General features: G+C 41.6%; 1 protein-coding gene across 1 annotated transcript; it reads left to right on the top strand.

Annotated features, from left to right (window-relative positions):
• The first annotated feature begins 36,860 nt into the window (after nucleotides 1-36,860).
• Nucleotides 36,861-48,988, top strand: LOC149010845 (NADH dehydrogenase [ubiquinone] iron-sulfur protein 6, mitochondrial-like). Its single transcript, XM_089163767.1, has 3 exons — nucleotides 36,861-37,075; nucleotides 48,388-48,472; nucleotides 48,621-48,988. The coding sequence occupies exons 1-3, from the start codon at nucleotides 36,926-36,928 to the stop codon at nucleotides 48,728-48,730; spliced, it is 345 nt and encodes a 114-aa protein (XP_089019893.1). The 5' UTR covers nucleotides 36,861-36,925; the 3' UTR covers nucleotides 48,731-48,988.
• Nucleotides 48,989-72,089: the final 23,101 nt, after the last annotated feature.

Raw genomic sequence — 72,089 nt, 5'->3', positions numbered from 1 at the left:
TCACTCGGGTTTTAAACCGATGCCTTGTAGAAGGTCTCACTCGGGTTTTAAACCGATGCCTTGTGGAAGGACTCACTCGGGTTTTAAACCGATGCCTTGTGGAAGGACTCACTCGGGTTTTAAACCGATGCCTTGTAGAAGGTCTCACTCGGGTTTTAAACCGAGGCCTTGTTGAAGGACTCATTCGAGTTTAAAACTGATGCCTTGTAGAAGGTCTCACTCAGGTTTTAAACCGATGCCTTGTTGAAGGACTCACTCGGGTTTTAAACCGATGCCTTGTAGAAGGTCTCACTCGGGTTTTAAACCGATGCCTTGTAGAAGGACTCACTCTGATTTTAAACCGATGCCTTGTAGAAGGACTCACTCGGGTTTTAAACTGATGCCTTGTTGAAGGAGTCACTCAGGTTTTAAACCAATGCCTTGTAGAAGGTCTCATTCGGGTTTTAAACCGGTCTCACTCGGGTTTTAAATCGATGCCTTGTAGAAGGACTCATTCGGGTTTTAAACCGATGCCTTGTAGAAGGACTCACTCGGGTTTTAAACCGATGCCTTGTGAAAGGACTCACTCGGGTTTTAAACCGATGCCTTGTAGAAGGTCTCACTCGGGCTTTAAACCGATGCCTTGTAGAAGGTCTCACTCGGGTTTTAAACCGATGCCTTGTAGAAGGTCTCACTCGGGTTTTAAACCGATGCCTTGTGGAAGGTCTCACTCGGGTTTTAAACCGATGCCTTGTAGAAGGACTCACTCGGGTTTTAAACCGATGCCTTGTAGAAGGTCTCACTCGGGTTTTAAAGCGATGCCTTGTAGAAGGTCTCACTCGGGTTTTAAAGCGATGCCTTGTAGAAGGTCTCACTCGGGTTTTAAAGCGATGCCTTGTAGAAGGTCTCACTCGGGTTTTAAAGCGATGCCTTGTAGAAGGACTCACTCGGGTTTTAAACCGATGCCTTGTGGAAGGACTCACTCGGGTTTTAAACCGATGCCTTGTTGAAGGACTCACTCGGGTTTTAAACCGATGCCTTGTGGAAGGACTCACTCAGGTTTTAAACCGATGCCTTGTTGAAGGTCTCACTCGGGTTTTAAACCGATGCCTTGTTGAAGGACTCACTCGGGTTTTAAACTGATGCCTTGTAGAAGGTCTCACTCGAGTTTTAAATCGATGCCTTGTAGAAGGACTCACTCGGGGTTTAAACTGATGCCTTGTAGAAGGTCTCACTTGAGTTTTAAACTGATGCCATGTAGAAGGACTCACTCGGGTTTTAAACCAATGCCTTGTAGAAGGACTCACTCGGGTTTTAAACCGATGCCTTGTAGAAGGTCTCACTCGGGTTTTAAACCGATGCCTTGTAGAAGGTCTCACTCGGGTTTTAAACCGATGCCTTGTAGAAGGTCTCACTCAGGTTTTAAACCGATGCCTGTAGAAGGACTCACTCGGGTTTGAAACCGATGACTTTACCCCTTCGATCTTTGCCCCTTTTCAGGTATATTCTGATCTTAATAAATTCTCAATCGTAGTATACTCTTGAAGATAATAAATTCCCGATCCACTTCGATCATTGTAAATTCTCGATCCTCTCGATCATTGTAAACTCTTGATTCACTCGATCATTGTAAATTCTTGATTCACTCGATCATTGTAAATTCTTGATTCACTCGATCATTGATGTTCTTGGTCGTAATAACATTCATGTTCAACATGATCATGCAACCCATGATCTTAGTCTTTCTATCGCTCCCGATGATGATCTTAATTACGATCACATTCACGAACATCGCGATTTCTGTTGTATTCTTTCTTAACCTTTTAAGTTGTACAATTTCGCCAACGGGGATGTATCACCACCATTTTAGAATATCTTCTGAAGCTTTGAGGTCTCTTAACCTCACTTGCTACTAGTTTGCTCGCGTTCTAACTTTCAAACTTGGCTTTGATTGCTCTTGTCCTCTTCTTTTGTTTGAGAGAACATGATATAGACAGGCTCATCGGAAGCCATTAGATTCTATTCCAGCAAACTAGTTGCAGAAATATTGAATGCACTGTAATTGTAGAGAAGCTTTTGCAGCAAAAACTTCTTGTTTGAGGTGTCGAGCATCCTCCAGAATTATCTCCTCAGTCTTGGCAAGCTTTTTCAGTTTGTGCTATGCACGCCCACCTGCACTATAGAGAAGATGATGTAGTAACAGCAGTAGCGTTTTCTCTGATTTATTGGTTTTACGCTCCTCAGAACGAGCTGCAACAGCTTTCTCTTTGCTCTTATTTGAAGCATCATCAATGTCCATGTCCACCGATGATTGCCCATTGTCGAAAAGACATATCATCCCTCACACCAATTTTTTTTTTTTTTTTTATATAATATTATTTTTTATAATAATATATATTTTATTTTTTTATTAACATCTTTTTCTATCTATTCTTTTTATCCCCCCCCCCCCCCCCCCCGGAGGGATATTTTTTTTTCTTTTTCTCTTTCCCCGTGAACCCCCCCCCCCCCCTCCCCCCCGAACCCTTGTTGTTTGTAGGTCCGATGACCCAAGTAAAGTAAGAAGTCAGCTTTGGGCCATCCCAAGAGAGGACTTGGTGTCCGGCTTTGAATCCATGAAAGTTGATGATGAGGTTCTATTTATGGAAACTGAATCTGATGAAGATCTAATTAGTTGATGGACTTGGAGTGCTCTCTATCTTGGTTTGAAGGCATTTCTACCTATTAGGTAAGTCACTTGACTTGTGTGCAAAACCCCTTTAGGTTTGGATTTGATCTGGACCTTCAATTCCTGTTTTGGCCTTCTTTGTCGGCATTGGTCGGTGATTGGTCGCGGCCCAGGCCCCCCCCACCAACCCCCCCCACCAATGTGTTTGTTTTTGGCAATTAGGTTGATTCTTGCTCTATTTAACTTGCATTGTCTCTTTTGTCCAACCTCGAGTCCACTTCGTATTTGCTGCCTCCAAACCCTCTGGAGCAGACCAAAGACCTCTGCAAGTCATCTCTCTTGCATCCTTGGTGTTTTCTTGACGGATCTTCGTCGGAACTCTTCTTTTTGCATCAAAAGGTATGTCTACTCTCTCTTCTTCTCCTCCATCTTTGTTTTTCTTTCCTTTTTGAGTTGAGACAGTAGAAGAGATGCTGCATCCTCTGTTGCAAACATCTCTGAACATGTTCTCATGATCATCCTAAGGATTTAAGGCTAGAACAATGATCTTAACCATGATCATTGCAAGCTTTTGAAGGATTCATGATCAAACCATGATTTAATCTCTGTTAATCTTCTAATCTGAATTCTGATCTCTTTGGATCTTCTTTCATTGATCATGTTAGTGGTTAATGGTTGTGTTTTCTTTCCATGATCCATAATCCATAGAATTCTAGTTGTTCTCTTCTACCTTACTATGTGTTCTTCATGATGCATGATAGTTACATATATGGTAGGTTTTATTTCCTTATTTAGATTTATGATTCTAAGCCTTATTCCATGAAGACCTATGCATGTTTTCATGTTTTCATTACCGAAAGCAATGATCCATCCTCCTATAGTTCTTGTCCTTGTTTTCTATTTCAAATTCATCAAGATCCATGTTTGAGTTAATTATGGTAACTTTTTGTTTCCTAATTTGGATCTTGATACCTTGATTTGATTAGTGTTTTGAGGTCCCCTATATGCTAGAATACTACTGATGTAGTCTACCCCTTGATTAGTACCCTTTTGAACCACCAAATTCGGATTTCATATCTTAAAACTCTGTTTTTTAGGCTCTGTCTGCATTGGTCGACTGATTGGTCGTTGGACCACTCGACCAATCCACTCGACCAATGAGTACAGCAACTCCAGGAATTGGTCCGTTTCGGATGTTTTGATATATTTTCTGTTAGGGATCTTTCCTAAATTTTTTTTTTTTATTTTTTTTAGCCCTCCTTCTCAAGTTTCCCAAGATCTTACTTGATTTCTTAGGATCCTTTTGCGAGTTATAAAAGGTAAGGATGGTTATTTCCTTAATTACATAGATAGCATGAATCTAGTTTCTATATTTGAATATCATGAATATGTTTCCTAAATTAGATTCTTACAATGATATACTACTGTTGCATTACTTTGATTACAGTAGCATTACTTATTCATATTGAATTGATTCATGTATGATTTATTTACCAATGTTATACAAGTGATTGTAATACTGATTTCTTTCCATATATGTAGTTACCATATATGTGATGATATGAATTGATGCATGTGTATGCTTACGTATGGTTTGGAAAGGAGAGGTGTCCTTTCGACACTTCGTCCTTGGACTACTACGGGAATATTATGGGATGTTTCCGGAGATGCCCTCTGGACACCTTCCTAAAGCTGTTGGATGACATATCTAGGATTGTCTAGTAGTGTTTGGCTAGGATGTCCTATTATGTCAGACCCTAATCGGAGGGGTATTGAGACCGAACGACCCGTGGTAGCAATGGGGATTCATGGGCGCTCAAGACCGGTAACCAACCCGTGAGAGGACGGGGAATCACATTGTGGGGGCCATTTATTGGTAGGGTTGCATATGATTAGACTTGGGCTCACGGGCGCTTAAGACCGGTAACCAACCCGTGAGAGGACGTGAGAGCTTCCCGTTTACCATATGTGGATGATCAATAGGGTTGATGAGTCCGTAGTCCGAGTTGGTCGGTGCCATAGGATACGGCTGACTCTAGTGTGAAGGATACCGGAAAGGATCGTCGGGGACGAGGAATGGAAGTATCTGGATCGACTTGATGTAACCAAGTAGAAGACTTGCATTTGGCTAGGTTTTACCCCGACATGCGCCGATGCTTATACCAAATGGTTGTGAGAGAGTGTGTTGACTTAACCCCCTGCCAAGGTTTGTCTCGAGGGATGAAGGACCCATTACCAATCGGCTGCTCAAGACCGGTGAAATGATCCGTGAGAGAATCCAAGATATCTTAAATGATTGAGGATGTGAGTGGACTTTCCTAAAGAAGTACGGTGCTATGACTTAAAGCATGTCGCCAATAGAGACCAGCATCCATAGAGTTAGATTCATTCATTCATTGTTTGTCTCATATCATATTGCATTTATGTTTGTTACGGAATCCTGCCATTTATGTTATTATGGATTTTAAGCGCCCTTCTTGGGTTTCTTTGAAACTCATTCCTTTATTGTACAATGTTGTTAGACTATCCTGCAGTCTTGAGTATTATGACGGTCCCTATGAAGAAGCGCAAGGCGAAGAGACATATCTCCGGGGAAGGTGATTGCGGTTACCACAATTACTACGAAGATCCCGCAGTGGTTATGCTCCGTACGATGCTTAGTCCGACCATTGAGTGGAAGCGTCCTTGTGCTATTTATGAGATCTATACATACAAGGATGTCGTCTATAAAGTGGAGAATAATTTAGTTACCCAATGTACTTGCTCTTTGGGATTAGATTTTGTCTAGTTTATTCTTTAGAGCTACTTTTCATTTGGATGTAAAGTGGGATTTTTGCTTCACTTTACTTATCTGTTTGATACTACGATTATATCTATTATTCGATTCATTTATGATTCATTCTTTCATTATTGGATCTATGATTTATCTTCCGCACTCTTGTTATGATTGTTCATGATTATGTTATTGTTTATGTGGGAGGTTGATCACTCGATACGATCTTGGGCTGTGTGGATCACACTCTCGGGTATGCCGGATAGGGTACCGGCTGGGAGGGCGTGATGATTGGTATCGAGCCCAAGGTTCGAGGAGATCCTAACCACAAAAGACAACAACTGAACATTCTGAGTCATTGATCCGAAATGACTCTTCTACTCTTAGAAGTGAATAATAGAACACTTGAATTAGAAACTTGACCTTTGAGGCATAACGAACATTTACGAATAACATACCATAATTATACTTGAACAAATGACACTAATGCAAGGAAAAGAAAAGTGCATAACATACAATAATTAAAGAGAAACAAAATGAACTTCATTAATTTCAAAAGTTTTTACAATGATTACATCTGAAATGCATAAATGGAAAATCCTAAAGTACGGTCTATCTAGGTGATCTACTCGATCTCTGTATGCTCCGAACTCCTCTGCTAGGCTGAGTCACCGATGCTCTATCCTATCTGTCGTGACTCCATCCTCTCGTACATCTGCTCTGTCGACCTCCATCCTCTCTAGCATGGAAGTCATCGATCTCATCTGTGCACCAAGATCTGAAGTCTCCGGAACCGCATGTGAAGGGCCGCCTGCCTCGAAGTGTGATGAAGGAAACTCGTGATGCACGAGGCTCGGCCTCGCGCATATCTGTATCATCTCCGGCCTGATCATCACTATCGGGACCGATATCCTCTCCTCCATCCTCGATCCCTGATCCTCATCCTCGATTCATCATCATCCTCACCCTCTGGACCGGGAGATCTCTCTAGCGATGTAGTCTCATCGTCGAATGGTCCGAGTCCCAATGGGGTATCCACGTGATCTAGTGTCCATCGGTGTATCCTCGAAACTCACCCCGAAATGCACGAAGATCAAAGTCGAAGCCTCCCATAGCAAAGGTTCCGCATGCTAGGCCGCGAGAACTAAGTCCGGCATGACCTGCTGAATGATGTAGGAGAGATCGATCTCGAAGCCCATGTAGATGCGGTAGATGACCAAGGCCTCCATCAACGTGACCCGATGGTGATGTCCGGCTTTCGGCATGATGTTTCGGCCGACTATGCGACCGATAATACGTGCGAGCCCCGTCATCCGTCCGCTAGTCCACGGTGTGTAGCATCGACGGCTATCCCATAGCGTAGAGCATATCTCGCGAAGCTCGTACGGCATCGGATGGCTGTCCGGATCTGCTCCTGCGGTATCCACACACTGCTTCTTGTGGATAGTAAGGGACACTGCAAGATCTCGGCCGGTGTCCGGGTAGAGAAGCGAATCCGAGTGCGGAGGACCACTGCTCCCGAGGACAAGTACGAGTGGATGTCCACGGCCTCGAGCCTCCTCTGTGTAAGTAAGGTTGCTTTGAAGAACAACCTCACTAGCTCCGGGTATACCGGCAAATCCTCGGTGAAGAGATGAGTCCATTTGTAAAGTGTCGAACCTCTGCCGGATCCTAAAGGCTACGAGCTGGCGTAAATGAAGTAGACGCCCCATCTCGATGTTACAATAGCTGAAGTAGGCCTCGTACGAAACTCGGCTCGAGGTGTGTCAAACATGTCCGGTCTCCTAACCTCCTCTCTAGGCTCGAAAGGAACCCGACCTCTGCCCCTAAGAGCACCTACGATGCGACCTCGACCTCTACCTCCTCCTCGTCCTCCCCTCTGCATGGTGTATCCGTGGAAGAGACAAGAGACATTTCCAATTAGTGCTATTTTAAGATTTGAGCCAAAAGGGTATTTTCGTAATTTTTCGGAAAATTTCAAATTTGGGGGAAATTTGATTTGAACATACTAGCATGTGCGCAATACTTGGAATTTCATGTCTATGAAGTTGTTTTGATGAAAATCGATCGAAAACTTGGATTAAAGCGAAAAATTCAGCAAGAAGGAAATTTGGGGATTTTGCAATTTAGGTCAAAATTGGATTTTTGAAAAGTTGAAATTGGTTAAATCAAATTGTATGGACCTATCTACAATGTCATCTTGAGCATGTAGCATTTGATCTCGTGCGAAAATTTCAAGCGGTTTGAGAGAAAACGAAATTTTTCTAAAGATATCGATTTCGGTATAAAACTTTGCGAGATGAGCACCAAATGTGTTAAAACTTGTTGTCTATGCATGGCATTGTGTTTAAAACCTAGGGAATATGTTTCTAAGCATTCCTAAGCATGATTTCTAGCATTGGATACAAGTAAAGCATGGTTTTATTGAAATGCAAGCATGAGAAGATGATAATGGAAGGAAGAATGAGAGATTTACCTTGTTTGTGAAGATGGTGTGTTGTGGTGTTGTTGTTGAAGCACTAAATCACCTCAAGAACACTTGTGGGAACTCTTGGAGATTTTCCCTAGAGCTCTCTCACCTTTGGAAGAAGTTAGAATGAGGTTGGAATGTGGAAATGAGGCTTATAATGCGAATTTTTGCATTACTGTCTTCATTGGTCGGCGATTGGTCGGCGGGGTCACTCGACCAACCACTCGACCAATGGTCACGGTGACCTCATTTGCTGTTGAATTTTTGGAAAATGTGATTTTTGCCTTATGGAATATTGTTTGATGACTATATGGATATATTTGAGCATGATTTAAGTTTTCAAATCATTTGGACTTGTGGTTTATGTTGAATCTTCGAAATTCGGTATTTTGATGTTCTCGGTTTTGCGAGAATGGTTACTACGAGAAGTGGGCGTGGTGAATCCGGTGGTCATGGAGGTGGTGAAGTACCTCGGGGAGGTGGTGAAGTACCTCATGGAGGTGGTGAGATACCAAATGCTGATCGGGGTACTCATGAGATCCCTGGTGCCCCGAATGTTGGAAGTTTCGGAGATATTGCCAATATTATGGGCAATATGATGCGGCGACAAGCGGCTCGGTTCAACCGGATGTTGGTGGGTTTCATGACTACGCATAATGAGACCCGGGCTGGTGCTAATGTGAATCCTCATGCCGCGATCCTGAATGCGGGAGGTTTAGTTGGAACTCCTCATACTACTTTGATGGAGAGTTTTACGAAGATGCAAGTACCCACTTTTCTTGGAGTTACCAAGGACCCCTTGTTTCCTAACAAGTGGCTTCGTGAGTTGGAGAAGGCTTTCCGAGCATCTGCAATGCTCGGAAGCTCGAGAAGATTTTGTTTCTTTGAGCGAAGTTGCAACAAGAAGGCGATGCATGGTGGATTTCCACTCGTCTGTTTTGGAAGGTTTGCATGCGGGAGTTGTAACTTGGGAGTTATTCAAAGAGGCTTTTTGTATGAACTACTTTCCCGAGGCGGTGAAGGATGCGAAGGAAGCTGAGTTTATGATTCGACTCAAGGAACTTTGTCTGTGTTGGAGTACCAACGAAGTTCGAGGAGCTTCATTTCTTTGCTCCAGTTCTTTGAAGGAAGACCTCGCCAAAGCAAAGAAGTTCTTCAAAGGACTGCGCCACTGCCATTAAAGCTTACCTCACGGTCCGGCCTATAGTGAGCTATGCTCAAGTGGTGCGAGAACTCGAAGAAGTTGGAAGAAACGAGAGAAGGAAAGTGCTCGTGTGCAAAAGCCTTGGCGGTCAAGGAATTCTGGTTTGGTGGATCGCAATGACCGTCGTTATGTGAGACCTACACCCTACCCCACTCCTACCTTTCGGGCTAAGAGTGTGGAGTCGAACACGGGTTTTCAGCAGCCCGGCCGGTTTAAACGGTATGGCGGAAACCGACCACCAGCAAATGCAAGTGCAAGTGCAAGTGCAAGTGCAAGGCCTTTTGTTCGAAGCCCTCTGTTGCAGCCACCCTGTTGGATCCGGCAATCCTGTTTGCTTCTCTTTGCAAGCAAGCTGGTCATTTTGCTCGTGCTGTCCCGAAGCGGCACACCCACAGCTTTGCCCCGGTGGTGAAGAGTGCTCCTGCTCCTCCCTCTGGTAGAGTTTTCAGTATTTCCGATCTTGAGCGGGATCCAAGCCATGATGTGATTACGGGTACATTGTTAGTCGCTTCTATTTCCGCATTTGTCTTATTTGATACGGGTGCATCTCATTCGTTCATGTCATCTGCATTCATCAAGAAGACTAACCTAATCCACGAGAAGTTGTCTAGTTGTTTATTGATTAGTACACCTCTTTGGTCTGTTGTGAAACTAGATAAGGGGTTATCTAAATGTCTGTGTTGGTTGGTGAGAAGAACTTGGAAGCCAATTTTGTGATTCTTGACATGAAGGACTTCGATGTTATTTTGGGAATCGATTGGTTGACGGCCCACAAAGCTGTGTTCCTTTGTTCCTCAAAGAAGATTCAGTTCCATATTTGTGGAAGTCCGGTCTTTGAATTTCGGGGTGAAAAGAGAAGGGTTTGTAAGAAGGTCTTTATGCTGCTTGATGCAAGTCTATGCCCTAGTGGATGATGCTTCATGCGAAGGCAAGGGTATAGTGGAGAAAAGAGTCGATGAAGTCGAGTTGTGCTGCGACTTTGTTGATGTCTTCCACGATGATCTATCGGGAGTGCCTCCGGGACGAGAGATGTCGAATTCTCTATTGATCTCGTCCCTGGTGCTGCTCCGGTATCTAAAGCTCCGTATAGGATGGCTCCTCTTGAGTTGAAAGAGTTGCAAAATCAGTTGAATGAGCTCATTGATAGAGGTTTCGTACAGCCTAGTGTGTCACCTTGGGGAGCTCCGGTCTTGTTCGTCAAAAAGAAAGACGGTAGTATGCGCTTGTGCATCGACTACCGTGAGTTGAATAAGTTGACTATCAAGAATAGATATCCGCTGCCCGAGAATCGATGATCTCTTCGATCGGTTGAAGGGTGCGGTTGTGTTCTCGAAGATTGACTTAAGGTCCGGATATCACCAATTGAAAGTGAAGTCTAGTGATATCTTCAAGACGGCTTTCCGAACGCGGTATGGTCACTATGAGTTTAGAGTCATGCCCTTCGGATTGACCAATGCTCTGCGGTGTTCATGGACCTCATGAACCGAGTATTTCATGATGTGCTTGATAAGTTTGTGATTGTTTTCATTGATGACATCTTGATCTATTCGAAGAGCGAAGAAGAGCATGCGAGTCATCTAAGTTTCACTTTGCAAAGGTTGCGGGAAAAGAAGTTGTTTGCTAAGTTTAGCAAGTGTGATTTACGGCTTAAGAGAGTGGTTTTCCTTGGTCATGTAGTTTCAGCCGAAGGTATTCGTGTCGATCTGAAAAAGTCCAAGCTGTGGCTGATTGGGAGAGACCGAAGTCGATAACGGAAATAAGAAGTTTTCTTGGATTGGCGGGTTACTACCGAAGGTTTATTGAGAACTTTTCTCGGTTGGCTGCTCCTATGACTAAGTTGACCGGGAAAGAAGAGAAGTTTGTTTGGTCGGCGCTTTGTGAGAAGAATTTCCAAGAGTTGAAAGATAGATTGACAAGTGCCCCGGTTTTGACTATACGATAGTTCCGGTGGTATGACGGTTTATACCGATGCGTCAAAGATTGGTTTGGGTTGTGTCTTGATGCAACATGGCAAGGTCGTAGCCTATGCTTCTCGGCAATTGAAGGATTATGAGCGGAATTACCCCACTCACGATCTAGAACTTGCCGCCGTTGTCTTTGCTTTGAAGATTTGGAGACATTATCTTTACGGTGAGAAGATTGCCATTTTCACGGATCATAAGAGTTTGAAATACTTCTTTACCCAAAAGGAGTTGAACATGAGACAAAGGAGATGGTTGGAACTAGTCTCCGATTATGATTGTGATATTCGGTATCATCCTGGGAAAGCAAATGTTGTTGCCGATGCTCTTAGTAGGAAGAACCGAGAAGAAGACTTTGGATTTGAATGCTTTGAGTTTACCATTGTGGTCTTCTATTGAGAGTTTTGGTTTGGAAATCGTCCACGAGAATTCTGATTTTATTCTTTACGCCATGACGGCAAGATCTGGTCTTAGAGATAAGATTGTTGCTCTGCGAGTTACGATCAAGAGTTTTTGACCAAAGTTGAGAAGATTTCTTCGGATCTGAGTCGGACCCCGACTTTGGTATATCCATGGATGGTGCTTTGTTGTTTAGAGGAGAGGCGTGTGTGCACATAAGCGATGAAGTTAAGAAAGAAATATTGAAGGAAGCACACCGGTCGGTCTTTCTTTGTACACCCGGGAAGCACCAAGATGTACAAGGACTTGAAGGAACATTTTTGGTGGATTGGTCTAAAGGCGGATGTTGATGATTTTGTTGCCAAGTGTGAGACTTGCCAACGTGTGAAAGCCGTTCGACAACCTCCATCTGGATTACTTCAACCCCTTCCTATTCCTAGTTGGAAGTGGGAAGATATCTCCATGGACTTTGTGACTAGCTTGCCTCGGACAAGTAAAGGCAATGACCTTTGTGTGGGTGATTGTTGATAGGTTGACCAAATCAGCCCATTTCATTCCTATGAAGATCACTCATACTACGGATAAGCTAGCCGGGCTTTATGTGGATAATGTGGTTAAATCTGCATGGTGTGCCATTGAGTATTGTTTCGGATCGTGATCCTAGGTTCACCTCAAGGTTTTGGAATAGTTTGCGAAGGCCTTGGGAACCCAATTGAACTTGAGTACAGCTCATCATCCACGGTCGATGGACAATGCGAGCGGACAATTCGGACATTGGAAGACATGCTCGGATCTTGTGTGGTGGATATGGGTGGTAATTGGGATGAACACCTAGCTTTGGTTGAGTTTGCCTATAACAACGGTTATCAAGCAACAATAGGCATGGCTCCATTCAAGGCTTTGTATGGTAGTACTTGTAGGACACCTTTGTCTTTGGTGAGGCAATTGAAAGAAAAGTCTTAGGTCTGAGATGATTGAAGCTACAAGTGCTATGGTTGATATGATAAGAGAAAGGATTAAGTCTGCCTTGATCGAGGCAAAAATCTTATCTTGATAAGAGAAGGACCGATTTGGAATTTCAAGTTGGAGAGAAAGTCTTTACGAAGGTCTCACCAATGAAGGGTGTGATGAGATTCAATGTTAAGGAAAGCTTAGCCCTCGTTACATTGGACCTTTCGAGATTTTGGAAAAGGTTGGACCTGTTGCGTATCGATTAGCATTACCTCCGTCTCTTGCTTTGGTGTGCACAATGTGTTTCATATTTCGATGCTCCGAAAATACATAGAGAATCCGGAACACATTTTGCAGCAAGCACTGAAGGACTTAGTGCTGATTTGACCTATGATGAAGAACCGGCCGAAATCCTGGATAGGAAGGACAAGCGGCTGCGGAATCGCGCCATTCCTTTGGTGAAGATTCGGTGGAAGAACCATACCCCTGAAGAAGCTTCTTGGGAGAAGGAAGAAGACATGAAGGAGAAGTTTCCTTACCTCTTTGGAAGCACGAGTACGCTTTCAATTTCGGGGACGAAATTTCTTTAAGGGGGGAGAATGTGAAACCCAGCCCTAACCTTGACCCGGAAACCTTGTTGTTTGTAGGTCCGATGACCCGAAGTAAAGTAAGAAGTCAGCTTTGGGCCATCCCGAGTAGAGGACTTGGTGTCGGCTTTGAATCCATGAAAGTTGATGATGAGGTTCTATTTATGGAAACTGAATCCTGATGAAGATCTAATTAGTTGATGGACTTGGAGTGCTCTCTATCTTGGTTTGAAGGCATTTCTACCTATTAGGTAAGTCACTTGACTTGTGTGCAAAACCCCTTTAGGTTTGGATTTGATCTGGACCTTCAATTCCCTGTTTTGGCCTTCTTTGTCGGCATTGGTCGGCGATTGGTCGGCCAGGCCGATCGACCAATCCACTCGACCAATGAGTCTTGTCTTTGGCAATTAGGTTGATTCTTGCTCTATTTAAGTCCAACCTCGAGTCCACTTCGTATTTGCTGCCTCCAAACCCTCTGGAGCAGACCAAAGACCTCTGCAAGTCATCTCTCTTGCATCCTTGGTGTTTTCTTGACGGATCTTCGTCGGAACTCTTCTTTTTGCATCAAAAGGTATGTCTACTCTCTCTTCTTCTCCTCCATCTTTGTTTTTCTTTCCTTTTTGAGTTGAGGCAGTAGAAGAGATGCTGCATCCTCTGTTGCAAACATCTCTGAACATGTTCTCATGATCATCCTAAGGATTTAAGGCTAGAACAATGATCTTAACCATGATCATTGCAAGCTTTTGAAGGATTCATGATCAAACCATGATTTAATCTCTGTTAATCTTCTAATCTGAATTCCGATCTCTTTGGATCTTCTTTCATTGATCATGTTAGTGGTTAATGGTTGTGTTTTCTTTCCATGATCCATAATCCATAGAATTCTAGTTGTTCTCTTCTACCTTACTATGTGTTCTTCATGATGCATGATAGTTACATATATGGTAGGTTTTATTTCCTTATTTAGATTTATGCTTCTAAGCCTTATTCCATGAAGACCTATGCATGTTTTCATGTTTTCATTACCAAAGCAATGATCCATCCTCCTATAGTTCTTGTCCTTGTTTTCTATTTCAAATTCATCAAGATCCATGTTTGAGTTAATTATGGTAACTTTTTGTTTCCTAATTTGGATCTTGATACCTTGATTTGATTAGTGTTTTGAGGTCCCCTATATGCTAGAATACTACTGATGTAGTCTACCCCTTGATTAGTACCCTTTTGAACCACCAAATTCGGATTTCATATCTTAAAACTCTGATTTTATAGGCTCTTTATCTGCATTGGTCGGCTGATTGGTCGTTGGACCACTCGACCAATCCACTCGACCAATGAGTACGGCAACTCCAGGATTGGTGCATTTCGGATGTTTTGATATATTTTCTGTTAGGGATCTTTCCTAATATGTTGTATATACTTGTTTAGGACCTTCTTCTCAAGTTTGCCAAGATCTTACTTGATTTCTTAGGATCCTTTTGCGAGTTATAAAAGGTAAGGATGGTTATTTCCTTAATTACATAGATAGCATGAATCTAGTTTCTATATTTGAATATCATGAATATGTTTCCTAAATTAGATTCTTACAATGATATACTACTTGTTGCATAACTTTGATTACGGTAGCATTACTTATTCATATTGAATTGATTCATGTATGATTTACTTACCAATGTTATACAAGTGATTGTAATACTGATTTCTTTCCATATATGTAGTTACCATATATGTGATGATATGAATTGATGCATGTGTATGCTTACGTATGGTTTGGAAAGGAGAGGTGTCCTTTCGACACTTCGTCCTTGGACTACTACGGGAATATTATGGGATGTTTCCGGAGATGCCCTCTGGACACCTTCCTAAAGCTGTTGGATGACATATCTAGGATTGTCTAGTAGTGTTTGGCTAGGATGTCCTGTTATGTCGGACCCTAATCGGAGGGGTATTGAGACCGAACGACCCGTGGTAGCAATGGGGATTCATGGGCGCTCAAGACCGGTAACCAACCCGTGAGAGGACAGGGAATCACATTGTGGGGGCCATTTATTGGTAGGGTTGCATATGGTTAGACTTGGGCTCACGGGCGCTTAAGACCGGTAACCAACCCGTGAGAGGACGTGAGAGCTTCCCGTTTACCATATGTGGATGATCAATAGGGTTGATGAGTCCGTAGTCCGAGTTGGTCGGTGCCATAGGATACGGCTGACTCTAGTGTGAAGGATACCGGAAAGGATCGTCGGGGACGAGGAATGGAAGTATCTGGATCGACTTGATGTAACCAAGTAGAAGACTTGCATTTGGCTAGGTTTTACCACGACATGCGCCGGTACTTATACCAAATGGTTGTGAGAGAGTGTGTTGACTTAACCCCCTGCCAAGGTTTGTCTGAGGGATGAAGGACCCATTACCAATCGGCTGCTCAAGACCGGTGAAATGATCCGTGAGAGAATCCAAGATATCTTAAATGGTTGAGGATGTGAGTGGACTTTCCTAAAGAAGTACGGTGCTATGACTTAAAGCATGTCGCCAATAGAGACCAGCATCCATAGAGTTAGATTCATTCATTCATTGTTTGTCTCATATCATATTGCATTTATGTTTGTTACGGAATCCTGCCATTTATGTTATTATGGATTTTAAGCGCCTTCTTTGGGTTTCTTTGAAACTCATTCCTTTATTGTACAATGTTGTTAGACTATCCTGCAGTGCTTGAGTATTATGACGGTCCCTATGAAGAAGCGCAAGGCGAAGAGACATATCTCCAGGAAGGTGATTGCGGTTACCACAATTACTCGAAGATCCCGCGAGTGGTTATGCTCCGTACGATGCTTAGTCCGACCATTGAGTGGAAGCGTCCTTGTGCTATTTATGAGATCTATACATACAAGGATGTCGTCTATAAAGTGGAGAATAATTTAGTTACCCAATGTCACTCTTGTTGGGATTAGATTTTGTCTAGTTTATTCTTTAGAGCTACTTTTCATTTGGATGTAAAGTGGGATTTTTGCTTCACTTTATTTTTTTTTTTTTGTTTTTTTTTCCCCTTTGTTTTGTTTGTTTGTTTTTGTTGTGGTTTTTGGGGGGGGTGGGCGGCGGCCCCCGGCCCTCCGGCGGGGGGGCCCCGCGCCGCGCGGGGGGGGGGGGGGGGGGGGGGGGGGGCGGCGCGGCGTGGCCGCCCCCACCACCCGCCCCCCCCCCGCCCCCCGCGGCCCCGCCGCGACACGGCGGGGCGGCGCGGGGGGGCGGGGCGGCCGGGGGGGGGGCCCCCCGCCCCCGACGGGGGGGGCGGATGAACTCAACCACACACGCCCCCGCGGCCCCCCGGCGGGGGGGGGAGAGAGGGGGGGAGGGGGTCTAGATCGTAAGCCTCTGATAGTTTACGTCTACCAGTGTGTATGTGAATCTGAGTCCCTCACCTCGTATGGCAGTGAGGTTTATATAGAGTGTACCTTCGAATCTCCTTCATTGGATACACTTGAGCCTTCTTCGGGTAGTCGTTGGATCTTAACAGTTAGATCCATTGAGCGATAGACTTCTACTAGTTTGGACTAGTAGAGGACTCCTGAGATAACCTCTAAGTTATGTGATGATTATCCCATTCATAATGGTAAGCAACAGCCGTCAATTTGTGCCTGCCATCATTAGGGCAATTAACCTAATCCATAAGTTGGATTAGGGCGTGCTTGTAGCTGAATTAGTTTTCTTCCTCAGCAAGCTATCTTCTGGATCCGGTTCTCTCGGGAGCGAGTCGATTCCTTTCGTCTCGACCGGGGTCGAGGGTTAAACCAAGTATGAATCCGGTTCGATCATATTTTCTCCATATCACAAGCCCCCCAGACCAAGCGTTCGGTCAAGCCCGAGGGCTTGGTTTTTAACTGGGTTCTTCGTCAGGCAATAGTATCTGCGTGTTCCATTAAATGTCACATCGCATTTAATGCGGTGGTCACTTTTCCTCGAGCGTTGTGAGGGTAATGCCACGTGTCTCCTTGCAATCGATCTGTCGTGGCTCACGTAACCCCAGCGACGGTTCCGAACGCCTGTTTTGGATTCGTGAGTTCAAACTTTCAAAACGTCTCCTAATCTCGACCGTCGATGCTGAATCAATCTCGATCATTCAGATTCCCGAACACTCGTGCGGGTGTTTTAAAAGCGGTTCGTTTTCTTCGTAGGTTTCATTCTTCTTGTCTGGAATTTGAAGCTTCGTCGTCTGCTTCACGCCTTCCTGCTCTCAAGCTTTTGCCTCACTGAATCAGTAAGTTTACTGGTCTTTTTCTTTTTGTACCTTACTTTAACTAATAATGGCCGATAATAGGGTTTCTCTGGTACCCAGTGCTAGTAATAGCAGTGGTATCGAAGCTTTTGCTTCCCTTCCTTCTGAACAGTCGAATAGTGATAACAAAACCCTAACTGTCCTCTGGCGCGAATTTGCTGAAGTTTCCCAAAAAAGTTTAGAGAGAAGAACCGAAACTCCTTCTGTCCTTCCTAAGTCTGGATCTTCCTAGACTCCTAGGGTAACTACCGAGTCTTCTAGGCAACCTCAAACTTCCAGGTCCGACGGCGGTCCTGGCTCTGTCCCCTCCATTTTCAAGGAGGAAACCCTTCTTTCAGCAATCCAAGATTTTGATTTTCCTTCTTCTTATCAGGTTAGGATTCCCACCCTGATGAGAGGGTTGACTCAACCCTTTCGGGTGAGTTTTCCCTGTATATAGATGCACTGGAAAGCAGGGTTCGCTTTCCCTTTTTTAATCCTTTGTTCTCAGCTGTTCTGAATCACTGGGACATTTGCCCTGGAATGCTCCTTCCCAATAGCTGGCGTCTCATCGTCGGCTTCTTGGGTTTGTGTTTTGAACTTGGCGTTACACCATCTCTTTCTCTTTTTGTGCACTTTCATATTCTTTCTATCTCCCATCCTCCCGGCTGGGTTTTTCTATCCAAACGCAGTAAGGCTGAACTTGATTGGAGGGGCAGCATTCTTGCCAAAGGAACTTGCCCTTCCAACCACAAAAAATGGCGCGAAAGATACTTTTTCTGTCGAGCGCCTCCATCCATCAGATCTCAATTTCCCGACCGTCTAGAAGCGGTGTACTTCTTATTCTGAGAATAATCGGGGCCTTCCCTTATCCAAAGAAGACAAGGCAGCCATCAGGAAGATCAAATCCATCCCATGGTATCAAGAGATACATGGGCTTGAGGTGGAGTATAACTCCATCCTTCAGTTCTGGGGCTTGGCTCATTGTGAGCTTCTAACCATCATCTTTTAATTTTACTGAAGTGATACGTCTTTAATTCTGACTCTTGTTCTTCTTTGCAGTGCCTCCAAGAATGAACCCCGAGAACCTGCGAGTGAAGGCCGCTAGGGCGGTTGTAACAGTTGAGCAACGGTCGCCTAGAGCCTTAACCGTTGACCAAGAGGCTTCAGTTCCCTCTCCAGACCCTTCTTACAAGGGTATCAGGAATATCAGGCTCGTGGCTGATGCTTCGGGTAAAGGGAAGAAGCCGATGGTGGAGAGGTCAAACGTCTCCTCCTCCGCTCGAACTAAAAGGAGGCATGATACAGTTGATGTCTCCTCCCATAAAAAATCCAAAAATTCTGAGGATTGTGAGGAGGTCTTTACCCCTCAGTGGACCCTGAAGTTGACCGATAGGGTGACACAAGACCCTGAGAAAGCTGCAGAGTGGAGCTCCCTCATTCTTATACCTTCTGATCGTCGGGAATTTGAAGCCCTGAACAATGATGCCCTTGTTAGTCAGTCCACAAGGTACCGGTCTTCCTGCTTGTTTATTTTTTCATAATCCCTTATGACTTCTTCTGATAATCTCTGTCTTCCCAGGAATGTTGTGTTGAGCTTCTATCAGCACATGGAAGCATTAAGCCGAGTTGGCCGCAACGGCTCCTTGCTGCAAGACTGTGAAGAAAATTTGGCCAAGGCCAATTCTGAGATAGATCGGTGCCGACAAGAATCGCTAAGGAGCTGCAAAGAAAGCATGAAGAGGAGATGAACTCCCTTAAGGAGGACCTCAATTCTTCAATGGCTCGCGCTGTTGCTGCCGAGCGCGAGGCCAAGAAGCAAAAAGAAGCTACCACGTTGTTCTGTGACAAACTAGAATTTAAGTGTGCGGAGCACGAAAGATATTTGAAGTTGGCGATTCCTAGCAAGCCCGAGCATATCAAGCCAGAGCTTCGAAAGGATTGTGTTCGGAAATACCTAAACAGCGTACCTTTCTCCAAACTGCTGGGTGCTTTCAACATCCAAGCTTACCGTTATGGGCAAAATGACGTCTGGGAAAGGATTCTAGCATCCAACCCCTCCTTTGATACAGCTCCCATTCGTGAGGTGTGTCACAAAGAGGTCTTCAGGAAATTAGGCATGGATCTCCCAGACTGGGCCCGGGAAGAGGATGATCCTTTTCCTGCTGACTCAGAATATGAGGAATATTTTGCTGATGAACCGCCACTCCAAGAGGAAAAATCACAAGCCGAGTCACAAGCTGTTGATGAAGAGGACTCTGACAATGACAATCCTGAGGAAGGCTCTTCTCAGGATCCTGAGAAAAGTTCTCCTATACAGGGCTCCTCGGGCAACAATGAGGAAGAGGCTTAGGGAGTTATCTTTTCTTTTTTGTAAAGATTGACCTCCTTGTTAATGAATAGACACTTCTTCCATGTTTGCCTTACTAGTTCCTCGTCTCCTATCGAAATCTTGTCTTGAATATCAAAATATAAATGATAAAACTTATCAGTTAACTTCGCATTCCTCGACGAATGATAACCTTTGTAAAGATATTATGAAGATATGTTTTGGAAAGATGCCTTAATCTTCCCCACTCCTTCATTTATTGCAAAGTCCACACGTTTCCCTTCTGGTACCTGCGAAGTCCAACCATTTTCTTGCTTTGGTATACCATTCACTGTTTCCAATAAATTGGTAATACATCCATTATCACAATGGCGGTGCGACGGTTGGAGGTATTCTCGCATCAGGTGCTTGTTTCCACGTGACCTCCTTTTGACCATCGATCTCGCTTGTTGTGGATTTCAAAGCGTCTTTTCGATCTGAGCCATTGGTTGTCTTTAGCTCTCAACCGTCGTCTCAATACCTGAGGCTATTTAAAGCCATCGTGGGTACTCTCCATTTATTCTGCGATCTGCAAGTTAGATTTGCAAAAGTGACATTCCGTCCTCCTGCTTGCTTCCGTATTCCTCGTACTACAACAATAACTCTATCAGCTTCTGAACAAGTGAGCTTTTTGCTATCACCAATCTCTTCCCCTTTCCCCCTCAGTAAACTGCACAGTAGTAATACTTGGGGTTTATTTAATGGGTATTTCGAGTATTGCATATTTGATAGAGAACTAGGGTTTTTCCTTGTTTCTTTTGTTGTTGGGCTTTTGGTCCGATACGGCTTTGTCTTTGAATACAGTGGCGCCCAGAATCGATCCAAACATTATCAGAGCGAAATCTTGTAAGAAAATCGTTCCATCGGAGGTGGTTGGGGCCAGTGAGGTTGTCACATCCTCCCAGCCGGTACCCTAACTGGCATACCCGAGAGTGTGATCCACAGCCCCGAAGATCAGGTATCGAGTAATCAACCTCCCACATAAACAATAACATAATCATGAACAATAATAATCGATGTGCAACAGATAAACCAAAGATCCAAATAAAGAAAGAGTAAATCGTATATATAATCAGAGTATGGATTATAATCAAAGTGTCTAAATCAATAAAGTAAAGTGAGGCAAAATCCCACTCTACAACCAGTGGAAATGTAGTTTTAAAAGAGAGAAAAAAAAACAGAATGAAATCTAATCCCAATAGCAGGTACAATAGGTAACTAAATTGTTCTCAATCTTATAGACAACATCTCTATAAGTATAAATCTCATAAATGGCACAAGGGCGCTTCCACTCTATGGTCGGACTAAGCATCGTACGGAGCATAACCACCCGTGGAATCTTCAGTGTAATTGTCATAACCGCAATCACTTTCTTGGAGATATGCCTCTTCTCCTTGGGCTTCTTCATACGAGCAGTCATGATACTCAGAACCTGTAGAGTAATCTAACAAAACATTGTACAAAAGGAATGAGTTTCAAAGAAACTCAGTAAGGCAGTTAAACCATGACAACAGATATAACAGGATTTCAAACAGAGTAAATGCTATATGGTATGAAGCACATGATGCAATATGATTCTAACTCTATGTATGCTTGGTCTCTATTGCGGACATGCTTTAAGTCATAGCACCGTACTTCTTTAGGAAAGTCTCATTCACTCATCATCAGTTGGTAATGGGTCCTTCATCCCTCAGGATATTCCATGGCTGGGGGTATAGGTCACCACTCTCTCACATCACCATTGGTCTAAGTACCGGCGCATGTCAGGGTCAAAGCCTAACCAAATGCAAGTCTCCTACTCAGTTACATCAAGTCAGATCCAGATACGTCCATTCCTCGCCCCTGGCGATCCTTTCCGGTATCCTTCACACTAGAGTCCTCATAGCCCCTGACTACGGACTCATCAACCCTATAGGTCATCCACATATGGTAAACAGGAAGCTCTCACGTCCTCTCACGGGTTGGTTACCGGTCTTAAGCGCCCGTGAGCCCAAGTCTATCCATATGCAACCCTACCTATAAATGGCCTCTTTCGAGTATCCACAATGTGATCTATGTCCTTTCACGGATTGGTTACCGATCTTGAGCGCCCATAAATCCCCATTGCTACCACGGGTCGTTCGGTCTCAATACCCCTCCGATTAGGGTCTAACATAACGGGACATCCTAGCCAAACACTACTAGACAGTCCTAATATGTCATCCAACAGTTTAGGAAGGTGTCCAAAGGGCATCTCCAGAAACATCCCATAATATTCCCGTAGCAGTCCTAGGACAGAAGTGTCAAAAGGACACCTCTCCTTCCCAAACCATACTTAAGCATACACAAGCATCAATCCATAACATCACATATATGGTAACTTCATATATGGAAAGAAATCAATAATAACATTCAACTTGTATATAACTGGTAAGTAAATCATACATGAGTCAATTTAATATAAACATGTAATGCTACTGATATCAAGACAATACAACAGTAGTATAACATTGTAAGAATCTAGTTAAAGAAATAAACTAACAAGATTCAAATATAGAAAATATACAATTTATGTTGTTAAGGGAGTAACCATCCTTACCTTTTATAACTTGCAAAGGAATCTTAAGAATTCAAGTAAGATCTTGATAAGACTTGAGAAGAAGGTCCTAAACAAGTGTATACAACATATTAGGAAAGATCCCTGAAAGAAAAGATATCAAAACATCCAAAACAGACCAAATATGGAGTTGTTGTACTCATTGGTCGATTGGATTGGTCTACTGTCTCAGTCGACCAATCAGTCGACCAACAGAGACAGTGGCCTACAAAATCAGAGTTTTAAGAATAAAGAACCGAATTTGGTGGTTCAAAAGGGTACTAAACAAGGGGTAAACTACAATGGTAGTATCCTATCATAAAGAGGACTTCAAAACACTAATCGAATCAAGTTTTCGAGTTACAAATTAGGAAATAAAAGTTACCATAATTAGATTAATCATGGTTCTTGAAGAATTCAAAATACAAATCATAGACAAGAACAATAGGAGAATGAATCATTGATTTTGATAAAGATATCATGGAAGGCATACATAGATCTTCAAGAAAGTAGATCTAAGAACATGAATCTAAATAAGGAAACAAAACTTACCATAGATGTATCAGTCATGATTCTTGAAGAAAGCATGGTATGATAGAGGAGAAACAACTAGAGATTGATAGATCATGGATCATGTAAGGAAAACACAGCGATTGACTACTAATATGATCAGTAAAATAGATCTAAGAAGATCAGAATTTAAATCAAAGACGAACGAAGACAAGATCATGATTTAGATCATGATTCCTTCAAAAGCTTGCAATGATCATGATTACGGACATTGCTTTAGCCATTAATCCTTAGGAAGATCATGAGAGATAAGTTCAGAGATGTTTGCAACAGAGAATGCAGCATCTCTATTGTCTCAACTCAAAAAGGAAAGAAAACAAGGATGAAGAAGAAGAAGAGTGTAAACATACCTTTTTGTGTAAGAACACAAGTTTTGACGAAGATCCGTCAAGATAAACACCAAGAACGCAAGGGAGATGACTTGCAGAGGTCTTTGGTTCGTTCCAAAGAGTTTGGAGGCAGAATATACGAAGTAGACTTGAGATTGGACTTAAATAGAGCAAGCAAAACCTAATTTGCAAATACAGAACCCATTGGTCGATTGATTGGTCGACTGGTCCAGTCAACCAATGAGTCGACCAATCAGTTCAGCAAGTTCAAAACAGGGAATTGAAGGCTCAGATCAAATCCAAACATAAAGGGGTTTTGCACACACACCAAGTGACTTACCTAATAGGTAGAAATGCCTTCGAACCATGATAGAGAACACTCCAAGTCCATCAACTAATCCGATCTTCATCAAGATTCAATTTCCATAAATAGAACATTGTCATCAACACTCATGGATTCAAAGCTAGACACCAAGTCTTCCACTGGGATGGCCCAAAGCTGACTTCTTGCTTTACTTCGAGTTGTCGGACCTACAAACAACAGGGTTTTCTGGGTCAAGGTTAGGGCTGGGTTTCACAGATGTGGTTTCAGTTAGTGAATCCTTTAAGCGTAAAGCAACTGCTGTTGGTGAATCTTCAAGTCAGATTCCCACAATATCTATTGATGCCACCCCTACGCCACTTCTACCTGAAGTGATCGCTCGTTCTTCCCAGGAAGATCTTGATCACTCCATTGTTGATGGAGCTGCTGACGCCCCTGCTGCAGAGACCGTTCGTGCACCCCCGAAGGAGACTCTTCGGGCGTCTAAGGCAACTATGTTGGCATCTGATGAAGGTGCGATCCCAGCAGGTGCTGCTTCTATTTCTAACTCTAGAGCTTGTTTGGCATCCTCCTCCTCTCGCTCGAAGCTGGAGGATTTTGCCACTAGGAAGTGTCGTCGGTTGGCTGGTGATGAAGCTCATCCTTCTCTTGATGTAGCTCATCCTTCTCATCCTTTGCCAAAATTAGTGTCAAACGAGTTTGACAAAGCGTTGGAATGGTGCACTGCTTCGCTCGAATGACTTCTGAGAGCGCAGTTCTTTCAAAACTTCCAAACGAGGTCTTTATGAAGTCAATGGTGATGTAAGTCTTTCTTCATTATCTTTCAATTCTGAATATTACTCTTCTGCTCCTTTTTAACTCGGAAGTTGTTTGCAGGAGTCTTACTGGTAACTTCCACAACCAAGTGGAAGCAGCCTCTAGGCTCAATAGGTTGAGCAATGAAGTTTCCAGGCTTCGGGAAATCTCTGAAGCTAAAGATGCTGAGATTGCTCGCCTTAGGAAATTAGCTTGGGAGGTTGCAGAAGAAAAGAATTCGGTGATCGATCGTCTCCGGTCAGACTTGGATGATGCCAGGGAGAAGATCCGGCAACTGAAGCGAGGAGTTGGAAAGTCAGGAGCCAAAGGATCTGAAGCGTTACCTCAAAGGCAAGCTGTCATTCCTTTGCCCGAATCCCTTCCAACTGACGTTCGCAAAGCCTGCGTCTTCAAGTATTTACACAATAAGCCCTTTGTTGATATGCTGAATGCTTATAACTTGCAGGCGTACCAGGATGGTGAGAATGAAGTATGGGAATCGATACTAAGGAAAGATCCTCATTTTGATACGACTCCCTACAATGTTGTTTGCCATCCTGAAGTGTTTACCAACCTGGGTCTTCCTTCTCCTGACTAGACCAAAAATAAGATTGATCCTCCGCCTTCTGATCCAGATATTATGCGTTATTTGGAAGATTCTCCTGTTTATTCTCCCCTGGAAGGATTCAATTATGACGAGCTCGCCCTGAATGCAAGTTTGGTCAAGGACCATACGTCTCCTGGACAAGCTGGACAAAGAGTATGAAATTGCGGAGGATTTTATATATACTGAAATGTTCTTTGTAATCCTCATTTATCCTCTTCTTTTTCTTGAATCCATACCGATGCTTGACTCATGTGTTTGTTCTAGCAAAGTTGTGCCGATCTTGTATGACTTCTTAATGATCATCGATGATGACTTTCTTTTTTGACCGAAGATTGTATCCAGCTCTTGTAATCTTATGTTTTGATATAGAGACTGGCCTCTTTTGGTCTTTTGAAGAAATAAGAAATTAACTTCATCTTCAACTTTGCTAGTCATTTGAATCGCTGTTGCACTAGGTCTTAGTTGTTTTAGAACAATGCCTATACTTAAAGATTTCCGGAGAAATACAAAAAGTCTTAGAAGGAACTCACTCGGGTTTTAAACCGATGCCTTAGGGCCTGTTTGGTTACACAAGTCTGGAGATTTCAAATATCTAGAGATTTCAAATTTATAGATTTCAAATCTATGGAGTCACATTTTATAAAATTAACTGTTTGGTTAACCGAATATGTGGAATGAAATCTATGGATTCATCTATGATTTTTATGAATGCACAAATTCCTAGCATTTTTATAGTAGGGATGAAATCTATGGATTTCAACCTTTACCCATAAATCTATAAATTCACATTTTTAGTGTAAAAAGATGAATCTCTAGATTTCATGAATCTAGAGATTTTCACAACCAAACAGGTATAAATCTAATATTCATGAATCCAAAGATTTCAAATCTCTGGATTCATGTAATCAAACAGGCCCTTATAGAAGGAACTCACTCGGGTTTTAAACCGATGCCTTTACTTAAGGATTTCCGGAGAAATACAATAAGTCTGAGAAGGAACTCACTCGGGTTTTAAACCGATGCCTTGTAGAAGGAACTCACTCGGGTTTTAAACTGATGCCTTTACTTAAGGATATTTCGAAAATTCAATAAGTCTTGAAGGAACTTACTCGGGTTTCAAACCGACACCTTGAGGAAGGAACTCACTCGAATTTTCATCCGATGCCTTGACTTAAGAAATTCCGAAAAAATTCCATAAGTGTTGAAGGACCCACATGGATTTTCATCCGATGCCTTATAGTTGGATCTTGTTCTCGAATGTGGTGTATGATGCCCCCTAATCAAAAGATAATTTGTTGAAAGCCAATAATTACATTGATTGAGTTGAAAATATTTACATCACGAACAAAATTGAAATCATCATCAAGGATAAAAAAATTTGAGATGCCTGGCATTCCACGAACGATCCAACTCTTTCTGAGTATTGATGTTCTTTAGCCTGTAAGCTCCTGAACCGACTGGTTTTACAACCATATAAGGTCCTGCCCAGGACGGGTCCAATTTTCTTTGGTGGCGTGGGTCTGAAGCTAAGGTGTTTCTCAACACCAAATCTCCGATTAAATACCGAAGATTCTTCGCTCGGGTATTATAATGAGACGCTATCCTTCTTTGATAATGTTGAGTTCGTGCTATTGCCTTTTCCTGAACTTCATCCAACAAATCAAGACTATTAAGCAGTCCTTGCTCGTTCGCTTTTTCCTCGAACTCTCGATCCCGTAATGTCCCCTCCATTATCTCCATAAGTGCCAATGCTTCGGACCCATATGCTAACCTGAATGGAGTTTCTCCTGTGGGTGTTCGAACCGTAGTTCTATAAGCCCACAGTACATTATGAAGTTCTTCGACCCATAAAGCCTTGTCAGCTCCAAGTCTTCTCTTTATCCCTTCCAGTAGCGTTCGGTTAGTAACTTCTACTTGTCCATTGCTCTGGGGGTATGCCACTGAGGACATACGATGCTCGATCATATAAGTTCCACAAAATTGCTCGAATTGTGGATAGTCAAACTGAGTACCATGGTCTGTGACAATAATCGTTGGAATCCCAAAGCGATAGATGATTGACTCAAGCACGGATTTCTCCACTTTTTTCTCAGTAATTGTTGCCAGGGCACTGGCTTCAACCCATTTCGTGAAGTAATCAATAGCTACTATCAGATATTGTCGTCCGCCCGACGCCTTGGTGAATTTACCCATGATATCAATTCCCCACATCGCAAAGGGGATGGGATCTAGAATCGAAGTCATGGTTTCTGCTGGGCGCTTCAAAACTGTAGCATGAATTTGACAATTGCTACATCGACGAACATACTCCATAGTAGCCTCTTGGATCTTAGGCCAATATAAACCAAGTCTTAGAATTTTGTGTGCCAGGGCTCGTCCACCCATGTGAGCACCACAAATTCCTTCATGAACTTCAGCCAAAGCTGATTTTGCTCCTTCGGGACCTATACATCTCATAAGGGGTCCAGAGGAAGATCTTTTGCATAGTTTCCCATTCTGAATGACAAATCTTGCTGATCGTATCTTGATCAATCTTGCCTCTTACAGATCCTCAGGTAATTTGTCATCTCTCAGATACTCAATTATCGAATCCATCCAGCAACGCTCTGCTTCAATATAAGAAATTTTTTTCTCATGATAACTTGGAAATGTTATCTCTTCAATGTAGACCGAAGGGTCTAGATTTTTTTTCTTTGGCATTGGCTAATCGGGATAGCTCATCTACCACTATATTCTCAGTCCTCGGAATCTAAGATATCTTCAAATTCCGAAATTGCTATTGAAATGCCTGCACAATCTCTTGATACTTCTGCAAGCGTGGTTCTTTAATACCATACTCCCCCTGGACTTGGTTGACTATAAGTTGGGAGTCACTATAAATAGTAATGTCTACAATAGACAATGCTTTTGACAACCAAAGTCCAGCTATCAAGGCTTCATATTCCGCTTTGTTATTACTTGCTTCAAATGCAAATCTCAAAGCATATCGAATAATAAATCCTGCTGGACTTTTCAATAGAATTCCAGCCCCTGCTCCATCTTTATTACTCGAACCATCCACATATACCTCCCAAGTGGTCGGTATAATGGGATCTTCAATGGTGGTCTCCATTGGTGCAGTAGTTTCTACTACAAAATCGGCTAATGCCTGAGCTTTGATTGCCGTTCTGGGCCTAAAGCTCACTTAGAACTCACTGAGTTCAACCGACTAGGCCACCATCCTTCCAGACAAATCAGGTTTATTAAGAACTTTACTAAAAGGAAAAGTTGTAAATACCTCTATTGGATGAGCCTAGAAATATAGCCTTAGCTTCCTGGCGGCCATCATGAGAGCTAGAGCCTGCTTCTCAATCTGCGAATATCATGTCTCCGCATCAAGTAATACGTGACTCACATAATAAATCGGCCACTCTTTCTTATCTTTCTCACGAACAAGTACTCGCCGACCGATGAAAGGGACGCCGCTAGATATAGCTGTAATATTTCCCCTTCTCCGATCGGGACAAAATTGATGGTTGTCCTAGTGCCTCCTTTAACTCCTCAAAAGCTTTCCCGGCATTCTTCACCCCCCATTTTGCTTCCTTGCTGCCCCTCAAATCTTTGAGTGCCTTGAAGAATGGCAAACACTTCTCTCCAGACTTGGAGATGAATTGATTCAAAGCGGTAATTCTCCCTGTTAAGCACTGTACATCACGGACAGTTTTGGGAGCCTCCATGTCAATTAAAGCTTGTATTTTGGCAGGATTAGCCTCAATACCTCTCTATGACACCATGAAGCCCAAAAATTTGCCTGAAGAAACTCCAAAGGCGCACTTTTCTGGGTTCAGCTTCATTTGATACTTTCGTAGCACTGAGAATACCTCAGTTAAATCTGCAATATGATTTGCTCTTGTAAAGCTCTTTACTAGCATGTCGTCAACATCAGCTTCAACATTCTTTCCAATTAAGTCCTTGAAAATCTTGTTAACGGCCCTCTGATATGTAGCTTCTGCATTTTTCAGGCCAAATGGCATGACTTTGTAATAGTAGCTTTCACGATCAGTCATGAAAGCCGTAAACTTCTCATCTTCCTTATTCATAAGGATCTGATATACCCTGAGTAGGCATCCATGAAACTTAGAGTTTCATATCCTGCAGTCGCATCTATCAAGAGGTCAATTCGAGGTAATGGATAACAATCTTTAGGGCAAGCCTTGTTGAGATCTGTGTAGTCTGTACACATCCTCCACTTCCCATTCGCCTTTTCTACCAATACCACGTTGGCTAACCAAGTTAGGCATTCAATTGGTTCTATGAAACCATAATTCTTCAGTTTCTCAACTGCGCCCCGAACAGCTTCATATTTTTCAATGGAGAAATTTCTCCTTTTCTGGATCACTGGTTTCACCTTCGGATCTATCCAAAGTTTGTGCTCTGCGACAACCCGATCAATTCCTGGCATGTCTTCGGCAGACCATGCGAATACGTCATTATTCTGTTGAAGAAACAACTTCAACTCATCCTTGAATTCCTCCAGTTGCTCAGACCCGATATAAGTAATCTTATTCTCATCCTCGATACAGTTGGATTTGTTCCAGCTTTTCCACTGGCTCAGGCCTTTGCATTTCTGCTTCTTCCCGATCATCCCGAACTTCTATAGGTAGGGCAGTCACCTTCCTCGGGCCTTCTTTGTCTTTTAAATAGGCAACGTAACATTGCCGAGAGATCCTCTGGTCAGAGGAAACTTGACCAATTCCCATGTCAGTCGGGAATTTTATCTTCAGGTGTTTCGTCGAAACAATAGCACCTATCTTGGATAAAGATGGTCGCCCGAGGATAACATTATAAGCTGGCAGTTCCCGAACCACCAAAAAATTGATTCGGACGGTTGTTTCCTTAGGAAAACATCCAATAGATAAGTCCAACTGGACAGATCCTTCCGCCACTGTAGATGATCCTGCAAAACCATATAAATGCGTGGATGAAGGCTCCATCAAGTCCTCATCCACCTTCAGCTTTTGATACACTTCATAAGAAATTAGGTTAGCTGCAGACCCTGTATCAACCAAAACTCTATGTACTTCTCGGCATGCAATCTCTACCTTGATGACTATGGCATCATCATGAGGTAGACAAACGCCTCATTCATCCTCCTCGCCAAAGGTGATAGAATCTTCACCATTCAGTTTTTTTCGCTTCTGCGTCTCTCCAGTTCCGACAAATTTGGATTTTGTTTTCAAACTCCGGAGTGATTCTGGCTCTGGTCCCCCGAAGATGGTAAGGATCTGTGACCGAGTAGCTTCAATCACCTCCTTGCCCTTCTTAGACTTCGGAGCCTCCCTTGATCGTTCTGAACTAACCGAACGATCCCTTTTAGGAGCAGCCGCGCGTGGCTCACGTGGCTCCTCCCTCTTTCTGCTAACAAAATTGGACAAGTGTCCCTGAGATATTAATCTCTCAATATCTGCTTTTAGATGACGACGACACATTTGTATAATGACCATAGTCCTTGTGGAATCGGCAATACTTTTCTCGATCCTGCTGCCCTCCAGGCTTCAAAGGAATTTTAGGTGGCCACTTCAAAATATTTCGCCTTTTGATGATATTTAGAATATCAGCCTGAGGAGCATTCAATGGAGTATACTCACTTTTACCGGGAGACCTCTGGCGCCAAGCCTAAGATTTTCCAACCCGATCGCGAACATTCTTCTTTGGCTTTTGCTTCTGCTTAGGAGCCTTCTGTTCCTTAGTGGAGGCTTTATTGTCTTCTTGGCGTGCATTTAAGATCTCCATGACTTCGGCCTGTTTCTGGCATCTCTACACCAACTCAGCATAAGTTGCAGGCATATCCTGTAGTAATAACTCCAGGAGTTTTCGGTTAGTGAGTCCAGTGAATAGAGCAGTTTTGGCTACTTGCTCATCCAAATTTTCTATCTCCATTGTTACTTTGTTGAATCTTTTCAGAAACTCTCTGATCGATTCGCTCTTTCCTTGTCTGACAGTAAACAATGTTTCTTCCGTTTTCTTGACCTGTATTCCACTCTGGAATCGCCCTATGAATTTGCGCGCCAACTCATCAAAGTTTACGATCCTTCCAGATGGGAGGTTCGAAAACCACTTTTGTGTTCGTTCGGTTAAAGATGAACCAAAAACCCTGCATACAACCTCATCAGAATTACCTGAAACTGCCATGGTCTGTTGGTAATAGCCAATGTGAGCCGTTGGATCTTCGGAGCCATCGAATGTAGGAAAGGTAGGCAAACGGAAGTTATGGGGAAACTGATATCCCGCAATTGGCTCGGCAAAGGGGGTCTTCCGAATGACTGAGTAAATATATTCAGTTATCCTTCCCTTAGCCAACTGCCCTAATTTTTTATTGATGTTGGCCAATTCCTGACCAATCTGAGTCGGGTGATCTTCAGCAATATGATCACGACCTCGAAAAACACGATCTTCACAAGCTATTCGATCATCATGAATGGCCCGTCCATCACGAACATTCCGCTCATCGCAAACTGCTCGATCATCACGAACAATTCGTCTGACAGTTGGTGAGTGAGTCCTCACCCCCGTATCGAACCTTGTATTTGAATCGGTTGTACTTTCCTGCGGTCTGTCGAACCGATCGTCCCTCCTAGGTTGATCGTCAATTCTCCTAGGCCCTCGGTCACCTTCACGAAAGTTCTGACCGATATTCCGATCTTCAGCCAATCTTTGATCACGTGGCAATGCATGCCTCCTTGAATCGTGATGATCAGGTTCTTGCGGTAATACCACTCGTCTGGTGAGCACGCGGAGTGCTTGACTCACCTCCAAGAGTTGAATCTTCACCTGATTCAATTGATCTTGGAATATATCTGGAGGATTATGTCCTCCCTGACCACCATCTACTTCAAGAGGATGTTGGCTTCCCTGGGGAATGTCGGGATTATTCACTCCAGAGATTTGAACACCCGAATCGCACCGTGCGGAAGCTGCACGTGGCACTGCTGATCTAGTCACCATGGCTTTACAAGTCTTTCCCACCAGACGGCGCCAAATGATGCATCCAAAATCTGCTCAGCCCTTAGATCTCCTCGAGATGACCTCCCGCCAAAACGAAAGCGTCGACGTGGCCCCGACCGGGGTCGGGAGTCCACCTCCGAAAAGCTAAGTCAGTTGATGAACTTAATCACAAACGGCTCTGCTAGAAGCACAGAGCTAAGGAATGAAAGACTGGGAAAGGTGATCTAGATCGTAAGCCTTTGATAGTTTACGTCTACCAGTGTGTATGTGAATCTGAGTCCCTCACCTCGTATGGCAGTGAGGTTTATATAGAGTGTACCTTCGAATCTCCTTTGTTGGATGCACTTGAGCCTTCTTCGGGTAGTCGTTGGATCTTAGCAGTTAGATCCGTTGAGCAATAGACTTCTACTAGTTTGGACTAGTAGAGGACTCCTGAGATAACCTCTAAGTTATGTGATGATTATCCCATTCATAATGATAAGCAACAACCGTCAATTTGTGCCTGCCATCATTAGGGCAATTAACCTAATCCATAAGTTGGATTAGGGCGTGCTTGTAGCTGAATTAGTTTTCTTCCTCAGCAAGCTATCTTCTGGATCCGATTCGCTCGGGAGTGAGTCGATTCCTTCCGTCTCGACCGGGGTCGAGGGTTAAACCAAGTATGAACCCGGTTCGATCATATTTTCTCCATATCACCTATGATGCTGCTACCCACCTTGAATGTAATTAGTTGGTTGAGATGAACATGGACCAAGCACTGGCTTAAGGCCAAGTGTTTGGATGCCATCTTGACTTTGGATCTCTGTTCAATCTCGTGTTCAATCCACGCTATCACGCATCAATGTTGTTGTTGAGAAGGGGAGTTCTAACACTGGCAGCAATACAGCATGTATATTTGCATAAAAAGGATGGGAATTATGAGCATTCCCTCAAGATATGGATGAACCTGATGCACTCAAAGTCATGTGCAAGAAATCTGATATCCTGTATGATAGTGCTAACTTTCCATAGTATATCATATGGTTAACCCATAACAAGATAGATAACAGCTTGCTGGTTGTCACTCTGTTTCAACATGTTTTAGTTGGAAGTCCTTTGATCAGTAAGTGTTTTTCTAACAGCCAAGGCGTTGACTATAAGCACATCTTATACAATGCTGCCCATTCCAAGATAGAACAACATGCCGCCCTCATGGTCTAGAACTAGACCTCCATGATGCATCCATTTGGTGGATTGGCAGCAAGCATTTTTCAGCTTTTCAAGACTAGAGATAGTCATAGCGGCAGGCAATGAAGTGGAGGACTCTTCACTTTTCATTATGAGTCTTTCGGAACATCACTCCCAAGACTCATGTTCTCATTAGCACAAATAATTGAATATCAAGCATTTCTGATCATTATATCTCTTAGTAACTCTTCATCAAGTTTTGATGTTGATCTAAGTGCTGTCCATTTAAGAATAACAAATATGCATGTTTGGAGTACTACTACCAAGTTGTTTTTAGTCACAACAATAACTGTAGGGTGTTCAACCAGACAGTTGGATCTTGAAGATGAATTAGAAATATCTAACCATTTCAACATGGAAAAATAAGTATGCCTCAAAGCTTAGGATGAGCAGACTTGATTTAATCTGTCTCGCCTTTCCATCTACTTGTGGGCCAGAGCAAATCGATTTTCTTGAAATTGCAATTATAAAAATTATGCACCGCTTCCCCCTAGTTCAGTTCTGTACTAAAGATAATCAGAATATCAAACTTTGAAATTAGCTAGACTTACCCGTCTATGTTGTGCACGCCCACCTGCACTATTGAGAAGATGATGCAGACGCAGATGCAGCAGCAGCAGCAGTGTTTTCTCTGACTTCTTGCTAAGAACAGATCTGAGAATCAAGCAGCTATTGATAAATTCAATGTTTTTCCGGCCTTGTTCCTGCTTCTCTGTTGCAGTGATCCATGGGCATGAGAACATGCTGTAAAGCTCTTTTGGATTTCTCTCTCCATGTTTCAGGCAGAAGAAATCAGAAATTTATGATGGCTTTTGTGACATTTTTCTTAATTATCCCAGCACTTTTGAAAGAGAAAGGCATTAAAGCCAAAAGAGCTTAGAGCAACTTATTAGATCTTCTCTTCTCCACTGTAATTGGGGCATTTTATAGTCTAGCACTCCAAGTAATGTTGTTCTTCTTACAGATTTCTTTGAACAACTGAGCTGATAGCCCAACTCACCACACTTAGCATACAAATTTAACAGAGAAATGTGTAAACATCAGTTAAGTCAGATTTCAATGCATAACCTGGCTAAGGCCAAGGTAACCAAAGTCAGAGTTTGAAGAATAGGGGCAGCTTCGTAATGTATTCTGTCAAAGCATTCAGTAGCTTTGAGATAATTTCCTATGAGAATAACCAGAAATCATGACATTCCATGAGGTAGCAACCCTTTTACCCATCTTGTCAAAAAGAATTTCTGCATCTTTAAGGTTCCCTATTTTAGCATACATTGTCAAAATTGCATTATGGACGGGTACGTTATTTTCAAACCCTCCTTTGATCAGATAACTCTAAAATTGTATACCTACAAATAGATCAACATTGTCACTGAATTGGGACCGAATTTCTTCATTCGCATGTCATGGAATAACTTAAAAGCATCAGAATAATTTATATTCCAAACATAATCATAAATCAGTAATGTTCAGGAAACTAAATCTCTATGAGGCATCTCATCAAACACTTGACAAGCATGGGTTTGTTTGAGCATTTGAAGGTCAATCTATGAATTTAATAAACATAGAACACATGGTCTGGATAAGACTCTGTTCACGAAACCGTGTTCGGTTGTCAAGCGATGGACATGTGATGGAAGATAAAATTTGATAGCTAAACCGAGCACATACGCCATCATTAAGAGTGAAGCAATCATACATTTATAAACATTAATAAACTAGACTTTGCTCATGAGTTTGGCAAGATCAGAATTTATAAATATTAATACGACTATAAAGATGGCAATGCCAATCTCAAAAAATCATTATAAAACCAACTATTGTGGAGAACATATAGCCTGAGGGGGCCCCGAGACGAACGTAGACCCCCACTCGGGATAGAGAAGTCTTTTTAAGGGAAGTCCTCTTAGGAGGATTTTGAGAATCCCTTCTGGAGTAAAAGACATACCCCCTCGGGACATGTGTCTTCTGCATGCTCGGGAGGAATAGTGTTCTCCCTTGAGAAGCACAAAAAACCCCCTCGGGAGGAAGCTTATTGACCCCCTCGGGAGGGAGCATATTCACCTCTTCAGGGAACATGCACGGAATAAGCTCAAGAAGCCCACTTGGACTAAGTCCAATAGTGACGTTACAGATGGCCAAGTCAGAAGAGTTAGTTACAGATAACTACTCAATGAGACCGTTGCGAGAATTGGGGAGACAAGTCATCAGATAACGGCTTTATCTAATCCGACAAAGAAGGAGCCGTTATTCCGAAGATATTCCCTCACTCTTCAAATGTCGATCTGTCGATCTGAAACTCAAGGAAGCGCCGCTTCCAGGTAACCTCTATATAAACCCACCTCCTACATGGAGAAAGGTACAAGAATTCATCTGATCATTTATGCATTACGTTCTTGAGAACTCTCTCAAGAACCCTTATTGTTGCCTTGGCTGATTTGGGCATCGAAGGCGGTTCCCCGGCCAAAACTTGGCCGAACCGTTCTTGTTTTCTGTGTAGGTGCAGGCATCTCAGTTATTCGAACTTGGCTGAGGAGCTCTTAAGGTGATCATCTCCGTATCCGGCCCCCCGAAGAAGTTCTAGACGCAACACCAACAATTTGTGGTTGAATGCAATTTCACATGCTTACGGCACATTGTTTCTTAATTGTATTAAAAGGAAACCAACTAAATTCATTGTGATTTCCGAATCATTAGGCAACACCTTAATGCACAGTAAATTAATCATTGTCAATAGCAAGGAGGGTGAATGAAAAACATACCGTACGGTTAGATTAATCGTAGAAAAGGATTCAACTCATATACCTTTGAATCGCAGACGAATTCATCAAAAATAAAAATACCGTAAGGTTGGTTTAATATTCTTGATTTTATTTGCACGATGGCCCTTTGATCAAAACTTCCACAGACGGCGCCAAATGATGCGTCCAAAATTTGCTCAGCCCTTAGATCGCTGATGAATGATCTGCAAAACAAAGTTAGACGTGGTCTGACCCTGGGGTCAGGAGGCCACCTCCGAAGGCTAAGTCAGTAGTTGGAACACCATAGAGCTCTGGCGACTTACAGAGCTTAATTGAGAGATAGAATGGAAGAGGAACAATTGAGTTACCTCTGTTAAGCATAAGGCTTTAGTTTATATAGGATTTACCTCCCTTCCTTGACCGTCGGATTAATTCATGATCCTTCTTGGTGGCCGTCCGATTGTAGGGTTTTTCCCCTTTTCTCGAGAGTGGAAGCGGTTTCCATGATCAACACGATTGCCCACTCCTCAAGGTAGTTGTAACCGTATATAACTCAATTACGTATCCCGAATTTCTTGGGATTGTGCTTATCCTTGGAACCATAAGGTTCCTTCCTCATCACGCTACCATGATGGCCGATCCTGACCATGATGGCCGAAACCGAACGTGGGGTCAGGCCGTCCGACCAAGGTTAAAGACTGAACCAAAGATGGACCTGTTCAGTAATATTTTATCCGCAACACCTACAAGAAAATTAATTGTCTATTTCTGACAAGGAAATGAATTGGATAAAATTCCGATTTTTGGTGTTTGGAGGTCTAGAAAAGAAGAGATAGAAAAAGGATTTTAAAACGGGTTCTTAAAATAGGACGCACGGTATGTTGATGGGCCTTGTTTCCGTCCTGCGCCCATTGGATTGGAATCTTGTTGGCTGAATCAAAATCTCGGCCACTCATTACTTTATACTAAGAGATGCAACGAGTGAATTCCTCTCGGCCACCGAGATTTCGATCTAACGGTTCACTGGATCGCGAAGCAATTTCAATGTTAGAGTAGAGAGACCTTGAAATGAGATGCCCCAATTTCTATCACCACAACGCAAAAAGTTCAGAAAGTCTCTCTCTCTCTCCGCTCGCTCGCTCGCTCGCGCTCTCTTTGTCTGTGTTTCAATGGCAGCAGGAGGAAGAAAACAAGGATTCGTTATGGCGTCAAATCTCCTGAAATCCATAATGGGTCCGTCACCTCTTTCGCCGAGCGTCAGAAGTTTCAGTGTGGTTAAAAGTGAAATCATCACCAGTCACACCGCTAAATGGATGCAGGTACCACTCAACATTTTCAACTGATAGATTGCTAACCAGCTGAAATTTTGGGGGTTTTGGATTTACATTGTTGTTTACCTTTCCTGGGTTTCGTTCTGGAATTTCTCGGGACTGTCTTGAATTTGACGTGGTTAATTTGGTTTCCTCTACTGGCCTAGGGAAACTCACGATTCATCTCTGTTTGCTTCGGTTTGATCTCTTATCCTTTTAGATTTTGTGGAAGGTGCGAATGGAAACAAAAAATTTCTCTTTTGGATTCTTTTGGCAAAGACCCTAAACGTGTGAGGATGGATGTTGAATTGGTTATTCCTGTGAGAAGGCTGACCATAAGGGAATTCCTTTGACATTCCAGCTGTTTGTGCGGTTGTCGTCGTACCAAGACAGAAGCCTTCGCAAACTACCTTTTCCTCATACGACGACCCAGTTAATTTAAATCTTCCTATCTTTCGAAATGAATGATTTCTTAATTAATTCTTGAAACAAAAACTTCTACTCCTGCTTCTTGCGAATTATTGAACTAACTGATTGTGCTGAACCTGGGCGATTTACTTCGTTGAGTCTCAGATTTATTATGGTATCAGTTTGTTGCAACTGAAATTACTTAGAGCATTGTCAGTTTAGATTAATTTCACCTCTTCTTATTTTTGTCATAGCTGGATGGGTTTTAATTTTCAAGTGTCCAACTGGTGAACTACTACTGTTCAGTTTATTTACCTTTCTTCGTTATCAGTGTGTTGATGTTCGTCATTAAAAACCGCAGTCTTAAGAAGGAACTCCACCAGTGTTTGCTACCAGTTCCCAAGTGCAGATAGGATGTTTGATGCATCAGGTTTGCATGGGGCACAGCTAAAGAAGGCCCTTCCAAACCCTTTTTATGCCCTACCAAACCCTTTTTATGCCATTCCAAACCCTTTTTACATGGATTATATACTCATGTATAAAAAATGATGTGCGAGGACTTCCTTGACAGAATAAGTAACAGGTACAATAGGTACTATGTGCAATGAAAAGTGAGCAAGGGTTAGCTTGGGTGTCCTTTTAAGCAACGTGTTCCATCAGCCCCAAAGGCACTTACATATAGGCAAGGGTTCTTTACACCATGTATGAAGGTAAAGAAGCTAGTCCAAAAGCTTAAGATTAGATAGCATCTTGAAACATTTGATCTTTAGCAGGTAAGAGTTTAGAATTAATAGATATCACGAGGAGAAGAGATAAATGTAGCTTGTGACTAAGAGGCTAGATGGAAGAGAAAAAATAGCTAAGGATTTCGATTACTTTAAAACTTGGAATATTTGTAGATAAAAGTAATAGAGGTGGAGTGAGATTTAGTGGTGGATAAAAAACTAAGAGACTGTTTGATGGAACAAACTAGGGTGGGCAAAAAGGGGTGGGAAAAGTGCATTATGTCCCATGTAGTACCAATAGGTGAGTTTGTTTAGTTAACTGGGGTGGGAGAATGAGGAGACAAGCCTCCTTAAATTCAGGAGTTTGTCTACTAGGTGGCATTGATGTTTTCTTGCCCCATTCCTTTAAGGTAGCCCACCCAAAAGGAAAGTCCCCAATTTCACTTTTCTCTTGTTGTCCCTTCTCTTTTTTGGCCCCTTACCCAATTCACATGGGTTGCACACATTTAACTATCCTACCCTACCCTTTTTTTTCCAATCAAACAAATGGTCTTTAATGAATGATTCGGTAGATGTAATGTAGTACTGTATTTGAATGATCAAAACAGTAGCCAAATAGGACCTTTCACAGGGAATCAACTGCAAATATGATGGACTTAAGATAGATAAAATTCAGATACAATGGAAGGCTGAAAACCGAAGTGGTAGAACAAGGATATTGGTTTAAGAACAAGGACTAACTAGGTCTTCAAAACAGCAGTATGCTATAAAGAAGGGCCGAAACTAGAATGGTATTATAAGGACAATAGCATATAACGAAACGGGCTGAATAGATCTTCAAATAGGGGCAGAACTATAATGAAGAAAGTGATAATAACAACATAACATGTAACACCCGGGCTTCTCACCGCAAGGTGGATCGATTGGATCAAACACCAACCTTCCTTGATAAAACACAAGGAGTCTTAACACCCGGGCTTCTCACCGCAAGGTGGATCGATTGGATCAAACACCAATCTACCTTGATCGAACACAAGGGTTCTCCAAGAGGAGGAATGCTAGCAAGCAATTTGATTTCAATTCATAAGTTGTTTTCTTTCATCTCTTACATAAGTCTCTTATATAGCACTCTAAAGAGACATAAACATTAAGGGTAACATCCAACCACTAGCTAACACAACCTACTACAAACATTAATGGAAACATCCAACTACTACCCAAGACCACTAGTCTAAAACAATAATGGAAACATCCAACTACCACCCAACACCACTAGTCAAAACAATAATAGAAATATCCACCTACTATACCCCACCACTAACCACACCACCTACTAGCTCCTTTTGTTGACTTTTCAAAGCTAGACTTGGGCTTAGTTCAAAATAGTGGGCTGATATTCTTCTTCCACTAAAGTGATCCAAGCCCATGAAACCATGGGCTCATTTTAACCCACTCCAATAGTCCTAGCCCATGCAAGCCATGGGCTGTTTTGGGTCATGTCCTTAGGCTTTAATAGGCTTGAGCTTTGGGCTTTTCTCTCTTTTGTATCTGCTGCCAATTCTGCATCAAGTTGTTAAAAGATTCAAACGATTGCATCTATTAAGCTTGCATTGGAGAAAGAGGTTGTTAATATAATTAGTGCTTATGCACCTCAAATAGGTTTTGGATAAAAGTAGTAAGTTAGCATTTTGGGATCACATCAATGGATAAGTATATGCTTTTAAAAAGGCCACACAGGGTGCTCCAAGACTCTTGCACCTAGGAAGGTATTGGGAGGGTCAAATATATGTAGTCTTACTGCTGTTTCTAGAGGTGCTGTTTCCAGCACCTGACAGCCTCTCTGTACAAGGATAAGGGTGTGTACCTAAATAAGCTTTTAGTCTAGGAGCAAAGATTATCATAGGGGATGATTTAAATGGACATGTTTGGTATGATCTAAGAGGCCAAGGTTCGAAAACACATCTCAATCAAGTCAAGACCACCAAGACCTTGCTGAAATATTAGCAAGCTTTTGCCTTTCTCAAGGAAGCTTTTAATCTTCAAATTGTATTAAAGGACTAAAAAATCAACACAAACACACACAAAATTTGTTGTGTTGGATTTGCATCCTTAGTTGGAAGTAAACATCAAACCCTTAATGAAAATTGCTTATTTTGCACATTGTTTGAGTGCTGTGGCACATCATTGGCATGTAAACTAAGTGATTTACGCAATAATGGATGAAGCCATATCAATACGATTTGTGGTAATGTGGCATACCCCAGTAGTATATCCTAGCGGCTACTAATATTGAGTCATCTTGTGGTCAAAAAGTCAAGGACTAAAGTTTCTCCCCTTCTTTATTGATTTACTTAGTAATTTCGAAGCTTGTAGGGAGCTAGTGCTTTTTTATAATATGCAGTACCATTTTTTGAAATTTTGGCTAGACCGGATACAAGTACCAAAATTTGAGTCGAGACATTGTAGTTAGTTCAGGCTTTACTTTTTAGTTGGTGCAGGTCTTATGTCTTGGTTATGAACTCATGGTAGCTCATATCTTTTGAATTCTCGCCAAGATCTCGACAAGGCTTAGAAAGGTCATAAAGGCTATGAAGGTATAAAAGGAGGATATGGTTTTGGAGAAAGGATAGAAGAGGGGATCTCAGTTTTAGATGATTTTGTGGCTTATAGTATTATCTATTGTTTACTCTACTATAAAAGAGCAAGAGAGAAGCATTTAGTGACCTTCAAAAGTGGACTTCATAGCAGCCAAATGTATTTCTTCCGAGATAGATAAATCCTTATGTAAGGACTCTTAAGGTTTATACCACGGGAGAGCTATTAGTGACCTTCAAAAGTGGACTTCGTAGCAGCCAAATGAATTTCTTCTGAGATAGATAAATCCTTATGTAATAATGTAAGGACTATAAGGTTTATACCGTGGGAGAGCTAAGTGCCTAACTACACTGTGTAGATTATTAGCCATGGATATGTGCATCACTAAACAGAACCATAAGAACAATAAGTTTATTTACCTTAGGACCATTTGTTTCCTGGAATAAAAGTGGGGTGGGAAAAAGTTTGAAAAAGCAAAATTTTCCATGAAATCCCAAAGTGTGGCTTGTTTGGTTCACTCGGGTGGGAAAGTTGGCAGACAAGCTTCCTTAAATGAAGGAAGCTTGTCTTCTGAGGTGACATGCTAACTTTCTCACCCCATGCCTTTTCAAAACCCTACAGAATATGTGAGATTTTGTGAAAAACAATAAAGTGGTACTCACATTTAACACTTTTCCCCAAAATCCCTTCATTTCCTTTCCTTCTTCCTCACCCCATTACATATGGGGCCCACATGTTTGTGTTTTTTCGTTTTTTAACCCCTTTTTTCCCACTTCACCTTCGCAAACAGTGCCTCAGGGTATGGTGGTGGGTTCTAAGATATACTCCAGAAATCATTTGCTAATGAAGTAATCAACCAAGGAAAGTAAGACTTTGAGGGAGACACTTATACAATATGGATGAGATGACTACTTTTATTTAGAAAGTTGTTAACAATGTATTAGGAAAATTGAGAGTAAAACTTCATTGCTTTAGAGAGACTTGGTAATGGGATGACGAGTTCAAGTAGGCACTAAGACAAAGAAATCTAGGTTTAAGACATGGTTAAAGTACTAAAAGATGTAGAGTACCTACTTCATAATTTTAGTAGAAATGAAGCTAGGAAGGTTTTGGAAAAAGAAAGTATGAAGACATATGAAGATCTGTAGAACAATTTCAGCATAAAGGAAGGGTGAAAGGCCATCTATTAGATAGTTAAAGTGAGGGAAAGAAAGAGCGGCGATCCTGACCATGTTAGATGTACTATAAGTAAAGATGATATGGTACTACAAAGGGATGAGGTCATTAAAAAGAGAGGGAAGGTCTAAGTGATAATGTTTTGGAGACTGCATTAATGATGTAATATCGAATTGGACTAACTGAAACAGTCCCAAAACAGGATCATAAAGAGGGTATAAAATTCCAGCAATAAGAGAAAACTCACATTAAAAAAAATAATTTAGGCCATTAGATGGACCAGAAATTTAGGTTGAGCTCTCTTCTGAAATCTGGAATGCTTTGTAGATTATTGGGCTGGATTATTGCCTTACTGATGCAGTTCAGCAGTCTGAAACTACCCGCAGGTATAGGGAAGCAGAACTAGGGTTGGCTTAGTTGATGTAGGGATTCACTACACCAAGACAAATATCATCATGTTCATACTTAGGGGTATTTCAAATCTTATTTACTCTTTTATTTTGAATTTCAATTTGTAAACCTACTGAGTTTTTGATAGTGAATCCTACTTTTGAATCCTAGTGTGAGTTTAGCCCTAGCTTGTCATTTAAAGCAGGGGCAGAGCTACACCAGGGCTAGGTGGGCTGTGCAACCCCCCCCCCCCCCCCCCCCCGTCTTTTTGAAATTTTCCCTTTGGCCCTTTTTCTGTGTGTGAATTATCAGCACTTGCGCCCTACCCCAATTTTTGAAACTTCCTTTCTAACCATCTTTCCGTGTATGAAATATCAGTACATCCCCCCCCCCTCGCCTTCCGGTATTAAATCCTGGCTCCGCCCTTGATTTAAAGTCCTAGTATTGTAATTATTCCTATTTCTTTTCTATCCAGCCATTAGGCTTTATGCATGTAACAGCTCTTGAAGAGCAAACCATGATATAGTGAAAAATAAATTTTGCTTTTAGCATTGTCACATGTTGAATTACATGTTTCAGTTCTGTCCTCCCTTTTCCAAATTTATTCAATCTTCTTCTGTCCTTCAAATTGCTGGAAAATTATTTCAAGTTTAAGGACATCTTCTACTCTTCAAGCTGCTCTATGAGGAATTCTCTAACAAATAGAAAGTTGAATCATCCTCAACCCAGATCTTCTTCTCATCCTCCAAATCATAAGCCCTAGCTTTCCTCAAGCCCTGAACTTCTTGGCAAATCGTAGAACTTCCAGCGACTAAACAAGATATCGAAATTGTTTATTTTTGGGATCAAATGATCCTCTCACCGTTAGGGTGGCTAGTCCAACTTACAACTTACAACTTACAACTGCTTACCATTAGAGACCTTGGCTTCCCTGTTCTCTGAACTTCATCCCATGTCCTAAAACCACAGACCAAACCAGATATTAAAATTGCCCCCTTCTGTACCAAATTTCCCTCGACCATAAGTATGACTCAATCCCTGTTGCAGCTTATTTGACTATTAGAACCTCTATATTCGTTAATTTCTTCTTTAAGAGAGAAAATCCCAGAACCGAACCCTTGTTTACTGTCACATCAATTTCAGCATCTCACACCATTAAAAACATTATCAAATTTACACTTAGACTCCCCTACACTCACTTGACTTAACCCCATCATCAAACCTTATTTTGGTTGAAAACCCTCTTTTTTTACCTTACTGAATTTACCAGCCCACCCATAGAAAAAAATTCGAGGGAAACTCAAGTTTCGATCAAGTGAAAATGGGAAACATAGGTGGGAAACTGGGAAATTTTGAGGAGACTTAGGACTTTTTTGTGCAAGTTTCGACATGGAATTTCGACAAGTTTTAAGGAGTATTTTATGGAGGGACTTTGCATTTAAGCTAATTAGAGTATAAAGAATACATTGGCTGTATTTTGCTAAAAAAATCAATGTAGATATGTCATTCAATGTACATAACATCAATGTAGAGTTGTCCGAAAAGTACACTATAAACTTAACTACTTAAGCACATAACATTCAATATATAATTTCTAACTTCAAAATAGCTGACAATAAAAGGAAAGTACAACTTAGTGCCAAGAGTGGATCCATCCTGTGAACTGAGTAATACTATGCCTGTAACATCCTCTCATCCAACCAACAAACATAGACGTCCCATGACATTTTATGCCTATGGTTATCAAGGTAATCGATAACTATAACTTTATGAGTCTGGTCATCAACATGCTTAAGATAACCAGTCTGAGGGAATACGCAATTTGGATAAAGAAGTCCTGATGGAGGGGGTATTTTTCGTGGTATTTGGGGAACATGAAATAAACAAAAAAATTGAAAATTTGGGAAAGCTACAAAATTTACAGGAAAAGTCCCAGGTTTCTACGAAATTTCCCATGTTTCCCACAAAATTTGGGAATTTTTTTCTCTCTTGAACCAACTAGTCCAGTTGGTTGAACCAGGTTTCGAGGTTTCGACAAGTTTCGATCAAAACTGAGGACTTTTTTTCGGTCCTCATAAGTTTCGTTTCGACTTTTCAAAAATTTCGCGAAATTTCTCATGTTTCGACCAAAATTTGTACCATGAGCCCACCTACAGATCCTGGTTATTATGATTATTGGCTTTTTGTGGGTCCCTTCCAAGGTAGGATTATGTTGCTAACCCAATCCTTGTCTAGTAAGGTAACATAAAATTTACAATATAATGGAATAAACTGACTCAAAACATGACTTGAACTAAACTACTTAAGTAAATCCATTTTTGTATTTTCTATACATATTTAGGCCCATTAAAGTGACTGAACAAAGAAAACCCATCTGATGAAAGATCCACCTTATGCATAAACCAACCCAAGGCTTATTTTGCCCTATAGGTCACCTACTGCATCAATTGCCCATCAAGACACCATGTGTGAAAGATTTTATGGAAAAGAAGCTACATGGAGGACGAAAGTAGACAAGGCACAAGGCCCAAATGAGGTACCAATGGTTGTGAGGAATTTCATCGGAATCTGTGGTTTATTTCTGCTTACTATGATGTTTAACAAGATTATAAGCATCAGAAAAATTCCATAGGAATGAAAGAGAAGCATAAGTAAAGGTGATAATCAGAGCTGCAATGGCTATAGAGACATGATACTAATGAGTCATACATTTAAACCCCCTCCACCGGGGGGAAAAATTAATAAATAAATGATGCATCTTGCTACAGAATTATAGCGTAAGGGTTATTTAGATCCAGTTGAGTGAAAAATTACAATTATAGGGATCCAATTTGGTTTTATGCCTAGAAGATCCATGACTGAAGCTTTATACTTGCAAGATGTATGAAAAATTATAGAGATTGCAAAAGCATCTCCGTATGGTCCTTATAACTTAGGAAAAATAAATTTGTCGTCGAGTCCCTAGGGAGTCAATTTGCAAATACTAAGGAAGTGTTTCAAGAACATGTGGACATAATCAACAATATGTATTATGGTACAGTGACAAGTGTAAGGGTTGTATTGGAAACCAAGCTTGTGAATGCCCAATTACAATTCAGTTACATCAAGCATCAGCTTTAAGCCCTTATTTGCATTTGCTTGTCATGAATAATTTAACTAAGGATACTCAAGGTGAGTTCTCCTGATGTATGCTTCTTTTATTTATTATTATCATTATAATTTTTGGTTTGGTGATAATGATTTGGTGAAATGGGGCAGAAGTAGGAACTAACTCTAAGTTGTACTCATGTAGAACCTTGGAATCGAAGGTTTGAAATTGTAAGGTAAATTTAAAGAAGATGGGAGTATGTTGTGTGTTACTTTGGTCACACTAGGATGGATAGTTAGGTGGTGAAAACTGATGAGTGGGAGAGGGAGATTTGCAAATTTAAGTTTTGTTGTGTATCTAGGTTCAATCATAAATAAAAGAGGTGATACATGGGATGATATTTCACAGAAATTTAAATAGGATGAATCTAGTGGAGAGGTGCATCTCCTATGTCGTCTGTATTCCTTCACAACTTAAAAAGGAAAAATTTATAGGTACCTTTATGTTCTATGATATATGGTACAGAAGTTGGCAGTTAATAATCATTATATGGATAAACTGATGTAGTGGAGATGGACAATGTTGAGATAGATGAATGGCAAAACTAGGAAGGTTTATATGAGGAGTGAACATATCAGAACTGATTCTAGAGTATCTCCAATACATGATAAGCCACAAGAAAGTCATTTGAGGAGGCATCACCATATTCAGCTGAAGCTTTATTGAAGCTACTAAAAGAGCTAGGTGAGTAGGTGCTGACCTAATATCAGAGTAGGAGAAGCATGCATAGCATGGCCTTCATATCAAGTATGGCCTCAAATAGAAATTGAAAGAGAGATATTCATGTAGCTGACCCGATTTTGTTGGGATAGGCTGTGTTATTGCATTATGCTAAGAAAGAAATGAGGAGGAATTATTGCTTCCAAATTCTACCATGCTGTTGCTTTGGGATAATCACCTTTTTTGTTGCTAATCTGAGGGGAAAAAGTGGTTTTCCTCAAAGACGCCCAAAATTCTTAATTAGGCTGCAAAATTTCAGTTAGTTAGGAGTTCCTAGTGGCACACCCTAAGAAAAATAAGATTTCCTTGTGAGATCTTTATTTCTGTGATATTCAACGTCTGTTAGAAGGTCGTACTTGTGTTTATAGCCCTTGCTTTTACTGGTTATACATGTGCTCAGCATGCAAATTCCTGGGCCATTGCCACTGGATTTTTTTTTGTAGAATGGCAAACCACATCTCATGCTTGGCTTGACAGGTTAGACTCAGTGAACATATATCATGGTTGGTATTTGTGAAATGTGTTGACTCATCCTATTGGTATCCCAGCTCCCAGTTTTTGTCTAGCATTTCTCTCTCTTCTGGTTTAGCCGTTTCAAATATGGGTGTAACAATATCTCCTTGATGTCTGCCTAAAACAGAAGAGACTCAAAAGAGTAAAGTCACCCCAATACTGGCTCTGCTGTATTTGGTTTGATTCTTTGTCTAGAGGCAAATATTCCATGCGTCAGCTGTTAAACTTTTATTTTGTCAAAAGTCTTCAATAACAATCACCATAACCTTATCCAAACTCAGTGGGGTCGGCTACATGGATCTAGACAAGGTTAAGTAAAAGAGACAGGAGAAAGTAAAGGTTATAAAGGATGAATTGGTTTTTGGAGTGAACATAAAAATTGGCATTGTAGCTTTCTTTTTGCCTGGAATTCTATTATTTTATCTATAGAATTGCCAACATGTGATGAATGACAAATATAAAAATTAAAAAAAAATTAAAAAGAAAAAACCGATGGATGAATGGAATGAATCATAAAAGTTGGAAAGATTCTTCAGATTTAGTCATACCATTGAATAGCATTTATATGCAAAATCTAGGATTTAGAGCTCCATTACCTGTAAGTGAATTTTTTTGTCATTCTCTCACCCCTTCCCTACTTTATTCCACTACATATTTATATTTTGTATTTGCTTCAGAACTTGGGGGGACAAAGTAATGAATTCCCAATTACAGTTGGGCTACATCAAGGATCAACTTTAAGCCCATATCTATTTGCACTTGTAATGGGTGAATTAACCAAAGACATTCAAGATGAGGTCCCCTGGTGTATGTTTTTTGCTGATGATATTTTGTTGATTGATAAGACTCAAGTGGAGATTAATATCAAATTAGATCATGGAGAGCAGCTTTGGAATCAAGAGGCTTTAAACTAAGTAGAACGAAGACGCAATATCTAGTTTGTAACTTCAGTCATGATCGGACAGACAATGAGGTGGTGATACTTGATGATAAGGAGATTCCTTAGAGTGATTGTTTTAGTATCTAGGTTCAATTATAAATAAAAGAGGTGATATAGAGGATGATGTTTCTCAAAGAATTAAAATAGAATGGATGAAGTGGAGAGGTGCGTTCGAAGTCTTGTGTGATTGGCGTATTCCATTAAAACTTAAAGGAAAATTTTATACTAACTATGATATATGGTGCAGAGTGTTGGGCTGTTAAAAAGAATCATATAAATAAACTCAGTGTAGTAGAAATGAGGATGCTAAGATGGATGGATGACAAAACTAGGAATGATCATATTAGAGTTGGTTTTGGAGTTCTTCCCATAAGTGATAAGCTTTGAAAAAGTCGTTAGAGGTGGTACGACTACGTTCAACGAAGACCTATAAATGCCCCTGTACGGAGAAGTGATATAATTTAGATTGAAGGGACTAGAAGAGCTAGGGGTAGACCTAAGATAACCTTAAGAGAAATGGTGAGAAAGAATATGCATAGCTTAGGCCTTGTATCTAGCATGATTCAAACAGAACTGATTGGAAGGCAAGAATCCATGTAGCCGACCTTATTTAGTTGGGACAAGGCTTCTTGTTGTTGTATTTGCTTTAGAACTTCGTAAAACTATTGAGCTTTGAAGATAATCTATTTGATGTAATGATCTTCAGGATACAAGTAAAAAATCTCCAATGGAATTGATCAATGATGTCCCACCCATCAAGGTTGGAGGCAGGATTGCGGCTTGTGAAGGAGGTAGGTTCCCAAGAAACTGCTCACTTGTAGTCTTGCTTATTTTTTGTGATCAGACCTTTTCACTTCATTTTCCAGAGGAGTGGATGGTAAAACCATACATGTTTCGTTGATCTGACGGTATTCTCACCGTCTTCTATTTCTGTTGCAGACACCGATCCTGCACTTGGGCACCCAATTGAATTCATATGCCTGGACTTGGACGAGCCTGCTATTTGCAAGTATTGTGGCCTCCGCTATGTTCAAGATCACCATCATTAGATGTTGCATACTTCCTACTGTTGGAGAATGGTCTATCAAAGATTGAATCCTTGCATAACCATGATTGGCAGAAAACAATTTTATTTTCTCGTTATGGCTTGAGTTCTGTTCTGGTGTATTTGTAACACATTCTCCTGTTTATTATCTGCAAATAAGCGAAAAAAGGTTTTGGTTGATCTCTGATAGGTTGATCTGTTAATCCCCAGAGTTTTCTCTTGTTTAGTATCTAAAATGACACTGTTTTTGTTTTTTCAATTGAAAGGATATATTTTTAATATTCTTCTAAATGCAGGGTAATTAGAGTTCTTTAGAGTTACTAGGGTTAATCAGGTCAACTCAGCCCAACCCAGCCCGCTCAAGGTCAATAAATCAGGCTTGGGTTGCGCTGAACTTGACAGGGCAGGGTCTGGGTTTAGACTTTGTAATTATGGGAGGGTCATTTATTTTTGTAGGTTCAAATTTTTTGGAACAGCTTGATTATGAAGGTTATTTAGCCCTGGGTCTGGGTCTAATACCTATAATTACATCCTTGGATTCGGTTGGATATGTGAATGGAATCCGGATCCTCAGCCCGTTGGGGAGCACTGTGCTACCCCGATGGGTTCCCGACCACACAAAACAGTGGGGCCCACGGATGAAATCTTAATTTTTGTTTTTGTTTTCTCCAAAAAGTGTTTTTTACCGTGGGCCACACTGTTTTGTGTGGTCGGGAACCCGTCGGGGGAGCTGATCCGGACTCAAATGGAATGCGATATCTATATCTGGCATTCCATATAAGATACTGACACATGTGGATGATGCATCATAAAGTCATCGTTATCTGGGTAAAATTTTTAGTGCAAAGACCTAAGGTATACATGCCTACATGTAGGACCCCAAGTTGCAATATAGATAGAGATGTTCTGGAGCGTCATGTCCATTTCCACACGAAGAATCATTTGAAATGACATGTTTAGAAAGTGCTAGTTTGGTATTACTGAGGTTGCTAGAATGTGATATTTCCGGAGGAACACTTTAATGTACGCAGTAATTTTTTTTTTAATGTTGGCAGTAATTTGAGCTTTCAAAAGAACTTCCATATCAAAGATTTCCTATGTTGGGAGATGGGTCAAGCTGCTTCTTGGGTATCAAATCTACCATTTTTTATTTTATAAAAAATTATTCATCATTAAAATTTAAAATAGTGAGCCACCGGACATTTTGGGGCTTAAAAGAATAGGTTGTTTTTTTTCTTGCTATTTTTTCGTAAACGGCTTAAAGTATAACTTAACCTTTTCAGAACAAGAGAACTAAATAACAGGTCCAATTTCTAATTAGATTTTTTTTTAAATCGTCGTCAAACCAGTCGCGAGGATTTAGTTAGACCCATCAGTTGAGGGGATAAGAAGAGGGAAAGGGGAAGGCGTGGAGAATTCAGGTTTGAACCATGGTACCTTGTGTCGGCGATTTATCGCCGACACGGGGCGATATTTCGAGGTGTCGCTGGAGGGCGACACGAAACTCCCAGCGACACCGACTTTACCCTTTGTCGGCGATATGTCGCATATTGTCGGCGATATGTCGCCGACGGTCGAAAAAGTCGACGATGTTGTCGATGAGTATTGTATCTTTTTCCTCTTCTCTGCAATCTCAACATGACTGAAACCAAGATGATGAAGAAGAAGGAGAAGCAGAAGGCGTCGTTAGTGACAGATGAGATCAAAGCAAGTGCAGAGGTTTATTGTTTACCATGGAGACGAAATGGGGCAAGAGAGAAAGCAATTCTTGCTCAAGGAAGCTGGATTGCCTAATCAGAGTCCATGTTTCGATTCACTAGAACTCAGGCCTTTATCTTTTTGTTGCAGAGATAATCTGATTTACCCAAAAAAAAGGAAAATCGTTGAAGTTCTTGGGTCTGAAAACCATCTCTCAGAATTTTCACTGAATAGAAAACAGATGGGAAAGAATTCTAAATAAAAACTTATTCATCTGAGAGAGACTCCAACGACTGTAACTCAGAGCACCAGTACGGAATTTCAAGCCAGGCAATGGATCCCTCGCTTCGATAGTTCGATGAACAAAGAGCTTTACGAAACCCATTACCAATAATTTATGCTTTTCCACACGATATTCATGCATGAATCTTTCCATGAAGAGATCAAAATGTGAAGGGAAACAGAGATATCTCCAATACTGGGAAAAATTGGGGTTTTAGTCTTTCAGATAACTGTCGAAAACTCGATGAAAGGATCACCGCCAAGAACAGCGTCGGCATCCCAAATATTAATTTATTCACAATATATCGGGCAACTTTTGGCGACATGTCGCTCGTGTCGCCAGGGTCCGACACGGCGACATGGGCCGACATGTTGAACCTTGGTATGAGCCCAAAACCTCTTTGATTTTATTGCCTCCACACAAGAGGTTGCGATTACAATGCTAAAATCATGTACATGTAAGAAATAATTTGGAAAAATTACGTGATTAGCTGTTTTTAGGTTTCTCTTTACAAAAATAATCACTCAATGTTTCACTTTACAAAATTAGTCAAAATTGACTTTGCATTTACAAAACTAGCCAAAATATTAAATTTTCACCTTTTTGGACATTTTTTTATCCCGAAAACTGATCACATCAAGTGGGAAAATCACTATTTTGTCCACAAGGGAAAACTCATTATTTTTTCATACCCTTTGGACATTTTCACCCCTATGCCGATACGGTCAATTTTAGCGGTAAAAATGTCCAAACAGGAGAAAAAAACATTATTTTGACTAGTTTTGTAAATGCAAACTTAGTTTTAGTTAGTCTAGACCAGGAATGCAAGCAGTTGTTGTTCACAATGAAAGCACTCTTGTGTATAACTTACCTGCGTACGACTTTTTGAACGTTAACCTATTTGTGTTGAGCAGCAGATTTTTATTTGCAGCTAGCGGCTGCGATCGAGCCATGTCAGCAAATATGAAAGTAATGGTCGTAAATGAAAATGTGGGAATGTAAAAATAAATTTAAATTTTTTATTTCACAAAATCTCAACTAATTCTTTGAAATTTACAAAAGCAACTCCCTGGTATTCACCGACTGAAATGCATTCGATTTAGGGCATTCCGATCTAGATCTCAATCGATTTAGTGCTTCGGTGGCAACAGAAAAGCTCGTCTTGTTCATCGCCGATGAATCAGTGGCGAGATTCTCACCGCTTCCGGTCTGCCGGGAGGAGGCTGTGCTCGCCTTGCTACTTTCTTAGTTACATGGGTATTTAGTGAATTTGATAAGAGAGAATACACTTTGATTCATTTCCTACATCGATAACTCAGATTCTTCTCACATTGAAACCAAAAATAACCAGAAAAGAAGATGGAGAGAATAACTTAACAGGGGCCAAAGAAAAAGAAAGCTGAAAGGACGTTTAAATATCAGCTTCAAAGTAATTTAAGATGGAGACAAAGGTAGAGGAACTTCAATGAATTTTAAGAAAAAGGAAACCAGAATGGAGGAGAAGAAATTCCCAGTAAAAAGAAACACTGAAACTCCCGACTTGCAGGGAATGGAAAGCAAATAGATTTGACAAATTTCAGGCAAAGTGGAGCAGTTGTTTCTGCAAATAGAGCAGGAAGAAGATTGTTGGGTTTAGTGATGAAAATCACTTTATCTTTTGTTTGAATTTGATGCGTCCAAAATCTGCTCAGCCCTTAGATCTCCTTGTGATGACCTGCAAAACGAAAGCGTCAGACGTGGCCCGACCGCGGAGGTCGGGAGTCCACCTCCAAAGGCTAAGTCAGTTGATGAACTTAATCACAAACGGCTCTGCTAGAAGCACAGAGCTAAGGAATGAAGAACTGGGAAAGGTGATCTAAATCGTCAGCCCCTGATAGTTTACGTCTACCAGTATGTATCTGAGTCTGAGTCTGAGTCTGAGTCCCCCACCTCGTATGGCAGTGAGGTTTATATAGAGTGTACCTTCGAATCTCCTTTGTTGGATGCACTTGAGCCTTCTTCGGGTAGTTGTTGGATCTTAACAGTTAGATCCGTTGAGCAATAGACTTCTACTAGTTTGGACTAGTAGAGGACTCCTGAGATAACCTCTAGGTTATGCGATGATTATCCCTTCGATAATGATAAGCAGCAGCCGTCAATTTGAGTCTGCCATCATTAGGGTAATTAACCTAATCCATAAGTTGGATTAGGGTGTGCTTGTAGCTGAATAAGTTTTCTTCCTCAGCAAGCCATCTTACGGATCCGGTTCGCTCGGGAGCGAGTTGATTCCGTCTTTCTCGACCGAGGTCGAGGATCAAACCAAGTATGAACCCGGTTTGATCATATTTTCTCCATATCACGAGCCCCCTAGACCAAGCGTTCGGTTGATCCCGAGGGCTTGGTTTTTAACTGGGTTCTTCGTCAGGCAATAGTCTCTGCATGTTCCATTAAATGTCATATCACATTTAATGCGGTGGTCACTTTTCCTCGAGTGTTGTGAGGGCAATGCCACGTGTCTCCTGTAGTCGATCTGTTGTGGCTCACGTAACCCAAGCGACGGTTTCCGAACGCCTGTTTTGGATTCGTGAGTTCAAACTTTCAAAATGTCTTCTAATCTCGATCGTCGATGTTGAATCAATCTCGATCGTTCGATTCCCTGAACACTCGTGCGGGTGCTTTAAAAGCGGTTCATTGTCTTTGTAGGTTTCATTCTTCTTGTCTGGAATTTGAACCTTCGTCGTCTGCTTCGCACCTTCCTGCTCTCGAGCTTTTGCCTCACTGAATCAGTAAGTTTACTGGTCTTTTTCTTTTTGTACCTTACTGAAACAAGTAATGGCGGATTATAGGGTTTCTCTGGTACCCAGTGCCAGTAATAGTAGTGGTAACGAAGCTTTTGCTTCCCCTCCTTCCAAACAGTCGGATAGTGATAACAAAACCCTAACCGTCCTTTGGCGCGAATTTGCTGAAGTTTCTCAAAAAAGTTTGGAGAGAAAAATCGAAACTCCTTCTGTCCTTCCTGAGTCTGGATCTCCCAAGACTCCTAGGGTAACTACCGAGTCTTCTAGGCAGCCTAAAACTTCCAGGTCTGATGGCGGACCTGGCTCTGTCCCCTCCATTTTCAAGGAGGAAACCCTCCTTTCAGCAATCCAAGATTTTGATTTTCTTTCCTCTTATCAGGTTAGGCTCCCCATCCTGATGAGAGGATTGATTCAACCCTTTTGGGTGAGTTTTCCCTGTACATAGATGCACTGGAAAGCAGGGTTCGGTTTCCCTTTTTTAATCCTTTGTTCTCAACCGTTCTAAATCACTGGGACATTTGCCCTGGAATGCTCCTTCCCAATAGCTGGCGTCTCATCATCGGCTTCTTGGGTTTGTGTTTTGAACTTGGCATTACGCCATCTCTTTCTCTCTTTGTGCACTTTCATATTCTTTCTATCTCCTATCCTCCTGGCTGGGTTTTTCTGTCCAAACGCAATAAGGCTGAACTTGATTGGAGGGGCATCATCCTTGTCAAAGGAACTTGCCCTTCTAACCACAAAAGATGGCGCGAACGATACTTTTTCTGTCGAGCGCCTCCATCAGATCTCAACTTCCCAACCGTCTGGAGGCGGTGTACTTCTTATTCTGAGAATAACCGGGGCCTTCCCTTATCCAAAGAAGACGAGGCGGCCATTAGGAAGATCAAATCCATTCCATGGTATCAAGAGATACATGGACTTTAGTTGGAGTATAAATCCATCCTTCAGTACTGGGGCTTGACTCATTGTGAGCTTCTAACCATCATCCTTTAATTTTACTGAAGTGATACGTCTTTAATTCTGACTCTTGTTCTTCTTTGCAGTGCCTCTAAGAATGAACCCCGAGAACCTGCGAGTGAAGGCCGCTAGGGCCGTTGTAACAGCTGAGCAACGATCGCCTAGAGCCTTAACCGTTGATCAAGAGGCTTCTGTTCCCTCTCCCGACCCTTCTTACAGGGGTATCAGGAATCAGGCCCGTGGCTGATGCTTCGGGTAAAGGGAAGAAGCCGATGGTGGAGAGGTCAAATATCTCCTCTTCCACCCGAACCAAAAGGAGGCATGATACAATTGATGCTTCCTCCCATAAAAAATCTAAAAATTCTGAGGATTGTGAGGAGGTCTTCACCCCCGAGTGGACCCTGAAGTTGACCGACAGGGTGACACAAGACCCTGAGAAAGCTGCAGAGTGGAGCTCCCTCAGTCTTATACCTTCCGATCGTCAGGAATTTGAAGCCCTGAACGATGATGCCCTTGTTAGTCAGTCCACAAGGTACCGATCTTCCTGCTTGTTTATTTTTTCATAATCTCTTATGACTTCTTCTGATAATCTCTGCCTTCCTAGGAATGCTGTGTTGAGCTTCTATCAGCACATTGAAGCATTGAGCCGGGTTGGCCGCAACGGCTCCTTGCTGCAGACCTGTGAAGAGAATTTGGCCAAAGCCAATTCTGAGAGAGACCAACTGACGGTAGCTGCTAAGGAGCTGCAAAGAAAGCATGAAGAGGAGATGAACTCCCTTAAGGAGGCCCTCAATTCTTCAACGGCTGGCGCTATTGCTGCCGAGTGCGAGGCCAAGAAGCAGAAAGAAGCTGCCAAGTTGTTCGGTGACATATTGGAATTTCAGTGTGCGGAGAACGAAAGATACTTGAAGTGGGCCATTCCTAGAAAGCCCGAGCTTCGAAAGGATTGTGTTCAAAAATATCTGAACAGCGTACCTTTCTCCAAACTGCTGGGTGCCTACAACATCCAAGCTTATCGTTTGGGGCAAAATGACGTTTGGAAAATAATTCTTGAATCAATCCCTTCCTTCAATACTGCTCCCTTTCGTGAGGTATACCACAAAGAGGTCTTTGGGAAATTAGGCATGGATCTCCCAGACTGGGCTCAGGAAGAGGATGATCCTTTTCCAGCTGACCCACAATATGAGGAATATCTTGCTGACGAACCACCACTTCAAGAGGAAAAGTCACAAGCCGAGTCATAAGCTGCTGCTGAAGAGGACTCTGACAACGACAATCTTGAGGAAGGCTCTTAGGATCCTGAGAAAAGTCCTCCTGTACAGGGCTCCTCGGGAAACAATGAGGAAAAGGCTTAGGGAGTTATCTTTTTTCTTTTTTGTAAAGATTGACTTCCGTGCTAATGAATAGACACTTTTTCCATGTTTGCCTTACTATTTCCTCGTCTCCTATCGAAATCTTGTCTTGAATATCAAAATATAAATGATAATTTATCACTTAACTTCATATTCCTCGATGAATGATAATCTTGTAAAGATATTATGAAGATATGTTTTGGAAAGATGCCGTAATCTTCCCCACTCCTTCATTTATTGCAAAGTCCACACGTTTCCCTTCTGGTACCTGCGAAGTCCAAACGTTTTCTTGCTTTGGTATACCATTCGCTGTTTCCAATAAATTGGTAATACATCCATTATCACAATGGCGGTGCGACGATTGGAGGTATTCTTGCATCGGGTGCTCGCTTCCACATGTTTCCACGTGGCCTCCCTCTGACCGTTGATCTTGCTTGTTGTGGATTTCGAAGCGTCTTTTCGATCTGGGCCATTGGTTGTCTTTAGCTTTCAACCGTCGTCTTAATACTTGAGGCTATTTAAAGCCTTCGTGGGTACTCTCCATCTATCCTGCTATCTGCAAGTTAGATTTGCAAAAGCAACATTCAGTCCTCCTGCTTGCTTCCGTATTCCTCGTACTTCAACAATAACTCTATCAGCTTCCGAACAAGTGAGCTTTTTGATATTACTCATCTCTTTCCCTCTCCCCCTGAGTAAATTGCACAGCAGTAATACTTGGGGTTTATTTAATCGGTATTTCATATCTGACAGAGAACTAGGGTTTTCCCTCATTTCTTTTGTTGTTGGATTTCTGTACTGATACGGTTTTTTCCTGTGTATACAGTGGCTCCCAGAATCAACCAGAACTTTATCAGAGCGAAATCTTGTAAGAAAATCGTTCCATCGGCGGTGGTTGGGGCCAGTGAGGTGGTTTCAGCTGGTGAATCCTCTAAGCGTAAGGCGACTGCTGTTGGTGAATCTTCAAGTCAGATTCCCACAGTTTCTATTGATGCCACCCCTACGCCTCTTCTGCCTGAAGTGATCGCTCGTTCTTCCCAGGAAGATCTTGATCACTCCATTGTTGATGGCACTGCTGACGCCCCTACTGCAGAGACCGTTCGTGCACCCCCAAAGGAGACTCTTCGGGCATCTGAGGCAACTATGTTGGCATCTAATGAAGGTGCAGTCACAGTAGGTGCTGCTTCTATTTCCAACTCTAGAGCTTGTTTGGCATCCTCTTCCTCTCCTTTGGAGTTGGAGGATTTTGCCACCAGGAAGCGTCGTCGGTTGGCAAGTGATGCAGCTCATGCTTCTCTTGATGTAGCTCATCCTTCTCATCCTTCGCCCGAATTAGTGTCAAACGAGTTTGACAAAGCGTTGGAATGGTGCAATGCTGCTCGAATGACTTCTAAGAGCGCAGTTCTTTCCAAACTTCCAGATGAGGTCTTTATGAAGTCAATGGTGATGTAAGTCTTTCTTCATTATCTTTTGATTCTGAATATTACTCTTCTGCTCCTTTTTAACTCGGAAGTTGTTTGCAGGAGTCTTACTGGTAACTTCCACAACCAAGTGGAAGCAGCCTCTAGGCTCAATAGGTTGAGCAATGAAGTTTCCAGGCTTCGGGAAATCTCTGAAGCTAAAGATGTTGAGATTGCTCGCCTTAGGAAATTAGCTTGGGAGGTTGCAGGAGAAAAGAATTCGGTGATCGATCGTCTCCGGTTAGACTTGGATGATGCTAGGGAGAAGATCCGACAACTGGAGCGAGGAGTTGGAAAGTCAAGAGCCAAAGGATCTGAAGCTTTACCTCAAAGGCAAGCTGTCATTCCTTTGCCCGAATCTCTTCCAACTGATGTTCGCAGAGCCTGCGTCTTCAAGTATTTACACAGTAAGCCCTTTGTTGATATGCTGAATGCTTATAACTTGCAGGCGTACCGGGATGGTGAGAACGAAGTATGGGAATCAATACTAAGGAAGGATCCTCATTTTGATTCGACTCCCTATAGTGCTGTTTGCCATCCTGAAATATTTACCAACCTGGGCCTTCCTTCTCCTGACTGGACCAAAAATAAGGTTGACCTCCGCCTTCTGATCCAGATATTATGCATTATCTGGAAGATTCTCCTGTTTATTCTCCCTTGGAAGGATTCAATTATGACGAGCTCGCCGTGAATGCAAGTTTGGTCGAGGACCATACTTCTCCTGGACAAGCTGGACAAAGAGTATGAAATTGCAGAGGATTTTATACATACTGAAATGTTTTTTGTAATCCTCATTTCTCCTCTTCGATTCCTTGAATCCATACCAATGATTGACTCATGTGTTTGTTCTAGCAAAGTTGTGCCGATCTTGTATGACTTCTTAATGATCATCGATGATGACTTTCTTTTTTGACCGAAGATTGTATCCAGCTCTTGTAATCTTATGTTTGATGTTGAGACTGGCCTCTTCTGGTCTTTTGAAGAAATAAGAAATTAACTTCATCTTGAACTTTGCTAGTCACTTGAATCGCTGTTGCACTAGGTCTTAGTTGTTTAGAAATTTTTGGAGAAATACAATAAGTCTGAGAAGGAACTCACTCGGGTTTTAAACCGATGCCTTGTAGAAGGAACCCACTCGGGTTTTAAACCGATGCCTTTACTTAAGGATATTTCGAAAATTCAATAAGTCTTGAAGGAACTTACTCGGGTTTTAAACCGATGCCTTGTAGAAGGAACTCACTCGGGTTTTAAACCGATGCCTTTACTTAAGGATATTTCAAAAATTCATTAAGTCTTGAAGGAACTTACTCGGTTTTCAAACCGACGCCTTGCGGAAGGAACTCACTCGAATGAACTCACTCGGATTTTCATCCGATGCCTTGACTTAAGAAGTTTCGAAAAAATTCCATAAGTGTTGAAGGACCCACACAGATTTTCATCCGATGCCTTATAGTTGTATCTTGTTCTTGAATGTGGTGTATGATGCCCCCCAATCAAAAGATAATTTGTTGAAAGCCAATAATTGCATTGACTGAGTTGAAAATGTTTACATCACGAACAAAATTGAAATCATCATCAAGGATAAAAATTTTTGAGATGCCTGGCATTCCACGAATGATCCAACTCTTTCTGGGTGTTGATGTTCTTCAGCCTGTAAGCTCTTGAACCGACTGGTTTTACAACCATATAAGGTCCTTCCCAGGAAGGGTCCAATTTTCTTTGGTGGCGTGGGTCTAAAGCTAAGGTGTTTCTCAACACCAAATCTCCGGCTAAATACCGACGATTCTTCACTCGGGTATTATAATGAGACGCTATCCTTCTTTGATAATATTGAGTTCGTGCTATTGCCTTTGTTCGAACTTCGTCCAACAGATCAAGACTATCAAGCAGTCCTTGCTCGTTCACTTTTTCCTCAAACTCTTGATCCCGTATTGTCCCCGCCATTATCTCCACAGGTGCCAATGTTTCGGACCCATATGCTAACCTGAATGGAGTTTCTCCTGTGGGTGTTCGAACCGTAGTTCTATAGGCCCACAGTACCTTATAAAGTTCTTCGACCCATAAAGCCTTGTCAGCTTCGAGTCTTCTCTTTATCCCTTCCAGTAGCGTTCGGTTAGTAACTTCTACTTGTCCATTGCTCTGGGGGTATGCCACTGAGGACATACGATGCTCAATCATATATGTTCCGCAAAATTGCTCGAATTGCGGACAGTCGAAGTGAGTACCATGGTTAGTGACGATAATCTTTTGAATCCCAAAGCGATATATAATTGACTCAAGCACGAATTTCTTCACTTTTTTCTCAGTAATTGTTGCCGCGGGCGCTGGCTTCAACCCATTTCGTGAAGTAATCAATTGCTACTATCAGATATTCCCGTCCGCCCGACGCCTTGGTGAATTTACCCATGATATCAATTCCCCACATCGCAAAGGGAATGGGATCTAGAATTGAAGTCATGGTTTCTGCTGGGCGCTTCAATACTGTAGCATGAATTTGACAGTTGCTACATCGACGAACATACTCCATAGCAAGCTCTTGGATCTTAGGCCAATATAAACCAGGCCTTAGAATTTTGTGTGCCAGGGCTCGTCTACCCATTTGAGCACCACAATTCCCTTCATGAACTTCAGCCAAAGCTGATTTTGCTCCTTCGGGACCTATACATCTCATAAGGGGTCCTAAATAAGATCTTTTGTATAGTCTCCCATTCTGGATGACAAATCTTGCTGATCGTATCTTGATCAATCTTGCCTCTTTTGGATCCTCAGGTAATTTGTCATCTCTTAGATACTCAATTATCGGATCCATCCAGCAACGCTCTGCTTCAATATAAGAAATTTCTTTCTCATGATAACTTGGAAATGTTATCTCTTTAATGTAGACCGAAGGGTCTAGATTTTTTTCTTTGGCATTGACTAATCGGGATAGCTCATCTGCCACTGTATTTTCAGTCCTCGGAATCTGAGATATCTTCAGATTCCGAAATTGCTTTTGAAATGCCTGCACAATCTCTTGATATTTCTGCAAGCGTGGTTCTTTAATACCATACTCCCCCTAGACTTGGTTGACTATAAGTTGAGAGTTACTATAAATGGTAACATCTGCAATGGACAATGCTTTTGACAACCGAAGTCCAGCTATCAGAGCTTCATATTCTGCTTCGTTATTACTTGCTTCGAATGCAAATCTCAAAGCATATCGAATAATAAATCCTGCTGGACTTTTCAATAGAATTCCAGCTCCTGCTCCATCTTTATTACTCGAACCATCCACATATACCTCCCAAGTGGTTGGTATAATGGGATCTTCAATGGTGGACTCCACTGGTGCAGTAGTTTCTACTACAAAATCGGCTAGTGCCTGAGCTTTGATTGCCGTTTTTGGCTTAAAGCTCACTTGGAACTCACTGAGTTCAACCGACCAGGCCACTATCCTTCCAGACAAATCAGGTTTATTAAGAACTTTACTAAGAGGAAGAGTTGTAAATACCTCTATTGGATGAGCCTGGAAATATGGCCTTAGCTTCCTAGCGGCCATCATGAGAGCCAGAGCCTGCTTCTCAATCTACGAATATCGTGTCTCCGCATCAAGTAAAATGTGACTCACATAGTAAATCGGCCACTGTTTTTTATCTTTCTCACAAACAAGTACTGCACTGACCGCTTCCCCCTTCTCTGGTCGGGACAAAATCGATGGTTGTCCTAGTGCCTCTTTTAACTCCTCGAAAGCTTTCTGGCATTCTTCGGTCCATTTTGCTTCCTTGCTGCCCCTCAAATCTTTGAGTGCCTTGAAAAACGGCAAACACTTTTCTCCAGACTTGGAGATGAAACGATTCAAAGTGGCAACTCTCCCTGTTAAACACTACACATCACAAACAGTTTTGGGAGCCTCCATGTCAACCAGAGCCTGTATTTTGGCAGGATTAGCCTCAATACCTCTCTGTGACACCATGAAGCCCAAAAATTTGCCTGAAGAAACTCCAAAGGCGCCCTTTTCTGGATTCAGCTTCATTTGATATTTTCGCAGTACTGAGAATACCTCAGTTAAATCTGCAATATGATTCGCTTTTGTAAAGCTCTTCACAAGCATGTCGTCAACATAAGCTTCAACATTCTTCCCTATCAAGTCTTTGAAAATCTTGTTGATGGCCCTCTGATATGTAGCTCCTGCATTCTTCAGGCCAAATGGCATGACTTTGTAATAGTAGCTTTCATGATCAGTCATGAAAGCCGTGAACTTCTCATCTTCCTTATTCATAAGGATCTAATTATACCCTGAGTAGGCATCCATGAAACTTAGAGTTTCATATCCTGCAGTCGCATCTATCAAGAGGTCAATCCGAGGTAATGGATAACAATCTTTAGGGCAAGCCTTGTTGAGATCTGTGTAGTTTGTACACATCCTCCACTTCCCATTCGCCTTTTTTACCATTACCACGTTAGCTAACCAAGTTGGGCATTCAATTGGTTCTATGAAACCAGAATTTTTCAGTTTTTCAACTTCGCCCCGAACGGCTTCATACTTTTCAATGGAGAAATTTCTCCTTTTCTGTATCACTGGTTTCACCTTCGGATCTATCCAGAGTTTGTGCTCTGCGACAGCCCGATCAATTCCTGGCATGTCTTCGGCAGACCATGCGAATACGTCATTATTCTATTGAAGAAATAATTTCAACTCATCCTTGAATTCCTCCAGCTGCTCAGACCCGATATAAGTAATCTTTTCCTCATCCTCGGTACACAGTTGGATTTGTTCCATCTTTTCCACTGGCTCGGGCCTTTGGATTTCTGCTTCTTCCCGATCATCTCGAACTTTTATAGGTAGAGCAATCACCTTCCTCGGGCCCTCTTTGTCTTTTAAATAGGCAACGTAACATTGCCGAGAGATCCTCTGGTCAGAGAAAACTTGACCAATTCCCATATCAGTCGGGAATTTTATCTTCAGGTATTTTGTCTAAACAATAGCACCTATCTTGGATAAAGATGGTCGCCCGAGGATAACATTATAAGCTGGCAGTTCCCGAACCACCAAAAAATTGATTCGGACGGTCGTTTCCTTAGGAAAACTTCCAATAGATAAGTCCAACTGGACAGATCCTTCCACCACTGCAGATGATCTTGCAAAACCATATAAATGCGCGGATGAAGGCTCCATCAAGTCCTCATCCACCTTCAGCTTTTGATACACTTCATAAGAAATTAGGTCAGCTGCAAACCCTGTATCAACCAAAACTCTATGCACTTCTCGGCGTGCAATCTCTACCTTGATGACTATGGCATCATCATGAGGTAGAAAAATGCCCCTTTCATCCTCCTCGCCAAAGGTGATAGAATCTTCACTGTTTGGCTTCTTCCGCTTCTGCGTCTCTCCGGTTCCGATAAATTTGGATTTTGTCTTCAAACTCCGGAGTGATTCGGGCTCTGGTCCTCCGAAAATTGTAAGGATCGGTGACTGAGTAGCTTCAATCACCTCCTTGCCCTTCTTAGACTTCGGAGCCTCCCTTGATCGTTCTGAACTAACCGAACGATCCCTTTTAGGGGCAGCCGCGCGTGGCTCATGTGGCTCCTCCCTTCTTCTGCTAACAAAATTGGACAAGTGTCCCTGAGATATTAATCTCTCAATATCTGCTTTTAGATGACGACAGTCATTTGTATAATGACCATAGTCCTTGTGGAATCGGCAATACTTTTCTCGATCCTGCTGCTCTCCAAGCTTCAAAGGAATTTTAGGTGGCCACTTCAAAATATTTCGCCTTTTGAGGATATTTAAAATATCAGCCCGAGGAGCATTCAATGGAGTATACTCAATTTTACCGGGAGACCTCTGGTGCCAAGCCTGAGATTTTCCAACCTGATCACGGACATTCTTCTTTGGCTTCTGCTTTTGCTCAGGAGCCTTTTGTTCCTTAGTGGAGGCTTTATTGTCTCCTTGGCGCGCATCTAAGATCTCCATGACTTCGGCCCCGTTTCGGCATGTCCGTACCAACTCAACGATAAGTTGCGGGCATATCCTGTAGTAATAACTCTAGGAGTTTTCGGTTAGTGAGTCCAGTGAATAGAGCAGTTTTGGCTACTTACTCATCCAAATTTTCTATCTCTATCGTTACTTTGTTGAATCTTTTCAGAAACTCTCTGATCGATTCGCTCTTTCCTTGTTTGACTGTAAACAAGGTTTCTTCCGTTTTCTTGACTTGTATTCCACTCTGGAATCGCCCTATGAATTTGTGCGCCAACTCATCAAAGTTTACGATCCTTCCAGATGGGAGGTTCGAAAACCACTTTTGTGCTGCTCCGGTTAAAGATGAACCAAAAACCCTACATAGAATTTCATCAGAATTACCTGAAACTTCCATGGTCTGTTGGTAATAGCCAATGTGGGCCGTTGGATCTCCGGAACCATCGAATGTAGAAAAGGTAGGCAAACGGAAGTTATGGGGAAACTGATATCCCGCAATTGGCTCGGCAAAGGGGGTCTTCCGAATGACTGATTAAATATCTTCAGTTATCCTTCCCTTAGCCAACTGCCCTAATTTCTGATTGATGTTGGCCAATTCCTGACCAATCTGGGTCGGGTGATCTTCAGCAATATGATCACGAACTCGAAAAACATCATCTTGACGAGCTATTCTATCATCACGAACGGCCCGTCCATCACGAACATTCCGCTCATCGCGAACTGCTCGATCATCACGAACGGTTCTTTTGACAGTTGGTGAGTGAGTCCTCACCCCCGTATCCAACCTTGTATTTGAATCGGTTGTACTTTCCTCTGGTCTGTCGAACCGATCGTCTCGCCTAGGTTGATCGTCAATTCTCCTAGGTCCTCGGTCACCTTCACGAAAGTTCTGACCGATATTCCGATCTTCAGCCAATCTTTGATCACGTGGTAATGCACGCCTCCCTGAATCACGATGATCAGGTTCTTATGGTAATACCACTCGTCTGGTGAGCACGCGGAGTGCTTGGCTCACCTCCAAGAGTTGAATATTCACCTGATTCAATTGATCTTGGAATGTATCTGGAGGATTATGTCCTCCCTGACCACCATCTACTTCAATAGGATGTTGGCTTCCCTAGGGAACGTCTGGATTATTCACTCAAGGGATTTGAACACCGGAATCGCGCTGTGCAGCAAAATCTAGTCACCATGGCTTTACAAGTCTTTCCCACAGACGGCGCCAAATGATGCGTCCAAAATCTGCTCAGCCCTTAGATCTCCTCATGATGACCTGCAAAACGAAAGCGTCAGACGTGGCCTGACTGCGGAGGTCGGGAGTCCACCTCTGAAGGCTAAGTCAGTTGATGAACTTAATCACAAACGGCTCTGCTAGAAGCACAGAGCTAAAGAATGAAGAACTGGGAAAGGTGATCTAAATCGTCAGCCCCTGATAGTTTACGTTTACCAGTATGTATCTGAGTCTGAGTCCCCCACATCGTATGGCAGTGAGGTTTATATAGAATGTACCTTTGAATCTCCTTTGTTGGATACACTTGAGCCTTCTTTGGGTAGTCGTTGGATCTTAACAGTTAGATCCGTTAAGCGATAGACTTCCACTAGTTTGGACTAGTAGAGGACTCCTGAGATAGCCTCTAGGTTATGCGATGATTATCCCTTCGATAATGCTAAGAAGCAGCCGTTCAATTTGAGTCTGCCATCATTAGGGTAATTAACCTAATCCATAAGTTGGATTAGGGCGTGCTTGTAGCTGAATAAGTTTTCTTCCTCAGCAAGCCATCTTACGGATCCGGTTCGCTCCGGAGCGAGTCGATTCCTTCTTTCTCGACCGGGGTCGAGGATCAAACCAAGTATGAACCCGGTTCGATCATATTTTCTCCATATCAGATTTCAAATTTGAATTTGGTGGGTCTCACTTAGTGTTTAACATGGGTAGGTGTTTGGTATCATTAAGAGGGCTTTGGGAGAGGTAAATGGAATGAGAAAAAGTGAGTTTCTAGTGACTTCTAAAGTGGGTTTTGTCCAAAAACGGGATTTAGTCTTTAGGGTCTTCTTCTTTTTGTGGTTTTGCAAGAAAAGAGTTCTCTTCTCTCTTGTATTTTCTCCATTAAAACTCCATTGAAGCTTGAGCTTGGATTGAAAGGTTTTCTTCAAGAGCTTGAGGTGGAAGGGTATTTTCAAGAAGGTTTGAGTGGTGGTGTGACCGGTTGAGGTAACATTGTATTATTCTCAAATCTTGTACTATTTTGAAGATTAAAATAGTGAAATCCCTCCCCGTGGATGTAGCTAATCTCGAATATTTCGGGTTAGTGAACCACGTAAAATTCTTGTGTGTTGTTTGCATTTCTCTTTCATTCTTGTGGTGGTTTGTTGTTTATTTGCTTTGTATTGTCTTTCAACTTATTTGCACAAGATCCTTAGTTTATTTTGTTCATTTGGGTGATTTGTTTAATCATTCGGTTCCGTGGATTGGGTCTTGTCTTCTACAATTGGCATTAGAGCATAGGTTTTGTGCATTTAGTTTGAAGACAATGAATGCTCATACATTTAGGGTGGAGCCATTTGATGGAAAGACAAATTTTGAGCTACGGAAAATGAAGATGAAAGATTTGTTGATTCAAAATGGTTGTCACAAAGCATTGTTGGGAAAAGATAAGAAACCGGAGGGAATGAAAGATGATGATTGGGAAGAGATGGATCTCAAGGCCATGTCCACTATTCGGTTGAGCTTGTCCAATGAAGTTTTATTTAATATTGCACATGAAAAATTGATGGCGGATTTTTGGTCAAAGTTGGAAAGCATCTACCAAACAAAGTCTCTTACAAATAGAATTTTCTTGAAGAGAAAATTATTTTCTTTAAGAATGAAGGATGGTTCAAATATTTCTAATCATTTGAATGAGTTCAACAATATACTTTGTCAATTGGAAAGTGTTGAAGAAAAGATGAAGGATGGCACTCTATTGGAATCTTATGATCATTTAGTAACGACCCTATGTTGTAGTAAGGGGGATTCTCTTGACTTTGATTCGGTTTGTAGTACATTACTTGTCGATGAACTCCGGAAAAAGGCTTCGTTGAGAAGTTCTATGGAGGTGGGTTCGGAAGCTAATATGATAAGGGGTAGAAGCAAAGAAAGTCATGATTCTTCAAAGGGTTCTTCAAGAAGCAAGTCAAGACATCGTTCTAAATCCAAGGGGCATGATGGCAAGTATAATTGTTGGTTTTGTGGAGAGAGTGGACATCTTAAAAAGAATTGTTTCAAAAGAAAGAAAAATGGTTTTAATTCGGGAAATGAAAAAGGTAAAGAGATTGTTGGTGAACATTCTAAGGAGGCAAATTAAGTTGTGGCTACCACATCTTGTGTTATCGAAGATGAAGTGTTGATAGCGGGTTGCAATTCAGAATTTCACCAAAATTGGGTTCTTGACACCGGTGCTACACATCATATGTGCCCACACAAATCTTGGTTTAGCACATATGAGCCATGTGAAGGAGGATTGGTGAAGATGGGGAATAACTCACTAGTAGAACACTTGGCATTGGATCGGTACACTTAAAGATGTTTGATGGTATTGTTCGCACACTTGAAAATGTTAGACATGTTCCGGATATGACAAAAGGTTTGATTTCTTTATCTACTTTGGAGAAGGAAGGTTGTAAATTTTTCGGAGGAGATGTAGTACTCAAAGTTTCAAGAGGTGCTCTTGTTATCATGAAGGGAATCCGGGTTGGTCTCTTGTACAAGTTATTGGGTAGTTCCATTGTTGATGATGTTGCAAATGTGGCGGTTGACAAAGGAGATGTTTCTCTTAGTTGTGGCATCGAAGACTTGGGCACATGAGTGAAAAAGGTATGAAAATTTTGATGGAAAATAAACTTCTCCCAAATCTGAATTTTTTAGAGAAAGAATTTTGTGAGCATTGTGTCTATGGGAAGCATCATAGAAGGGCTTTTAAAGCGGGTATGCACACAAGTAAAGGGATTGTTGATTATATTCACTCGGATGTTTGGGGTCCATCACCGGATGTGTCTTATGGTGGTGCTCAATACTTTGTTACTTTCATTAATGATTTTTCAAGGAAAGTATGGGTGACAATTCTCAAGTCAAAGAGTGATGTGTTAATGGCATTCAAGAACTTCAAGGTTGAGGTGGAGAAAACAATCGGTAGGAGCATCAAAGTTTTGAGGACGGATAATAGAATGGAATATGTAAAGAATGAATTTGGTAATTTTTGCAAGGAAGTAGGAATTGTATGGCATCATACGGTTGTGCATACTCCACAACAAAATGGAGTGGCGGAATACATGAATAGAACATTGATGGAGAGGGTTCGGGCTATGCTTAGCAATGCAAACTTGGAGAAAGAATTGTGGGCCGAAGCGGTGTTGATGGCATGCTATCTTGTGAATAGGTCTCCTTCAATGACTTTGGGTGGAAAGACTCCAAATGAGGTATGGCATGGAACTCCTTGTGATTATTCGGATTTGAAAATTTTTGGATGTGATGCATATGCTTTGATTCCAAGTTGTCAAAGGAGAAAACTTGATCCAAAATCCAAGAAGTGCATTTTTGTAGGATATGCTAAGAATGTGAAGGGGTATCGGTTATGGGATCTAAGTACCCATAGGATCATCATAAGTCGTGATGTACATTTTGATGAATCCTCTATGTTGATTAAGGGGGTGAAAAAGAAATGTGATGAAGAAAAATCAATTGTTGAGGATACCCATGAATTTCACATGCAACCTACAAGTTCTTCAAATGAGGATGCTCATGATGAAGATGTTATAGATCTTGATAATCAAGATGTACAAGGAGAAATTCAAGAAGAAACACCGGTTGGTGTTGAAGAAGAAATTGTGGTACCTTTGGGAGGAAGGCCAACAAGACAAACTCGTTTGCCAGAAAGGTACAAGGATTGTGTTGATCCAAATACTCTTAGAGCTTTGGTAGCTTTAAATGAAGAATCAAGTACATTTCTTGACGCCATCAATGCGGATGATGCAAGGCATTGGAAGGATGCAATGAATGAAGAGTTTCAAGCACTTTAAAAGAACAAGACATGGGATTTGGTGGAACTGCCAAAGGGAAGGAAAGCCATTGGTTGTAAATGGGTGTAAAAACTCAAGAGAGGGGTGGATGGCAAGGTGGAAAGGTATAGGGCAAGGCTTGTTGCCCAAGGCTTTGCACAAAAAGAAGGTATAGATTTCTTTGAAGTCTTTTCCCCGGTTGTGAAGTTGGTGACTATTAGATTGGTGCTTGGACTTGTTGCTATACATGACTTGGAGCTTGAACAAATGGATGTAAAAACAACATTTTTACATGGTGATCTTCTTGAAGAGGTGTACAGGAGGCAACCGGAAGGATTTGTTGAGAAAGGCAAAGGGAAACTCGTGTGCAAGTTGAGGAAGTCCTTATATGGACTTAAACAACCTTCAAGACAATGGTACAAAACTTTTGACTCCTTCATTTTAAGTCTTGGTTACAAAAGAAGTGAATATGATCATTGTTTATACATTAAGTTCTTTGATGATGAATCATATGTGATTTTAGTTTTATATGTGGATGACATGCTCTTGGTGTCCAAGGATAAAGCTAAAATTGAAGAGCTCAAAGGGTGTTTGAGCAAGAGGTTTGAAATGAAGGATCTTGGTCAAGCCAAACAAATTCTTGGAGTTGAGATTCAAAGAGATAGAATGAATGAGACTTTATCACTTTCACAAAAGTCTTTTGTGAATAAAATTCTTGAGAAGTTTGGCAAGTGTAAAGAAAATGTGGTTTCAACTCCATTGGGATCACATTTCAAATTATCTTCCAATGATAGCCCAAATACGGAAGATGAAAAGACCAAGATGTCAAGATACCCTTATGCAAGTTTAGTTGGGAGCTTGATGTTTTTAATGGTGTGCACTAGGCCGGATATTGCTCATGCGGTTGGTGTGTTGAGTAGGTTTATGGCAAATCCCGGAAAGAAGCATTGGGAGGCGGCAAAATGGGTTCTTAGATATTTGAGAGGAACAAGTGACTATTCTATCACATTTAGCAAAGGTGGAGAGCAAATTCAAGGCTATGTGGATGCTAGTTATTGTAATGATCGTGATAAGGGGCGATCTACAATGGGGTATGTTTTCAAGTATGGAAATGGTCCAATAAGTTGGATGTCTAAGCTTCAAGCGACAGTGGCATTATCAACTACAGAAGCGGAATACATGGCGGCAACCGAAGCTTGTAAAGAAGCGGTGTGGCTTCAAGGTTTGATGAGTGAGATTGGCATTTAGTCAAAAGGTATGCATTTGTTTTGTGATAATATGAGTGCAATTTACTTGGCCAAGAACCCGATACATCACAAGAGAACAAAACATATATTGGAACAATATCATTACATTCGAGAAGTCATTGAAGACGGAAGGATTCAATTGTTAAAAGTTGGAACAAATGAGGATGTGGCGGATATGCTTACCAAGGTTGTCCAAGGAGAGAAGTTGAATTGGTGTCTATCTTTTCTTGGTTTCAAGAAACATGATTTGACAAGTTAGTGATTTCCATCAAGGTGGAGATTGTTGGGTTTAGTGATGAAAATCACTTTATCTTTTGTTTGAATTCAAATTTGAATTTGGTGGGTCCCACTTAATGTTTAATATGGGTAGGTGTTTGGTATCATTAAGAGGGCCTTGGGAGAGGTAAATGGAGTGAGAAAAAGTGAGTTTCTAGTGACTTCTAAAGTGGGTTTTGTCCAAAAACGGGATTCAGTCTTTAGGGTCTTCTTCTTCTTGTGGTTTTGCAAGAAAAGAGTTCTCTTCTCTCTTGTATTTTCTCCATTGAAACTCCATTGAAGCTTGAGCTTGGATTGAAGGGTTTTCTTCAAGAGCTTGAGGTGGAAGGGTATTTTTAAGGAGGTTTGAGTGGTGGTGTGACCGGTTGAGGTAACATTGTATTATTCTCAAATCTTGTACTATTTTGAAGATTAAAATAGTGAAACCCCTCCCCGTGGATGTAGCTAATCTCGAATATTTCGGGTTAGTGAACCACGTAAAATTCTTGTGTGTTGTTTGCATTTCTCTTTCATTCTTGTGGTGGTTTGTTGTTTATTTGCTTTGTATTGTCTTTCAACTTATTTGCACAAGATCCTTGGTTTATTTTGTTCATTTGGGTGATTTGTTTAATCATCCTGTGTGGTGTGTTTCAGCCGGCCCCCGGGGGGGGGGTTTGTGGGCGCGGTGTTCTCTTGTTTGGTTTGGTCGGGGGTTGAACATCAGGGTTTGGTTTTGTAATTTTCAAAAAATTAGTTAAAATTTTGTAAAATAAAAAATTAGTTTTTTTTTTTGAATCCGAAGAGTTTATATATTGAGGGAGGGGGGAATATTACTAATATAGGTGCGAACCCAGGACCTCCCCGTGGGAGGTTGGGCTTTTAACCGCTCTACTAATCCACCATTAGCAAAAAAATTGTATTTACACTTACATCCTTGCACTTTCATTCACAACAGTTGGATTAACATCTTTACACATGGCTCGATAGCAGCCAGCTCAGCAGAGGCTGCCGCAAACAAAAATGCATTGAGCAACAAATAATCGGGATCCAAATGGCAGAAGTTTAGCAGCGAAAGCTACTGCCTGTTATGCAACTTCAACAACTCAAGCAGAAAGGAGGCTATTCGAGATGCTGTACTTATAGCCCAGGTTTAAAGTATCTCACGATACCATACGATACTAGCCGATACGTATCCATATTTGACCTAACCGATACGATACATCTCGATACGTCTCTCCATTGAATTACACTAAAATACATTAGCCAGAGCGATACAATACTCGATATAGGACGATATGTCTCTTAAAATCATCTGACCGATACTATACTCGATATCGATACTTTAAACCTTGCTTATAGCCATTAGTCTTCGTTTAAACAGATTAGAAGTTTTATTAGATTGTTAGGCTTGCTGCTCTTGCTTTGAATGGGCAATCCAATTCTTTGGATTGGATCACATTTCTGATGTCATTTTCTTACTTGTCTTATTTTGATTTGTAGAAGACAATGCTCAATCTGAGAATTCAGTTAATTTAACAAATAAACCAAATGAACAAAATAATCCAAAGATCTTGTGCAAATAAGTTGGAAATAATCACAAAGCAAAGACAACAAATCGCTACAAGACTGAAAGATAAAGGAAAACAACACACAAGATTTGAACGTGGTTTACTAAAATGTTCGAAATTAACCACATCCATAGGAGGGAATCAACTATTTTAATCTTCAAACTAGTATAAATTTTGAGAATAATACAATGTCACCTCAAATTAGTCGCATCACTCCCTTCCACCTTTAAGCTCTTGAAGAAAACCCTTCAATCCAAGCTTAAACTTCAACAGAACAACAATAGAGAAGAAAATCCAAGAGAGAGAACCCTTTTTTTGCAAACCACAAGAACAAGAAAACCCAACAAACTCAATCCCATTTTTGTTTAAAACTCCTCTTGGAACTCATTAGAAACTCTCTTTTTTCTCACCTCATTTACCTCTCCCAAGACTCTCTTAATGTTATCAAACACCTAACTCGTGTTTAACACTAAGTGGGACCCACAAAGTTCAAATTAGAATCCAAAAAGCTAAAGTTACTTTTATCATTAACCCCACAATCTCTACCTTGATGAAAATCATTGACTTGTCAAATCATATTTCTTGAAACCTAGAGAAGATAGACACCAAGTCATATTTCTTGAAACCTAGAGAAGGGTAATCCTAGTCAAACACTACTAGACAAGCCCTAGGTATGTCAACCAGTATACAGGGAAAGAGTCAAGGGGCATCATAGAAAAACATCTCATACCACCTCCACTGGTGTCCAAAGACAGAAATGTCAAAAGGACATTTCCCAT

This window comes from Hakea prostrata, chromosome 7 (assembly GCF_041222555.1).
Source record: "Hakea prostrata isolate BN-2017 chromosome 7, UWA_Hpros_2, whole genome shotgun sequence".
Taxonomy (NCBI): Eukaryota; Viridiplantae; Streptophyta; class Magnoliopsida; order Proteales; family Proteaceae; genus Hakea; species Hakea prostrata.
The sequence above is the reverse complement of the archived record's forward strand: the minus strand, read 5'-3'. Positions and strand labels throughout refer to the sequence as shown.

Coding starts and splice junctions, on each gene's coding strand:
- LOC149010845 (XM_089163767.1), top strand. CDS start 36,926: ATGGCAGCAGGAGGAAGAAAACAAGGATTCGTTATGGCGTCAAATCTC. Junction 37,076..48,387: donor ACACCGCTAAATGGATGCAG/GTACCACTCAAC, acceptor AATGATCTTCAG/GATACAAGTAAAAAATCTCC. Junction 48,473..48,620: donor GATTGCGGCTTGTGAAGGAG/GTAGGTTCCCAA, acceptor TTTCTGTTGCAG/ACACCGATCCTGCACTTGGG.